General features: G+C 39.3%; 11 protein-coding genes across 12 annotated transcripts; 3 read left to right on the top strand and 8 right to left on the bottom strand.

Moving 5' to 3' along the window:
* The first annotated feature begins 16,050 nt into the window (after positions 1-16,050).
* On the top strand, positions 16,051-16,762 carry LOC132841747 (gamma-crystallin M2-like). The gene is made up of 3 exons (XM_060864236.1): positions 16,051-16,062; positions 16,146-16,391; positions 16,487-16,762. The coding sequence occupies exons 1-3, from the start codon at positions 16,051-16,053 to the stop codon at positions 16,760-16,762; spliced, it is 534 nt and encodes a 177-aa protein (XP_060720219.1).
* Positions 16,763-18,782: 2,020 nt separating this feature from the next.
* LOC132841748 (gamma-crystallin M2-like) lies at positions 18,783-19,534 on the top strand. The gene is made up of 3 exons (XM_060864237.1): positions 18,783-18,791; positions 18,917-19,162; positions 19,259-19,534. Exons 1-3 carry the CDS (start codon positions 18,783-18,785, stop codon positions 19,532-19,534), a joined length of 531 nt encoding a protein of 176 aa, XP_060720220.1.
* A 2,671-nt stretch (positions 19,535-22,205) lies between these two features.
* On the top strand, positions 22,206-22,957 carry LOC132860623 (gamma-crystallin M2-like). Its single transcript, XM_060891872.1, has 3 exons — positions 22,206-22,220; positions 22,336-22,581; positions 22,682-22,957. Exons 1-3 carry the CDS (start codon positions 22,206-22,208, stop codon positions 22,955-22,957), a joined length of 537 nt encoding a protein of 178 aa, XP_060747855.1.
* A 3,537-nt stretch (positions 22,958-26,494) lies between these two features.
* On the bottom strand, positions 26,495-27,207 carry LOC132841745 (gamma-crystallin M2-like). Its single transcript, XM_060864234.1, has 3 exons — positions 27,193-27,207; positions 26,863-27,108; positions 26,495-26,770 (listed from the first exon to the last, which is right to left on the bottom strand). Exons 1-3 carry the CDS (start codon positions 27,205-27,207, stop codon positions 26,495-26,497), a joined length of 537 nt encoding a protein of 178 aa, XP_060720217.1.
* Positions 27,208-30,214: 3,007 nt separating this feature from the next.
* Positions 30,215-31,092, bottom strand: LOC132841746 (gamma-crystallin M2-like). The gene is made up of 3 exons (XM_060864235.1): positions 30,976-31,092; positions 30,586-30,831; positions 30,215-30,490 (listed from the first exon to the last, which is right to left on the bottom strand). The coding sequence occupies exons 1-3, from the start codon at positions 30,982-30,984 to the stop codon at positions 30,215-30,217; spliced, it is 531 nt and encodes a 176-aa protein (XP_060720218.1). The 5' UTR covers positions 30,985-31,092.
* Positions 31,093-34,396: 3,304 nt separating this feature from the next.
* On the bottom strand, positions 34,397-35,111 carry LOC132841744 (gamma-crystallin M2-like). Its single transcript, XM_060864233.1, has 3 exons — positions 35,103-35,111; positions 34,768-35,013; positions 34,397-34,672 (listed from the first exon to the last, which is right to left on the bottom strand). Exons 1-3 carry the CDS (start codon positions 35,109-35,111, stop codon positions 34,397-34,399), a joined length of 531 nt encoding a protein of 176 aa, XP_060720216.1.
* Positions 35,112-37,281: 2,170 nt separating this feature from the next.
* Positions 37,282-38,033, bottom strand: LOC132841743 (gamma-crystallin M2-like). Its single transcript, XM_060864231.1, has 3 exons — positions 38,025-38,033; positions 37,654-37,899; positions 37,282-37,557 (listed from the first exon to the last, which is right to left on the bottom strand). The coding sequence occupies exons 1-3, from the start codon at positions 38,031-38,033 to the stop codon at positions 37,282-37,284; spliced, it is 531 nt and encodes a 176-aa protein (XP_060720214.1).
* Positions 38,034-40,753: 2,720 nt separating this feature from the next.
* On the bottom strand, positions 40,754-41,527 carry LOC132841741 (gamma-crystallin M2-like). Its single transcript, XM_060864229.1, has 3 exons — positions 41,513-41,527; positions 41,137-41,382; positions 40,754-41,029 (listed from the first exon to the last, which is right to left on the bottom strand). The coding sequence occupies exons 1-3, from the start codon at positions 41,525-41,527 to the stop codon at positions 40,754-40,756; spliced, it is 537 nt and encodes a 178-aa protein (XP_060720212.1).
* A 2,312-nt stretch (positions 41,528-43,839) lies between these two features.
* Positions 43,840-44,555, bottom strand: LOC132841742 (gamma-crystallin M2-like). Its single transcript, XM_060864230.1, has 3 exons — positions 44,547-44,555; positions 44,213-44,458; positions 43,840-44,115 (listed from the first exon to the last, which is right to left on the bottom strand). The coding sequence occupies exons 1-3, from the start codon at positions 44,553-44,555 to the stop codon at positions 43,840-43,842; spliced, it is 531 nt and encodes a 176-aa protein (XP_060720213.1).
* A 3,788-nt stretch (positions 44,556-48,343) lies between these two features.
* Positions 48,344-49,057, bottom strand: LOC132841739 (gamma-crystallin M2-like). Its single transcript, XM_060864228.1, has 3 exons — positions 49,049-49,057; positions 48,715-48,960; positions 48,344-48,619 (listed from the first exon to the last, which is right to left on the bottom strand). Exons 1-3 carry the CDS (start codon positions 49,055-49,057, stop codon positions 48,344-48,346), a joined length of 531 nt encoding a protein of 176 aa, XP_060720211.1.
* A 1,922-nt stretch (positions 49,058-50,979) lies between these two features.
* On the bottom strand, positions 50,980-53,279 carry LOC132841738 (gamma-crystallin M2-like). Of its 2 annotated transcripts, none has more exons than XM_060864226.1 (3): positions 53,259-53,279; positions 51,351-51,596; positions 50,980-51,255 (listed from the first exon to the last, which is right to left on the bottom strand). In XM_060864226.1, exons 1-3 carry the CDS (start codon positions 53,277-53,279, stop codon positions 50,980-50,982), a joined length of 543 nt encoding a protein of 180 aa, XP_060720209.1. The 2 variants fall into 2 exon arrangements, with proteins under 2 accessions (XP_060720209.1, XP_060720210.1); XM_060864227.1 differs by lacking the exon at positions 53,259-53,279 and adding an exon at positions 51,674-51,688.
* Between the last annotated feature and the right edge of the window lie 17,003 nt (positions 53,280-70,282).

The following is a 70,282-nucleotide window of genomic DNA, read 5'->3' as shown; positions in this document are numbered from 1 at the left end:
ACTTCACATTTCATCTTTATTTTCTGCACATAGATTCCTGGCATACAAAACTAGTAAAATGCAACGTGACTGTTACAGTGTCAACCAATGCGAAAACCCAGCTCTGTCAAATCCTTCATAATCTTCCAGAAGCTGTGAGCTTTAATTACAAGCCCAGCCAGTCCACTCTCATTCTCATACAGATATAATGAAATCTTGAAACTAAGAGCTCAATTTGAGCTCAGATTCTCCACGGTGAATGAGCGTGTGCTTTTTATACATTAAAATAAATGTTGTTCCTAAACACTTGACCACTTACTTTATACATCAGCGTGTTTTTCAGCAATCCTAACTGATGCACTGATGACTTGATTCATTCATAAACTGTGCTTTGAATCTCTGAAATGAAATCATTGCATTGATTACATTTCTTTAATCTCTTTATACAACCGAGCAATTGAAGGTTAAGGGCCTTGCTCAGGTACCTACCAATGGCAGCTTTGTGGACCTGGGATTTGAACTCATAACCTACTGATCGGTAGTCCAACACCTTAACCACTATCCTACTACAGTTTTCAGTTGTTGAGGCTTTTCTAATGCAAAGAAAACCGGCTCCTCTGCAGCTCTTTGTCTTCTAAACTGTGTTTACTCTTGCCCCTTTTCCACCGAGGCAGTTTGAGTGCTGGTTTGGAGCCAAAGCCTAATTTAGAACCAGTTCTTTCTTTTTCGACAGCCAAAGCATCAGCTCTGAACCAGGAAAAGTGGTTCTTAAGTAGCACCAAAATGTTGCTGGTCTAGACTTAAGAATCGCTTGCGTCAGGGGTTGTGGGCGGAGCATCTGTTAGATAATGTACCTTAAGTATACTAATGTTTAATACACTTTTACTTTACTGCAATATAATCAATTATCAGCACACATGATAGTAGGTAGCTACATGCTAAGGCTAACTTTTTCTGTGTTAATGATAATATAATGTTATGTATTTTCTCGAATACAGCCTCTGTTAAGTGACGAAAGTGACGTGACATACGGCTAAGTATGGTGACCCATACTCAGAATTCATTCTCTGCATTTAACCCATCCAAAGTGCACACACACAGCTGTGAACACACACACTGTGAACACACACACTGTGAACACACACACTGTGAACACACACCCGGAGCAGTGGGCAGCCATTTATGCTGCGGTGCCCAGGGAGCAGTTGGGGGGTTTGGTGCCTTGCTCAATCGTGGCCGTCCCGAGACTCGAACCCATAACCTTAGGATTACGAGTCAGACTCTCTAACCATTAGGCCACAACTTGCCCCACAATAATGTATTAATGTAATAATGTACACGTTGGATTCGCCGCGTTATTATACCAATGTAGGTTCACAAAGCCATGAGCATTAACAGTAAAACAACATCCGCCATTGTTGCTGTTGTGTTTGTGTTTGCCGCTGCTGCGCTAACGTTGCTGGGAAACGTGACACGTATACAGTGACGTCAGACTTGGCTCTGTGATGGCTCTCTAGCTGATGGAAAGGCAAACCGGTTCTTAGAAGGTTCGCCAGTGGAACCAACTTTGAACCAGCACCAGCAGTAGCTCTGAACCCGCACCCGGTTCTTTTTTGGTGGAAAAGGGGCATAAGATAGCCGAAGTGAACCGATTGTAGATGATTTGTTGCACGTCTTACAGATGAGGATAAACAACAAACTACTGTATCTTACCATATGGACTATCCTTAGACATGGTAATCAGACTGCTATAGACTACATACTGTCAAGACCTCAGAACCTTTCCACTTTTTTTTTTTTAAGCTGAAAATTTGTGGTTTTAGACTTAGCTCATTGTGAAGTCTTGCCAATCCTATCAAGTTCAAGACCTTGTTCTTGATTGTCTTACCATGTACTAGACCTTTGCTGAGTTTGTTGATACTCTATAAATTATCCATTGTCTATGGTGTGTACTATTGACTGTGTGTCTAAACCTTGTCTGCTTACTACCCTTGGCTTTGGATCGCTGAGATCTGTATAAAGACCTCTTTCCACCAGGAGCCCGGTTCCTCTGAGATCCGTATGATTTTGCTTGCATGTTTGTTTAGTTGTGTTCTTTTCACACTGCATTATATGTCAAACTTTTCTGTACCATACTGGTTCAAGATGCCTAGATTGCATGGTTTGGAACAAAACCTGTCACACCTTGACAAATTCCAGCATTGTGTTTGGATTGCGTCCTTACGTGTAAACTGCTTTGCATTAAAGCATCTGACTAAAGAATGAATGCAATTTATTGTATTAATAAATGCATGACTAGGTTGTTGCTTAGTTTAAATGCATACAATGGAAAATTAGGTCAAAAGCTGTTTATTTATATTACCGTGTCAGTCAGGTGAACGATTTATTTTTTACTCAAAAAAAACATAAACAGGAGATCAAACTCTACAGAACAGCATAAATTCCAGTTATTCCTGAATCCATACAACATACAATATTGATTTAAATCTCCTGACATTATTTTTTTTTCCCATATTGGAAAAAAGCAGACAGGAACCGCAACATCTTGCACATTTTGTGAATAGTTATCGATTAGTTCCATATAGCTACATAATACAACGTAGTACCAACGTCTACGCTTTAGCTGTAGCATTTATTATTTTCCACCATTTTTACAGTGATACAGGAGAAACACACACATAGGGATGTAGTGATGTTGGAAAATAATCATCTATAGGGTGGTGTGATGTGGACAAGATGAAGGAGAGTTACATCATGTGTCTGAGTATCTCATTCTCCCTCGCGTGCATTTAAAATAAATTAAAAATAAAGCTAGACGTTGACAGAAAAAATATCAAGGCTTTATCAGTGCTGACACTGCAGACTCCTTCCAAGACTCCTTGTTTTTTAAACAAAACATTCTCGGGTCCTGTTAGCATAGCAACGACAACACATCAGAACAAGCACATTAATATAAACCTCACAGCCGTAACCGTTGTCTGAGCTGCTCTTACGGAAAATCGATCAAGACCCCATGACCGTTCGAAATGAGGTGAAATAAAAAGTAGTCCAAGTATAAATCCAGATTAGTTGAGACCTAAACTCTAAGATAAAGTCGAAACCTGAATGCAGCTTCTGTTTATATAACACTGCATTTATTTATTTTTCAATTAGACCTCACAAAATGTGAGTATACAGTGAAATGGCAATGTGATGCCTGGGCCCCTTGAGGAGCGCTATACTGTCTAAATTGGTGTTTGTGTGTGTGTGTGTGTGTGTGTGTGTGTGTGTGTGAGGAGTAACTAATGGAGTAATAAATCACTAATGTACTGGAACAGCACTCCACACAGTCATCACCTCCTGCCATAAACTTCCACTCAGAGAGAGAGGGGGAGAGAGTGAGCGAAATAGAGAGAGAGAGAGAAAGAGGGAGAGAGAGAGGGAGAGAGAAAGAGAGAGAGGTGGAGTGTTTAAAGTTATTACTGACTTAAAGGTGGAGGGCATGAGTTACTATTCAATTTAGAGGAATAGAAATTCTCATAAATGTCCCTCCAACTAGTTTTTGCTTATACATGTATACATTGAAGTTATATAATAAATGTGTGTGTGTGTGTGTGTGTGTGTGTGTGTGTGTGTGTGTGTGATTTAGTACGTTTTTCTCACTTTTTATTTAACGTCTCTTTTGTGTTTATGTCTCTCTTGGTCTCTGTTTCCTCTATTTCTCACAAATTGTAGGCTAAATTGCTATCTGTACTCATCATTCTGTCTGGCCACATCACAGCAACCCTGCCTCGCTACGGCAACCAAGCCTGTCAATCAGACCGAGAATGTGGGAATGTTGGTGTTGCGATGGAGGAAAACAAAATAGAACTAGACAGAACCACACCTTGACTTTTATTTGCGGCAAATCAAAGCAAACGGAGACGAGATACAGGCGTTGCAAACTCGCGACAGTTCGAGATCCAAAGATTGTTTTTATGTGTAGAGTTCTGTTTTTGTGGCATGCGACACTTGTCAGGTACAAAGCACAAGACGCACGCACACACTTTATCGTGCAGATGGCAGGTGTTTGTTTGTCACACGTTATCCGCACGTTGAGTCGACAGCCATTGCAGTTCCTTAATGTTGGGCCAATTTGAGAACACCACGAGAGACAGATTTCACAGAAACAGCACGATTTCACAGTGTTCTCACAGAGCCCACCCTCATCTCTGAAAGTTAACAGAAAAGCTAGTTCACATATACATACACACACACACACACACACACACAGAATGAATCAATCACAAAGCTAAGGTTATTGTTATGTTCAACATCATTTAACGATAGTAAAACACATGTCAAAGTGTTCAGAGGGTGTGTGTGAGAGAGAGAGAAAGAGAGAGAGAGAGAACCTAGCTTGGGCCTCAGTACTAATTAGAACATGACTCATCTGCTATATCACCTTCTTTTAAATATACACTGACCAATAAAAGAAGAGTGGCTCATAAGGAGGCATGGTGGAAAAATCTAGAAGGGAGGGTTGTGTGTGTGTGTGTGTATGTATATGAAGAGATGAACTGAACAGCTGTATGCTTACATGGATGTCTACCCAGCAGCGAGAAGCTGGAAAACACACACACAAAATATGGTAAATACAAGTTAGTCGGGTTGGGTTGAGATTAATGATGTCATAATGACATAAACAGATACAGCATCGCGTTTTCTTGTCTTTTGATCATTTTCTCTTCGACACTCTGTAGTGTTTCCTGACGTAGAGATCAATAACGAAACTGCAATGTTTACATATAAGGCTGATTCCACTGTGTCTGGGCTATACGTCATCACAAAATACTAGTGAGTTAAAGAGTTAGAAAGAAATAAGCCTTGACTAAGAACATTACCTAACGTTGATGTAAGGGCTACATGAAACCAACAGAAGGTTGTTGTGAAACCACACAAATATTTATTCCGACAGTTAGCTGGTGTTAAGAAGTACAGTATAGAAAGTCATGGCTATCATTGATTGGCTGTGCGAGACTACAGTGTGGAACTTGGTAGATTGCCAACTATTTCTCTTATGATCTCTTTTGCATAACTAATAAGATAATGTGGATGCCAAGAATTAAACATTTTTGTACGTTTGAACGCATCCAGCCTTTATAACACATTCATAAACATTGCATGGATATTTTATAAATGAATCCTGGAGAATTTCTGCAATGTTTACATTGATACTAGCAAAGTCACATGATGTACCAGTTTTATGAGAATTTGTTGTGATGAAGATTCTTTCTTTAATTACTTCCACTTCATAACGGTTTAATAAGCGCATATCAAAAACTGCTTAGTGGTGGAAACACTGACATTACACACTGACATCTTTTACCCTGTAAAAAGAGAATTATGTATATTTTCTGGCCCTCAAATTGAACAGACTGTCATATTTCTGCTTATGGCAAGTACATGAGACTGTTAAAGCAGATTTACGCACATTTTCTCTAGCTTTTATTTGAAGCTCATCGTTTTATGACGCAGTCATATCTTTCATTATGTGGCAGTCAGAGAATTATGAGTTTCTACTTTATACTTTCTCTGATCTGGAATTCTGTGAGATTGTTTGAGTTAGATTTTTGTCTACCCTTTGCATTTATCTGCTATTAACATTTCCATTGAAAGGGCTATTATGTCATCAGCCTTAAGGGTTATGCTTAAGGGTGATTTGATTTAACTATTGAGTAATAAACCTTGTGTTTGGCAACATGCTCTGTGCTAATACAGTATAAAATTGTCAGTCATTTAACACAGATATTTCTTCTTTTATTCTTGGCACATGCTGAGAAGAGGCCTTAAATGCAGCAGTCATATTACACTAATTACAGATTCAATCCTCGTTCGTTACAACTGCCAGATCCACTCTGTTGGATTTGGCATTTCATCCTCCCAGTAAGGAATAAACATTACACTGGTGCGGTGATAGGAAAATAATCAACAATGGTGGTGAAGTGGATTTAACAGAGTTACTGTTATCAATCAAAAGTTCATTATTTTCCAATGTGGTTTTTGGTTCGAATGAAAGAGTTCAGCTTGAGGGTGTTATTGTCACTATGTGTGTGTTGTTATAATTATCATTATTACTACTATTTTATTCAGTTGCTAGTTATCTCTCTTGGCTGAGTGTTTTGTACACACTGTCAGTCTGATTTCTTTATTCATGGCTGGGCTTTAATTGACCAAAATCTCCACTGGATATTAAATCTTACAGCAAGCTATCTGCTCTGGCGTCGGTGCGAGTCAGCTTATATTTCATTTGGGGAGAACCGAGCTAACCTTCTAGACAGAGAGGAAACTTTTACTGCCTTCTTTCTCACTCATGCATGCCTCCCCTTCTTTCTCACTTTTTCTCTCTCCGTCTCCCTTTCTCAGTCTTTGTTGTTTTTTTCCCCACTGTCGCACTGTCAGAGGGAGAGAGAAGGAACTGTGATACGGAATTGGCGACAGCTGCCACCGCATAGGATTTGCATAGGATTAAGAACATTCAGAAACAAAAGAAGAGATAAAAAACAAAAAACAGGGATGAGAAGCAGGAAGAGCGCGAGAAAGAAAAGACGAGTCAAAAAAAAATCTGGGAAATGTCTCTGTTGGGAGGGGAAGAAGAAGTCCAAATTACCAGCAGAGGAGATTCGCATCAAATTATGCCAGTGACAGATCTCATCTCTTGCGGCGTCTTCTATTAAAAATCTGCCAACTTGTCTCAGTGTCCCTCTCAGTGTCAGTGCTGATTTCAGATCATCAGTCTATCAGAACTTCCAATCAAAAACTGTCAGCACCAAATGATGGCACAGTGGCACAATTGTGCAACATGGCAGATGTGACCGGGCAGATTTTATTCACAGACTTGAGCACTTGCTCATTTTAAGATTCCTAGACTCTGGCATTTTCATGTGTAACGTCAACTGACATATCGGTAATAGTACGTAATCACATCAAACTTTTTTTTTTACATTTTTCCTTGCTTAGATGTTAAATATTTAAAAACATGCTTTACAATTAAAGTTCGAAAAGAATTTTTTTTCCACTATATATCCAAGCAGCAAAAAAAAAATGTATCAACCAGCTGACAGACCGAATCAATTTATAGTTCTATAAAAGAATTCTTTGCATTTGCAAATTTCAGGTTACTAAAATGGATCACAACAACACTATGTGCTATGCATGAATACATTTATCTAAATCTCTCTGTTGTTCTGTTTCTGTGATTATATTATTGACCAGCTGCAGCACAATTTTTTTTACAAATTTCTTCTTGGATCTGTCCCCAGGGTTATTATTTTTTTTCTCTCTCTCTCTCCAAGGTAGAGCTTTCAAGGACACATTTAATCACAAACACTGTCATATCAGCTGATCTATTTCAATCAATGTCCTTCATTTTATACTTTATATATTTCTTTTTTCTTTTTTTTGGAAACCTGTTTATAACATGAAAGAACATGTTGTGTTTATAGGGTCTATCTATTTATGGTGTGTAACGATTGGCCGAGAATGGCAGTTCCATGAATCCATACAGTTTGCAGAGTCTAATCCTAACCCTAACCCTAACCCTAACTCTAACCCTAACCCTAATCCTAACAACTAACTCTAACCCTAATCCTAACCTTTAATCAAAGGTAAACACAGTGTAATTTCAACATATGCGTTAACCCTAAAAACCTAAATAAATTCAGTGTTATGAAAAGAAAAAAAATCTTTTCATCAATAGCACATCCATACCATAACCTAGTTCTCAATCATTATAATATTGCATTAATCATATGTTTGGAAATGTGGGGGGATTTTGGCCATAGTCATTCTTCAACATTAACATGTCTTTCTTCTAACACACACAGCCAAAAAAAAAAAAAAAGTCCAGATGATTTATTCTGTATCGTCTTAATGCGCGAGTAAACAGATTATACCAGCACAGTTAATGCCATTGACATTGATCTTCCAAAGTCTTCATGGTTAATTATTAATCTATGAATCTATACAAATTCTGTTTTGAGCATATTTGAGTAAGCCCTTTTTTTTAAAGAATTTTTTATTTGGGTGATTTCTTCTTTGGATCCATACTGATCATGGAAGAATTTATGTAGCTCGTTGGGTAGAATGGTAAAACATTTACCTATACATCTTAAAAAGCTCTAAATTAAATAAAGCGGCATCAACCTCTAGCATAGTTGACACAAAAGTGTCCCTAAAGGAGTGTTTTATCTGCTTTTCTTTTTTTTCTGTCTTTTTTTTATGCAGTTGCGTGAGGTGAAAATACATTATTCATTAAGCGAGAGACACGGCTAAATATAAACAGATTAAAATTTGAACATTGGAGACAAACAGATCTCAAAGGGAATTGGCAATGTAACCCAGTTTCAGGATTTCTCTCCTCCAGTGGTGCCAAACTGGAGGAACAGTGACTTGTCGGGCATGAGAGCAAAAGTACAGAAACGCAGCGTTACACAGAGAATGAGGTGAATTACATGGCGTCACGCATTCACAGTGTGGAGTTATGAAGTAGACTGGAAGTTAAGTAGTTCGTGTAAGAGTGACTGTTTTTTTAATGGCTCATTCATTTCACAAGTTGTCATATGTAAGTGTGTCTGTGTCTGTGTGTGTGTGTATTCTGATTAGCAGCAGCAGTTAGTCAGAAAGTGTTGATTCTTTTTGCACATTCCAGTTTCTCAGTACCATGACAAGCTGCATAACTTTCTTTTTGATTGTTTCTTTTATTAACGTCAGGAAGAAGATAATGGTGAGGTTACTAAGGAAACCCGTGTTCATAACTGTTAAAAAACGACACAGTACTTTTTATCAGCTTACATCCTTGTTTTTTTTTTGGCTGCTTCATTTTTGACGTCACCACAATGGACCATCTGTATAGATTTGATTTGGCACGTTGGCACAGGTATTTTATCCCTCTCTGATGCAACCCCCCATTTTATTAGGGCTTGGGACTGGCACTGAGAGTTAATCCCTCAGTGTCTGGGTTGGATCTTTATTTGGTAATCGAACCCAAGCCACAATGGTGAAAACACAGGATCCTTGACCCCTTGACCACCAGGAAACTATAATGTCATCAAAATTGCCAATACCAACTTTAGTACTTCCAAAATTATGGTACTTGTCTCTGAATCTGCCTGTATTCCGAGTTTTCACTCCTAATTGCCTGTATTTTGACTACATCACATTATGGATCTGCCTATATTAACTCAGACTGCCAGCACTCAGCGTCCTGCTGTGAATTCTTCCTGAAAAAGCTTAAATAATATGCAATTCTATCCTACGCTGTCAGAATAATGGACTGTACAGGTTTGCTGGGGTAAAAATAATGTATTTGTGCCATCAAGGTAAAACAGTGGTCCTTGAGGCCCAATTATATGATTTGATGGGTTCTAAAGGTAGACTACTTTCACGTTCGCAGGAGGAAGATGCATACTAAAGGTACAAATGATATGCCCTTGAGGATAACTTGTTAGTGATGAGCATTTGTGTTTTAAATGGTACAGTTTTGTAACTCATCAGGAAGATAAGGCTAAGCAGTTAGCATTTTAAATTGCAAGGTTGAAAGTTTGAAGCCAGGCATCACCGACAGCCAGATCTTTGAGGACGGCTAGCTTCTATCATCTTTTTAGATACTATTTCTTACAAAAAATGTTTGTACTTTTTAAACATAAACTGACTGAAAGTACAGCTTCATAAACAGACTAATCTAAAGTTACCATGATGGTAAACTTGATGTTGTGGAACATCTGTACTGACTCAGATGTGTCACTTCACCTCTTCGTGATCACCCAGTAAAGCATCTTCTCCAACATGATAACAAGCTGTGCTGCTGTTTGCTCCTGTCAAACCCTGTTTTTTTTGTGATGCAAGGCAAGACACCAGTGACAGAGGAAGACAGGAATCATCAGGGGAGCCCGAAAAAGAGCCGATGGATCTCCTGCAATCTTGCCGTGTCCATTCACGGCCAAATCCAAATAAGTTTCCACTCTGCCCTCGCCACACCTCACTGTCCTTCTAATCTCAGCCGCACAATAGAGGGAGGACATGAGAATGAAAAAGAGAGAGTTGCAGGAAGAGAGAGAGAGAGAGAGACGGATAAAAAGAGAAAGCCGATAGGACGATACTGAAATGGACGTGCACTCACTGAAACGACATTAGTGGATCAGCCCAAAGCCATCAGATGAAGGAGAGAGCAGATTGAATAGAATGAGAGAAAAAGGGATGAACGTTAGTGTAATAGAGAAACGGATGGAGAAAGCCTGGCCGTGCCTCCTGCTAATCCCACGGTTTCTGGTGCACTCGGTTTTTGCCGCGTACCCGCGGGATGGCTCCATGACCGAGAACACGTCGGTGTGTGTCAGGAATAATTATCAAGTCAACGAGTGTTGCTTTATGTATAACCCAATCTGTTGTGAAATACGAAGTCAAAAATTGGTGTGATATGTCGCTAAATTCGGTAGACCTTTTTAAATCAATTCAGCGCTAGACAATTCCCTGTGTAATAGCTCAAGCTTTTGTCAGTTTGGGAATACTGTCAGTTCATTTTTAACAGCTGTTTGATCTGAAAAGGAATTTGTTTATCTGTTTTTGTCAGTGTCTCACTACTTTGAGCAATTAGTAAAATAATAGGACCACAGCCTGCTCAATCGAATCTAACACGCATGCATTAATGGCACAGTAAGCAAGGGAACGTTCTGGAAGAGCGTTTGTGTTTAAAAGAAACGCCTTAGACAACACTCCAATTATAGTAATTATCTAATTACTCAGAACATGATAATTATCTCCCTGTAATCCATGCACACCATATCTGCTTAACTGGCAAAGAAGAATGAAACCAAATCAGTATAATTGCTAGTTAGATTAAAAGTGATGTACGTCAAGGAAAAACAATGAGTCGCAGGTTACAGGAGGAAGATACTGTAGATGCTAGGGAAGTGCAGAAACACGATCGGAAAGGTCCGGACACACATGATACTACAGTATGTGATGGTTCACTGAAGTATGAGATCATGTTGTATTTGTTTATCGGTATATTGTAGATTCATACAGTAGCTGACATGCTTTTTGTGTGTCTTCCACTCTGCCTGTTTGTCATCGATGGTTGAAATATACAGCGTAGATCAGACTAGGAATCGTGGCGTCGTAGTGTCATGTCTGCTAAAGAAACGCATCCATATTTTCACATCAAATCTGTACACTGAAGTCGAAATTATTTCCCTGGCATGTTGTTTTTATGTATTTATTTCTAGGCTATGATTCGGTATCCTGCCGTGTTATTGGCAGCCAATACAGCACCAAACTCGGACGATGGCACCCTGAGGGAAATGTACGTGCGCGCTGTGTGTGTTTCTGAGCTCTTTATATACAGTAGGTGATTTTCACTCATCCTGAATAGTGATGAAACAGTAGTAACTGTGAAAGCGCTCCCCAGCTCTCATTTATAACACCTTTTTTTTTACATCAGTTTTATCCATGGACACACAGACTCTTTGTCTCTCTGCCATATACGCCAACACTTTTGCCCTGTATGATTACCCTTTCAACACCAAATAATCGGTGAGAAGGCCACATTAACACATTCACATAACCGTCAAATCATGCTTTGGTCCTCGTATGTAAGAGGTGAAGATCGCACGGAATTAGCCGAACTGATCAAAAACGCTTTAAACTCCAAGATTTCAGTGACTATGAGGAGCCTTGAATTAGTTGTTAGTTGCCTGATGTTATCGGGTTACTTAGAACCACTTAAAAATGCGTTCTAGATTTGTTTACAATTAGAAAGTGATTCAATTCTGAATTGACTCACAGGAAGAAAGCAAACATAATTTGTATTACATGATGCAGGCAGGATTTTTTTGTAAGTGTGAACTGCTAATATCAGAATGCAGAAATGTGAGAAGAAAAAAAGAGAAAATATACACTGGGTAGTGACCAAATTATTTATATAATTACATAATCATTGAATGTTTTGTGCATGGATGTTTTTTTTATTTTTATGCCAACTTGAAGAATGGTGAATTATTTTAAATTTTTTATGCCAACTTGGTGAATTTGTGAGCACTGAACAGCATAAAGTGCTTTTTTATTGGAGTAATCATGTGTAGAGTAACCCAAACCCAGGCAAATAGATAAAAAGCAAACAAACATACAAAAAAAAACAAAACATTTGATAAATTCTGACTCAACTCCCTTAAGATTTTTAGTGTCCATGGATTATGCTAACTTGTGCAACATTTTATTCAGCGCACTCTGCAATAGAGTGCGGTGTTTCACAGCTACTCATGCTGCAACTGTCCGAAATAAAAAATCTTTAATATTGGCAAATGGAAAATAGTTCCATCCAGGTCTCAGTAAAGTGAACAAAGATTTCCAGTTGAGTTAAGGCCTGGCAGTACACAATTTTAATCTAGCAGACAAGGTCAATGTGTTTTCACCTGTTATGCTATTGATTATTTGTCAGAACTGGGAACATGTTTACACTAGCCAGGATGCTAGCTATAAATAGTGACTAAAAAAAAAAACCCTGCTCCATTGGATGAGCAATTAGAGGCGGCCATTACCGAAGTGTCCTGTGTAGATGGTACGCTGGAAGAAAATCGGATAACCCGCTAACCCTACACATGATGTATTGCTGTTAATCAGAGGCTGTAAGTGCTTGCCACGAGCAGCTGGTGTCACTTTCTCTGGGTTTCCTGCTGTTGCATCATTAGATGTGCTGGGAGGAAGTTTGGATGTGCAGATATTTCTGGCACATTGTTGAGACAAGGGAGCTGTTACACTTTGATGGAGATTTGGCATTCAATTGTACTCAAGGAAAGAAAAACTAATATATGTGTGTGTAATAACTGAATGTTAGGTGGTGATTTTATAATAGGATGGATTAAGAAGAGTTTTCTTGTAATGGAGTTACATAAAAACAGGATTAACTTTTAGAAAGATATTTCTATTTGTTGTGTACTGTGCACTATACAATATGTATGCACATTATCATCTAATGTTTGCTATTATTATGAACAGCAGCTATGCTAATTCCTCTCCTCTCACTGCTTCTCTTTTTCTACCAACCCGAGACATCCTGAAAACGTCAGAAAGATTTTGGACCTTCAGCGAGATGAGGCATCAACCCTGTGAGGATCCCGAGACATCTAGAGATGTACCAGCTCCAGTTGGACTCTGCTTCATGAAGTATTCAGACATTATAAGAGAAGATGCCAACTACATGTTGTCTTTGAGGACAAGAGCCTCCTCATCAATACACAATTGTCTGAATGTATATTTATAATCACACCCTCCAGTGTTACCCAGATGAGGACGAGGTTCTCTTTTGAGTCTGGTTCCTCTCAAGGTTTCTTTCCCTTCCATCTAAGGGAGTTTTTCCTCACCACAGTTGCCTCAGTCACCTCAGGCTTGTTTATTAGGTATAAATACAAACACATTTAAATATAAGTCTAATATTAATATTTTTATTATACAAATCTTTGTACAACATTAATTATTATTATTTTTGTATTATATTTATGTTTTGTAAAGCTGCTTTGAGACAATGTCCATTGTTAAAAGCGCTATACAAATAAATATAAATTAGCATTTATTAGCATATACCACACACTCATATTGTTCTCAATACCACTTTGACATTGTTGTATGGAAACCAAAAGTTTTATTAATTTATTTTTGTAGAATATGGATATGCGATATAATATAGACTATAGTAGATTTAAAAAACCCACAAGACATGATTTAAACTGCCGAATCAGGCCGTCTGTGAGCCCCTTTATAGTAACCAGAACTGAATTCTGTAGATTATTTGAAAGAGCATAGTGATAAACATTTTTTCTGTGTATGTTTGCTAGATTTTTGCTATTTCAGTTTCCGTATGCTTCCCACCATCTCATAACTGTCTTGACCCGTTTTTCTTGATACACCCTTTAATGTCAGTGATAGACAGAGCGTCTGAGACGGACCATGCAGTGAGATATTGAACGTTCGTTACAACACATTGAGACAAATCGCCTATTGACATCTTAGACAAAAAGGCCATTTATTTCTTTTTGAATAACCTTGCCAGTGTCACAATTTTACAAATGTCCATGATTCTGTCTGTGTACTTTATTTTTCTGTTATTGTACAGTTCTGTAGATCAGCTTACATTCAAGCAACAGCCTTAGACCATAAATGCATATTTAATATTATATAATATCTAATATATGAAAAGAATTACTATGATTACTGTTATCATTATTTGTAATTATTGTCTGAGATAGAAGCAGAAAAAGCTTCAGATTCATAACAAAACGGCTGGCAAGTCATCTACTGTATGATCATATGCCAGCTATTACTGATTTAGTTGATTATGTTGTGATAAATACAGTTAAACTTCCATCATTTCTGTTACAGTGTTTTTCAGAGTGACATATGGAGTCATTTGGAGTCATGTGGAGTCACCAGAATAGTAGATGAGCTTCAGGGAGAGCGACATGTTATTCAAAAGTACTAGGCACATCATAGATCCCTTGGTTTAAAAAAAAAAAAAAGATGAGATAAGTGAAAGTTACTCTTCAGGTAGACTTCAGGAAGATGTCGATCTATCTGTCACATTTTCATATACTTTGTGAATTTAGGGTTAATCCGATCTGGCTGAAATGTGAAATTACACAATTAGATTACCTCGTCACACAATTCCTCTGACTATATACGATAATAGAAAGGAAATTATCTAATCACACTATCCAGTGTCACCCAGATGATGATGGGTTTGCTTTTTGAGCCTGGCATCTCCCAAGGTTATCATCGCATTGTATTTTTCCTCGCCACTGTTGTCTCTGGCTTGCTCGTTAGGGATGAATATAAATAGACAATGTCCATCCTTAAAAGCACTATACAAATTAAATTGAGAAAAATTTAATTGATATTAATCGAATCTAGTGTCCAATTTCTAAACTATCGACTGTTAAATAGTAACTAAATAATGAATTAGTTCATGTGCCAAATCACACCAGGTTTAACATTTTTTTCAAAAACAGCCGAAATTTTAAGCCAAACAGCAGCGGTAGTGCTGTGATTTAAACCTTTTGACTATTGACCTATTAACACATTACAATTCTAATAATAATAATAATAATGTTATAATTTTTGTAATTGCAATTATGCAGATACATGACAAACTTTTCAAAGCATTTCTGATTAAAGTTACATCGAATTTAAAATGATTGAAATTACAGAATAAATCATTATTGTTTGATTGTTTGTTCATTTATTGTTTTGTGTTGAGAAATTTTTGAGAAAAATTCATTAAAAACAAAACAAAACAAACAAAAACAAAAAACAAAAAACAAAATATATATATATATATATATATATATATATATATATATATATATATATATATATATATATATATATATACACACACACACATATATATATACTTTTATTAATGAAAATGTTTTCTTACAGGATAATGCTGCAGTTATTCTGTTATGCTGTTATTCATTTTGACCTATTTTTTGACCTATTTTGACCTATTTTTATGTGTAATGGTTGTAATTATATATGGACATTTGGCATAGAATTATAGGGTTCACGGGTTTTATTTTACACACCCACAACACCACTACATAGCAAATACTGTTTGATACACAAATTTAGAGTGCAGGAAGAAAATAAACTAAGGCAGTCCTGGAACACAAGGGTTAAACAAAACATAGAACAGAGCTAGAATAGTTTTCTGGGAGTTTCAGAAAATATCTACAATTTATTTTAGGAGAAGAGGTTATGATACAGAAGGAACAAACCTAGAAATGGCTCTGGCAGGTCTATAGGATACACTGACCAAAAATAGCAAGGTACAGCAGATGTATTGTCTTGCCACTGGAATCCTTTCAAAAGTCTTCTGTGTCATATGAAAATGTAACAAAAACTCTCTGTGGGCCTCTGTGCTTAACTGCATATTCATGTGTTTTCCAAAAAAAGAGAGTCATGATCTTTAGTCCTGGTCAGGTATAAATACAAGGTTTAAACCAGGCAGGATGTCAGTTCACCTGGTGAATACAGTTTGGACCAGCCAAGCCAGTAAACATGATGGGAAAGGTAAAACTAACAAAAGACAGATTGGTTCCATGTCATTTAACTTTTGAATGTTCAACTGATTCTGAAACTCTTCACTCAAACAGGTTATCTTCTATGAGGACAGGAACTTCATGGGGCGCTCCTGGGAGTGCACCGGTGATTGTGCCGATATGCACTCTTACATGAGCCGCTGTCACTCCTGCAGGGTGGAGAGCGGCTGCTGGATGGTCTATGACCGCACCAACTACATGGGAAACCAGTATTTCATGAGGAGGGGCGAGTACGCTGACTACATGAACATGTGGGGCTGGGGCAACAACTGGATCAGGTCCTGCCGTATGATCCCCATGGTACACTATTAGACATAACATCCTTTTTATGATACATATATCCCAGTAGGTGTGTTTGCCCAAAAATGACAGTGTTTGTCCTCTTCCCCAAACAGTACAGAGGATCCTACAGAATGAGGCTCTACGAGAGGGACAACTTCATGGGTCAGATGATGGAGGCAACAGATGACTGTGATTCCTTCATGGATCGCTACCACTGGTCCAACGGCTGCATGTCCTGCAACGTGATGGACGGCCACTGGCTCATGTATGAGTATCCACACTACAGAGGCAGGATGTGGTACTTCAGGCCCGGAGAGTACAGGAACTTCAGGGACTACGGAGGCATGAGGTTCATGAGCATGAGGCGCATCATGGACTCCTGGTATTAGAAACAAACTGAGCTAAAAAGAAAATAAAAACATTTTGAAAAATCAAAATACAGAAAAAGTGTTTGTTTTCTTAATATATTATAATAATAATAATAATAATAATAATAATAATAATAATAATCTCACTGCATCACAATGAAGATGTTTTTGAGAAAGGTCCTCCAACAGTCATGTTTGAGGGTTGCAGCATTTTTTGTAGTAGTTGTCCTGCACTAATAGACTTTTATCTTATAATTCTAACACATAAATGAATTCATCATTAATAAAGTTCTTAAAAAAAGCAAAGATGCTTCATTCCAGGTTATGACATAAAGCCACACTATGACTTTTCCACTATTTACCTTCAACCAACCAATTTTTTCACAGAGCAAAGTTAATTGAATCAGGCACATCTTGAAATTTCATTAAAAAAGTCTATTCAAATCAATATGCAACAGAATTCAACAACAAAGTGTTTAGCCTTTGCTAATTACTGACTCAGATCACATTTTCACCAAGTCACAATTATTTCAAAACAATACAGTCGAACCTGCTTGAGACTTTACAACAAGTTTTAAGTCAGAAATGTGTTTTGGGCAAACTCATCAGATATGTCTCAGAATTACTGTTACCTCCCAGACAGCATTTGGTTCATCATTTGCTGATCATCTGTGAGTGAATTTCATAGACCAAATGATATGACTGTATACTGAATGGAAAATATCGACTTTCTTTTAAAAACTAGTTTAGTGACAGATGCAAAGGTTCCGGTTTAATCCATAGAAACCTTCAAGTGAAGAAAAAGAAACAAATCTAAATTATTGATTATGTTCAGGGAGTTTTTGAATCTTTGGAAAATGACTTAGTAATTATCGGACTCTTGTGATACGTGAAATACTCAGCTAAATCTTTAGGTATGAAATGACTGGTGGAAAACTTTTAGCTTCCACAGAGCAACATCAGGATGATGAGCTTCATTCTTCTTTTATTTTCATGTTTAACGTCTTCTGCACAGAGATGTAAATATAAAAATGTTATTGGAGACATTTGTAGTCTGCTCTGAACAAGTGCTTTTAAGTAATTGCAATTAATAAACTCTACTATGAAATACCATAATTAATTATAACGTCCTAGAAGAAGATAACAATAGCAGGTGACGGTGTTTTAACAGATCGACTTTCGATCACAATGCACTGTATTTCTGTGGCTGATACTGAGGTGTGTAGTGAGATACATTTCAGGGATCCTCTGTGTGGCTAATATATAAAATCACATATATTTGGGCATCGCTTCTGGCCTGAAATAACATCATCTGTGCTTGAATGTTACAGGACTTACCCTGTGTGCCAGTATGTGGAGCAATACAAACTGTGATATGAGGAAAAATACTGAATGTGTGTTGTTACCTTGAGGTATTTCTTGACCAAGGAAAGAATTTATGTGCAAATTGGTCAAGGCAACACAATGGCGGTGTTATTTCTGCTTTATTTGATCATTTTGAAACATCTTATTTTAAACTGCCACAGAGATCTAGTTAGACACACGGAAATGTCTTTTTAAGTTTCTAAAACCCCAAAGTACCCCCAGTAAAACCCCAAAGCCTCATTTGTATTTAAGCCTAGTGAATGGATTATGCTTCTAAACTCAGGGAACAACATTCTGCTTGTGCTGACAAGGCACTTTTGTCTTTACAGAACCATTTCTGCCAGCTTCCCAAAAATAAAAATACATTCAGAGAAGTCAGGTACATGTCATTCACATGACACAAAAGAATACAAATGCATGTCTATAGTCATCTGTAATGACCAAAATAGCTGACTACTCAATGCTATATGTGGGTTTAACTTGTCAATAATAGTCATTTAAAGTCAATTGGAAAACATCACATAGAAATGTAGCAATAGCTCTTAAGGTCATTGTTTACATTTGTGCTTTATGTCTGGTCAAGAGTTTCTTTGGTGTAAATACAGGTATAAATACAGGAGTTTAACCAGACAGGTGGGCAGTTCAGCTTGGACAAGTTACACCAGCCACCGAGACCATGGGCAGGGTAAACACTCCAAACATTTGCTTCATTTAAAATAATTGCTTGTTTTTGACAAAAACAAATGTACAGAAATTTAAATTTTACAATTACGCTTTAAAAATTAATTCTGAAACTCTTCACCCAAACAGGTTATCTTCTATGAGGACAGGAACTTTATGGGGCGCTCCTGGGAGTGCACCGGTGATTGTGCCGATATGCACTCTTACATGAGTCGCTGTCACTCCTGCAGGGTGGAGAGCGGCTGCTGGATGGTCTACGACCGCACCAACTACATGGGAAACCAGTATTTCATGAGGAGGGGCGAGTACGCTGACTACATGAGCATGTGGGGCTGGGGCAACAACTGCATCAGGTCTTGCCGCATGATCCCCATGGTACACTATTAGACATAACAACCTTTTTAACGATACATATATCCTAGTATGTGTGTTTGTCCAAATATGACAGTGTTTGTCCTCTTCCCCAAACAGTACAGAGGATCGTACAGAATGAGGCTCTACGAGAGGGACAATTTCATGGGTCAGATGATGGAGGCGACGGGTGACTGTGATTCCTTCATGGATCGCTACCACTGGTCCAACGGCTGCATGTCCTGCCACGTGATGGACGGCCACTGGCTCATGTATGAGTATCCACACTACAGAGGCAGGATGTGGTACTTCAGGCCCGGAGAATACAGGAACTTCAGGGACTACGGTGGCATGAGGTTCATGAGCATGAGGCGCATCATGGACTCCTGGTATTAGAAACAAACTGAATTAATCTGACAAACACATTTTAAATAAACTAAATTAATTCAGTGAAATGTTTTATTTTCTTCCTTCCCTGTCACCAACTCCTACATGGATTGCAACAAGTAATACATTTGCATCATTTAGTGAAATCCAACATAAAACTTTTTCATGGTTTCAAAGCCCCTCACTCACATTAACGCTTGCTACTCAACCTTTTATAAAAGCAGAGCAAAAAGCCAGGTTTAAGAAACAAAACTGAAACCACTCGACTAGATTTTACGAAAAAAAAATAAGTATTAAACACAAAGACCTGTTAATATAAAATTTAACCAAGTAAAAATATTAATTATTTTTGAAACATGAGAAATTATTTGACATATAGTTATAACATTCCATAGTTTAATACAAACTTCTAGAAATTTCCTCACAACGTACAGAGGATATTATCCTGACCTGACCCAGATTTCCATGTCTCTACCAGAATTTTGATTATGTTTCAGCATATCACAAAGTGATTGAAATTCTAAAAATATTTAACTCTTTTTACGTAAAGAGTCTAAAAAAATGGTACCTGCTTTAGGCCTGTCTGTGATTTGCATTGAATTTATTTCTAATCACACTCCACAGTACTGGTTATGGATATGAAGGAAGACACTCAGGGCTTTAAGAATTAGCATTTTTTCATAAGTATATATTTTTTCAATTGCCTACCAGGATTAAATATTGATTTAGTATCAAAACAGCTAAAGTTATCTGTTTTATCACCGCATCGGTGTTATTGTGGATAGTTTCAAAAGCAGCTACTCTAAAGTCGCAATACTCACTCACTTACTCTTTCACTCATTTTCTACCGCTTATCCGAACTACCTCGGGTCACAGGGAGCCTGTGCCTATCTCAGGCGTCATCGGGCATCGAGGCAGGATACACCCTGTACGGAGTGCCAACCCATCGCAGGGCACACACACTCTCATTCACTCACGCAATCACACACTACGGACAATTTTCCAGAGATGCCAATCAACCTACCATGCATGTCTTTGGACCAGGGAGGAAACCGGAGTACCCGGAGGAAACCCCAGAGGCACGGGGAGAACATGCAAACTCCACACACACAAGGCGGAGGCGGGAATTGAACCCCCAACCCTGGAGGTGTGAGGCGAACGTACTAAACACTAAGCCACCGTGCCCCCCAGTTGCAATACTCAACATACAGAAACCCAACAGCACGCTGATTAATCTTAAAACATACTTACTTACTGCTTTAATTAAGATAATCATTTGTTTAGACTGATCATAAAAGTCTAAACACTGATTACTTTATAAATAAAATAACAATTTATATTTAAATAAAATATTACATAATAATATAATATGTAATCCAAAGATTTTAGGTAATAGATAGATTTCCATCCTTCCACACTCTATCATGAAAAGACATTTTCCTAAGTGTCAAATCCTAAACCACACACGCAGAACTTTTCATTAATTAAGTTAAAAAAGATCGATTCCCACCAGCGCTAATGAAAGAATCCAAATTCCAATTCAAGCAGCTGTGAGTAAAAGACTTTGCTTAAGGGCTCAATAGTGGGTCACAATTAGCTGCCAATTAACTCTTTAAGTTCAAATAAGATCTAAATCTTTAAGTTGAAATAAGATCCAAATCTTTCCAAGACAATTAGTGATAGTTCTCATAATAGTGAACCAATATTCTGTGCTCTCTATCATTTTCTCTCATTTAGCTGAAGCCATGTGGCTAGAATAGAGGGAGTTTATCCATTATTTTTATTTTTATTGGTTTTTGTATTGTACATAGTGACTATTAAACCAATTCTTCCTATAAAGATGAATACCTTTAGCACCTATTATATGTTAGAACCTAGAGCCAGCAATAGCTGGACGTAAGTTTGTGGTCTCTAGATTGTGTATTATCAATAAAGAACTGTAAGGTCCTGTGACTGCAGGCAGAATGAGAACATGGTTATTACTGTTGAATCCATTCTTATGAACACTGTGGAAGACTGATAGTGACAATGTATAACTGACAGTTTGAAATATCCCTTGTCTTAGCTTCATACTGGAAAAGGATCAGTAGCTGAGCTGAAAATGACAGGCGTTAAGAAACTGATTCAGATCATACAATCAGAGCCAGAACAAGGATAAAATATAACCTAATGGTAACTGAGGTAAAGGGGTCAGAGACCATGGCCATGTCAGGCAGATGCCAAGACAAAAATTACAGAGGGTGAATGAAGAACAGGTATACAGGGACTGAGAGTTGAGCTCAAACTAGAACTCTGGGATGTTAAGCTAGGAGAAAAAAATAAACTGGTAGCACAAATTAATAAAACAAGGACATGAAAGATATTTAAACATTAAATACACACAAAATTGAACAAAAATTTTAAAAGCTCAAGTATATACTGTAATGTATATATGATACAATGTTTAAAGGATTACAATAAGGTGCCATTGTGTTAGCTTGGTGAAACATTCTAAAGACTTCTGAAGACTAGGCAACATTCAATGTTCTGCATGACACTGTTTTGTGTTGCTTAGTCAGCGTTTTTGTTCCACAATAGGAGGCACATAGTCTTTAGTCCTGCCCAGGTATAAATAGAACGTTTAAACCAGAGAGGACATCAGATCACCAGCTGAATACAGCCTGAACAAAATACAGCCATCATGACCATGGGAAGGGTAAGCAGTAAATAATAAATAATTTGTTCAATTTAAAATGATTGCCAATATTTCAAAATCTTATTTTTGTTGAACAAATTTGCACAGCTAATTTTGAAACCTATTTTCCATACAGGTTATCTTCTATGAGGACAGGAACTTCATGGGGCGCTCCTGGGAGTGCACCGGTGATTTTTCTGATATGCACTCTTACATGAGTCGCTGTCACTCCTGTAGGGTGGAGAGCGGCTGCTGGATGGTCTACGACCAACCCAACTACATGGGAAACCAGTATTTCATGAGGAGGGGCGAGTACGCTGACTACATGAGCATGTGGGGCTGGGGCAACAACTGGATCAGGTCCTGCCGCATGATCCCCATGGTACACTATTAGACTTAACATCCTTTTTTTGATACATACTGTATATCCCAGTAGGTATGTTTGTCCAAATATGACAGTGTTTGTCCTCTTCCCCAAACAGTACAGAGGATCCTACAGAATGAGGCTCTACGAGAGGGACAATTTCATGGGTCAGATGATGGAGGCGACGGATGACTGTGATTCCTTCATGGATCGCTACCACTGGTCCAACGGCTGCATGTCCTGCCACGTGATGGACGGCCACTGGCTCATGTATGAGTATCCACACTACAGAGGCAGGATGTGGTACTTCAGGCCCGGAGAGTACAGGAACTTCAGGGACTACGGTGGAATGAGGTTCATGAGCATGAGGCGCATCATGGACTCCTGGTATTAGAAAATAATAATTTAATTGATGCAAGAACCAACAAATTTTAATTAATCAATAAAATACCTAATTATTACTAAATCAGCGATTTTATTGTTTTCTTTTCTCTTACATAAACAAATAAAATGAGCTTTTTTCTAAGCCTTAATCACAAGTGGGTACTAATAATGTTTCTACATATCGGTGAAAATTTTAAGAAAATCTAAGTGGCCGTTATGTTCTATACTCGGCTGAAACGAGTATCCGGTACGGATAAAGCACTTCTGCCGAGTACGAGTTTTATACGAGTAATACGAGTCAATATCTGTGCTCGGATTGAATGAAAATCATCATTGGGTATCTGATTGTGTCAGCGTTCTGTGATAGGCTAGTCACAGCACCCTCCCCTACACACATACAGATGTATTGTGTTGCTGTGTCTCACTCTGCTCACTCACAGTCACAAACACAACAGCTCTCTGTCTCTCCCTCAGTCTCTCGGGTTCGCGGGCCTTTCCCGTCAACGTTTAGGATTTCTTCAGCTTTTTACTTCGGGTTGTAACGTTAATAATACGTACTTACTAACAGTAGAGTTCTGGTAAACGTGGGTTCGTTCAGACGTGGTGCTTGCTTGGTAGAATGCGACTCGCATTGCGTCTCTGCCTGTCGGAGATTTTTTTTCTTTTTTAAACCTTCAGCTGTCTCTAACCAGTAACCAGACACTGAGTGTCTGACACGTTTTTGCTGTATTTCATAAAAACATAAAGGTAGTAAACTAGTGTTATAAATATTACAAATTAATTATTACTGGTTAAAGCCCTGCCTACTTCCAGGTTAGGCCCCACCCACTCCGAGTACGGATACGGATACAGATAATTCATATGGTTAACAGATACGGATACAGATACAGATAATGCTGTACTCGCTCATCCCTATTAAGTAACTTAAGTAATTTATTCCTAGCCGCATGAAGTGCATCTGTGGAACCTGGTCTTTATGTGCCTCATGACGGGCCTCTTGAAGCTCTTCATTACAATGGGTGTGAGCGTAACATAACGATGATCACTGAGGCATTACACTGTAGACTTTTTTGTCACTGGGACATTTGTGGTTGTCTTGAGGCATGTAGGGACAACAGCGCTGCTCAGGGAAATGTTAAAAATGTCAGTGATGACATCTGTTAGCTGTTCTGCCCATTCCCTGAGCCAGGAATGCTGTCTTCCTTGCCGCTACGTTGTTCTGCACTTCAAACCAAGTGTAGAAGTTGTTCAGCAAATCTGGGAGGGAGGCGTCACTATCACAGGCAGGTGAAGCTCTCTTGTAGTTTGATTGCCTGAGTGCCCTGCCATATGCGCCGAGTGTCTCCGCTTTCCTTGATGTGGCTGTTGATTGTTTGGGCATGTGAGCGCTTTGCTTCTTTGATGGCTCAGGACAGTTTGGCCCTTGCTTTTCACTGTCCTCTGCTCTGAAGGCTGTCTCTAGACTTCAGCAGCACACACACCTTAGCAGTCATCCACGGCTTCTGGTTGGAGGATGTAGTGATGGTCTTGGAGACGGTCGCATCATCAATGCACATGCCGATGTAGCTGGTCACCGAAGCCGTATACTCCACCAGGTTGATGGAATTGCTTTTGCAGCCCCCCTGAAGATGTTACAAACAGTGCACTAAAAACGGTCCTAAAGAGCAGAGGTTGCCTCCTGCTGGTCAGGTTTTCACTGCTTCAGAACCAGTTTAGAGCATCTGAGGAGTGGTCTGTATGCTGGAATTAGCATTACAGAGATGTGGCCTGAGTAGCCGAGGTGAGGGTGGGGCTCTGCACGATATGCGCTGGGGATGTTTGTGTAAACAAGATCCACTGTGTTGGCCCCTCTCGTAGCAAAGTCCACATACCGATGGAACTTAGCAGAACTTAGCAGCACTGATTTGAGATTTGCATGATTGAATTCTCCGGTGATAATTCAATTCAATTCAGTTTTTTATTTGTATAGTGCTTTTAACAGCTTTATAGAAGTATAGAAACAAACGAGAAAAAAAAAAAAATAAGAACACAATCAAATAAATATAAAAATTGAAAGTTTAAAATTAATTTATTTTTAACCCTAACCTGAGGTAACGGTGGCAAGGAAAAACTCCCTGAGAAGATATGAGGTAGAAACCTCGAGAGGAACCAGACTCAGAAGGCAACCCTTCCTCATTTCTGTGACACTGGACAGTAAATAATGTAAATGTAAATAATGTCATTTCTACAGCAGTTTGTAATACAGAGAGCTCCTAGGGAACTAATAGGTCAGCACAAACTCTGAGTTTACAATGGACCCAACACTAATTCTTTCCTGCTAAAGTCTTCTAATGATTGCTGGAGGACTGGAGGCCTGGTCTCCACAGCAAGCTGAGGTCATGAAGAATTTCCAACACATCATCGTGCAGTATGGATTTCTGTACTTTATTAACCTGGAGGTTGTATACATATTCACTGCTGCCTCTGGTGTATATTTACTATGAATACTCGTAAATAAAAATATTGGATCCAGAGTAGCCACTGTGTGCTACTGCCACACCGCCATCTTGGATCAATTGTTATTATCTACAAACAAGTAATTTATAATAATTTGTTTGTAGACTCTCCAGAACTTCTGGAGGTTGTTCCTCTGGGAAATATCTCTGCTATAGATGTCCATCTTGCTAGTGCCACAAGAGAAAGTAGAGATAGCTCCTGACAACAGGGGCGACTGTATAAATAACATGGGGAGAGGCAGTTTGTACAAGTGCGGAATTTATTAGCAAGACATTAAGAAACATCATTGCCAGTGGTTTAATTCCAAAAAGGCAATCAACTTCAGAACGATCAGGCAAAGAGTGAAAACTGAAAAATAAACCATAAAGTGCCAGTGGTATTCAGGTAACAGGACCCCTAGTGGTGTGGATCAACTGTCAGTTGAACTCTTTAAAAGTTAAAATGGTAAGTTGCTGCCAAGTTCTTTCTTAATGTATCAGATGATTCATTAAATGCTGCTTCCTTTTTCAGATTAATTTGTTTAATGGAGTAGGCTTCAATTCATATAAATTTGTGCAAATTAATACAGCTGAATTGAAGTATATTTACCAATTAAAATAGAGTTGTTTAATTCCAAGATTTTGCATTGAATTTACACTAATCATTTTTGTTCTAAAAGGTCAAGTTCAAATAATAATTTCTGGTTGTATTATGCATTACATACATATAACATATTGACAGATACTAATTAAATACCCATTAATGTAATTTTATAATTTAAAATTTTAAATCATTTTTACATTGTGTTTTTTGAGAAAAAGAAAAAAGACCCAAGTACTAAATTTGTAATTAACATTTTATTCAAAAAGCTTTAGTTTTAGCAAGCGTTAATGTGAGTGAGGGGCTTTGAAACCATGAAAAAGTTTCATGTTGGATTTCATTAAATGATGCAAATTTATTACTTGTTGCAATATATGTAGGAGTTGGTGACAGACAAGGAAGAAAATAAAACATTTCACTGAATTAATTTAGTTTATTTAAAATGTGTTTGTCAGATTAATTCAGATTGTTTCTAATACCAGGAGTCCATGATGCGCCTCATGCTCATGAACCTCATGCCACCGTAGTCCCTGAAGTTCCTGTACTCTCCAGGCCTGAAGTACCACATCCTGCCTCTGTAGTGTGGATACTCATACATGAGCCAGTGGCCGTCCATCACGTGGCAGGACATGCAGCCGTTGGACCAGTGGTAGCGATCCATGAAGGAATCACAGTCATCCGTCGCCTCCATCATCTGACCCATGAAGTTGTCCCTCTCGTAGAGCCTCATTCTGTAGGATCCTCTGTACTGTTTAGGGCAGATGAACATAATTAAAAGATCACTTTTCTCTCCTTCGGGCATGCACAAACTGTTTTTCAGAATATATGAATTTTGCATACCATGGGGATCATGCGGCAGGACCTGATCCAGTTGTTGCCCCAGCCCCACATGCTCATGTAGTCAGCGTACTCGCCCCTCCTCATGAAATACTGGTTTCCCATGTAGTTGGGTTGGTCGTAGACCATCCAGCAGCCGCTCTCCACCCTGCAGGAGTGACAGCGGCTCAAGTGAGGGTGCATATCAGAAAAATCACCGGTGCACTCCCAGGAGCGCCCCATGAAGTTCCTGTCCTCATAGAAGATGACCTGTTTGGGCAAGAACAAAATGTTTCAGAACCATTTAATATTACAATAAACTTGCTTGTATGTTTACATCAAACTAATATTTACCTTTCCCATTGTCATGACAACTCTTTGACTTCCACCTGGTGAACTGAGATTCTTCCTCGTTTACAGCTTGCTTTTATACCAGGACAGGATCACATGCTGTGGGTGCCTCCTATTATGCAAACTCCTGACCAAGCAACATAACACAGAAGCTGACCAGCAGCTAAAACAGCTTTTGCTTCATTTCTATTTGACATGGTCTCCAGAAATCTTTAGAATTTTCTTTTAGAAAAACAGCACAATATACATTTTAACTTTTATTTCATCCACATACATTAGCCATTATGATTTGTTACTTCTATTAGAATTCATAATAACCAAATATCTCACCATTTAGTTTTCATTTTCTAGGTGTTAATTTTATTCAGTACACGCCATCATTTTATTTTTAAAGAAAATATTTAAAGAGATTTTTTTTTAATTATTGCTATGTGATATTGAATGTGAATGAAAGTTATTAAGTAACCTATGGCAAATCTTATGGTTTTCTCTGACAATAGTCAATATAGTCTTTATAGGTTTTTTGTTTGCCTTCATTTATTTGGATAGCTGGATAGATGAATGGATGTATAGATAGATAGATAAGTATATAATTTATATATGTATTAATAAATATTTATATTAATTATTATTTATTGTTTAAACGTTTTTTTCAGTGAATAATTCAACATGCTATTTCATGTGTTAATGTCTTTATTATTAGTATTATTATTATTGTTATTAAGTAACTGAATTTAGTAAGAATGAAGAAAATCCTTCAATACGCATACAGTATATTTCTACCACAGTTTTGACCTTTATTGTATATTTTAATTATTTAATGCCCCATATGATAAAAATAGGGGGGCACGGTTGCTTAGTGGTTAGCACGTTCGCCTCACACCTCCAGGGTCGGGGTTCCATTCCCGCCTCCACCTTGTGTGTGTGGAGTTTGCATGTTCTCCCCTTGCCTCGGGGGTTTCCTCCGTGTACTCCGGTTTCCTCCCCCGGTCCAAAGACATGCATGGTAGGTTGATTGGCATCTCTGGAAAATTGTCCCTAGTGTGTGATTGCGTGAGTGAATGAGAGTGTGTGTGCCCTGCGATGGTTTGGCACTCCGTCCAGGGTGTATCCTGCCTTGATGCCCAATGACGCCTGAGATAGGCACAGGCTCCCCGTGACCCGAGGTAGTTCGGATAAGCGGTAGAAGATGAATGAATGAATGAATGATAAAAATAGTAGACAAAACACAGATTGTCATGAAGTGGAGGCAAACAAACAAAAAAATGAACTTTATCTGAACATCCAAATTAACAAATGAAATCGTAATGGACAAATGATGACATAAGTAAAAATCAAAACAGTACAAATACTCAAATTTGCTTATGTGAGAATGGCAAAACATCACAAAGACTGGAGAAGACTGGTTAAAAACTTTGAGCAAGTAGAGCTAAACAGAAAAAAGTTATAGTTAGCAATCAGGTGGCTGGGGGTAAGATCATGTCCGGACTGGACCCTACTGTTGACTTCTGCTGGATCATATAGACCACATATAGATCCAGATGAGATAAAGCTACAAAAAGCTACATAAGGCCCAAATTATTTATAGTCTTTCAACCTTTTTGCTCATTTTGTTCATTTGTGATAATTTGAATTAAAGTTCAGTAGTAAAGATTTGGAAATTTAATTCCAAAATGTATTCCACTTATAGATTCCATACTGGAAAACCTTTGCACTTTGTCTTATGCTATGTAACATTAGAAATAATCACTAGTATATATATATATATATATATATATATATATATATATATATATATATATATATATATATATATATATTCCATATTATTAAGTAGTGTCTCTCTTTAAGCAGTATCTTGTTAAGATTGCTTACTTTTCCAATAATTTATTGTTGAAATATATTTTGCTCATGTACCAGACTGCACAATTCATTGGCTTTATTACATTATGCTAGTTAAAAATTTGGTTGAAAATAAATGACAGGACTGCAGTCATCTAATGTGCAATATTCTTACATCAGATGCTAATTTGACCACAGAAATTGACATGACCTCTTTCCTACATACAAATTTAAATAAAATCTGTATCTATCTTGCATTTTTAGGATTATATACTGAAGCTACAACATTTTTATGACTGTAGTATATGTGATCATTTAGAGTAGTTGTAGCTCAGCAAGCAAGATATTAAACCTTTAGGCAGTCTGACTGTTTTTACCACCATGTGTAATAAACTGGCTTCTTACAAACTGTAGTCTTTGCAGGCAAGCAGCCAAGACAAGGTTAGAAAGTGTAAAAAAAAAAAAAAACATTTCCAAATTGTTTTGGTGAGATATATTAATGTTTGTTTTTTTTTGGTATAGAAAGCTGTGTGTATTAGAAGCATGAAAACTCATTTTTGATTAGAATCAAATGTTTCTATATTTTTTGCAGCCCAAAAACAAAAAGACAAAAAAATTTACAATGTTACACATTTATGTCAGAAAAAAAAACCCAACAAAAATACAGATTTTGCGGTTGTTCAGGATTTTATTTAAATTGATACTTAAATACATTTGATTATTTCTAATTATCTTGTGATTAAGGCTTACAAAAAAGCTTATTTTATTTATTTATGTAAGAGTAAAGAAAACAATAAAAACAAATTCAAATTTGTTGGTTGCTACATCAGTGAAATTATTATTTTCTAATACCAGGAGTCCATGATGCGCCTCATGCTCATGAACCTCATGCCACCGTAGTCCCTGAAGTTCCTGTACTCTCCGGGCCTGAAGTACCACATCCTGCCTCTGTAGTGTGGATACTCATACATGAGCTTGATCAGCTTGATACTGACTTGTTATTCATGGATCTGAAATAATAAGCTCAGACTTTTTTTGTTTATTGTAAAGTGTAATGTTTTTTATGTTTAGGCTAAGACTGTAGATTCATGTTTTGACAGCATTCAAAAATGATTTTACACACTTGAAAGATTTGCTAAAATGAATTTTATTGTAAATTATGTTTATTTAAATGAAGTTCTTTTTAATACCAGGAATCCATGATGCGCCTCATGCTCATGAACCTCATGCCACCGTAGTCCCTGAAGTTCCTGTACTCTCCGGGCCTGAAGTACCACATCCTGCCTCTGTAGTGTGGATACTCATACATGAGCCAGTGGCCGTCCATCACGTGGCAGGACATGCAGCCGTTGGACCAGTGGTAGCGATCCATGAAGGAATCACAGTCATCCGTCGCCTCCATCATCTGACCCATGAAGTTGTCCCTCTCGTAGAGCCTCATTCTGTAGGATCCTCTGTACTGTTTGGGGAAGAGGACAAACACTGTCATTTTTGGGCAAACATACCTACTGGGATATATGTATCGTAAAAAGGATGTTATGTCTAAAAGCGTACCATGGGGATCATGCGGCAAGACCTGATGCAGTTGTTGCCCCAGCCCCACATGCTCATGTAGTCAGCGTACTCGCCCCTCCTCATGAAATACTGGTTTCCCATGTAGTTGGTGCGGTCGTAGACCATCCAGCAGCCGCTCTCCACCCTGCAGGAGTGACAGCGACTCATGTAAGAGTGCATATCGGCACAATCACCGGTGCACTCCCAGGAGCGCCCCATGAAGTTCCTGTCCTCATAGAAGATAACCTGTTTGGATTTTAAAAAAACAAATATTTGTTTAACTTTTAGTTGTGGAGCAATGCAGTTGATTTTGACTTACGTTCATTATGTAAAATATTGTACAATGTACAATTTTATATTGTATATCACACCAATATCTTTACTTCTTACCTTGCCCATGATCACTTGCTTTGTTTCCAGCTAATGAACTGACATACTGCCTGGGTTAACCCTTGCATTTATACCTATCCAGGACCAAAGAGTATGTATTTCTATTGTGGAAACTCCTGAGCAAGCAACACACCACAGAGGCCCATAGACAAGAGCTGAAGAGCTTTTGCTATGCACTCATGTTCCACATTCTCTGCTTCTCCAGAATAGAGAGAATGTTTAGAAGATAACACATGCAAGAATTGTGAAAAAAAAGAACATTTTAGATTTTATGTTTTTGTTGTTCTTGTCTATTGTCAATAAACTCTACTCCAATTAATGCAAAAAGAAATGTTGTGTTTGGTTTGTTTGTTCTGTTTTATTTTATTCGCAAATCTGGTGGTGATAAGAAGGATAGGGACTAAACAATTCCATCCAGTTTGTTGTGTGGTGCATGTTAGCATGTTGTACAGCCGTAGGTTTGTAGAGGCGATAAAACACTGAAGCAAACTTTGTTAAACGATTTTAGAAATTTCCTGAATTGATTTATTGATATTAAAGAAAATTATTTGTGTTGTAAATTAAAATTTTGTAAACTTCTAAGTTGTTTAGCTATCTAGCCAGCTGGATGCAAAAACAGTAGACATTTAAACAAACAAATATAAATAAATAAAATAAATCACAACACTGAAACTGTAGTTATTCAGTCGTCTAATGTCCCAACTAACTCCAAATAAACTGCAAGTCAACAAAGTCCTAATATGTAACAGCAACACGAAGGATATTTACAATACAGTCCTTAGTGATAGTGTTTACAGTTTGTATTATTATTTTGCAAAGTTAAACATGAAGAAAAAGCTTCACACAAAACTTCAGATGGGCGTCATTCCAAACAACAAGAAATAAAAATAAAATTAATAAAATACACTTATGTGATCTCTCATCCCCAAAAGCAAAATGTCTGAATTTTATTCTGTTACAAATATTTAAAAGCAGCTTTCGATTCTAAACAGTAATATGTACTAGGCTTTATAATTGGCAAAGAAAGTCTGAATGACCTGCACAAACCATTTAGACTTGAAATTCATGGCATGGCCCTTGCTCGTTTAAGAAAGTCATGCTCAGATTGGACCAGAGTATTAAGTATCAACATACCTTATAATCAATAAATTCTAGTAACTAGTCATGTTTTATATGCACACTCATTAAACAAGCATTGATTTAAATTGTTACTGTATGTTTTCCATGAACTGGAACAAATGGAAATTTGTCCAGAACTCTCAGCAGATGTAATTACTGGTCAGGCAATTCCTGTAAGAGACTATTATGTGTTTTAGTAACCCCTGTTAGCTTGAAAGTTCTTGACAGTGTTTTACAGTATGCTTTGTATTCTGACAATGCCTACATTTAACACAAGCATACCATCCCAAATCAGCAGGGACAGCCGATAGTCTCAAATAATCAAGCCAAAATCACTATTTTATTTTCACTTACTATTAAGCCTTACAAACAGTAGGCCAGTGTAAAGTGGGAAGGAGCAGCACTTTAAACCTCATTCACCTGCACTTAATTTCTCTGCTTAGACTCTATAACAAATGTAGGACACTTGACACTGAAGTTTGGCGATGGCACAACCTTTGCTGCTGAGACCAGAACTGATTACTGGCACCTTCATAGTTATGACACTTGGCATGAGTGATTCAACTCGAAGAAAAATAACAGGTTCTCCTGAATAAGCATCTTATCCAATGCTTCTTTTGGCAAGACTTACTCATCAACCGAGCCATACACCAAAGTGTTGCTGCCAGCAAGAGTCTTGACAAAACCATTTTCTAGTTCTGTAATACTTTTCTTCTGCCTACACTATAGGTACAGCAAAAACTAAAGCAGATTTCTTTACAAATCTTTAGATAGATAGAATAGGACCTGCTTGTTATCATGCCCAAGTAGATCTTTTCAGAAAGACTACAAATGACTTAAACCTAAAAATCTCATCTTTGCTATTAATATGAGGACATACTTTTTGGTCTCAAATTCCGGACCTAGTAATTGTGAGATCTATATGGGTGAAGTAGTGATGCATTTAGTTTAATTGGCCCCTACAAACTGCTAAATTGTAAAGTGTACTTGTAAGTTGCTTATATTACAAGAAATCTTCCAAAGTGCCTACTAATTTGGAAAAGCAAGCCATTTACCATGCCTATAAAGACATTTAATTTGTCTGTAACTTTTCTATACTGCCTATAGGGAAATTAACACAATAACTGAAGTAGATTTCTTTACTGTTCTTTAAACGGATAGATAGATGAATATGGCCGGAGCTGCTCCTAAGGTCATCCAAGTATATACTGAAATAAAAAATTGGAGAATTCTCTTAACTCTCTCTTCATGAAAATAAAACTCCAATTTGTGCTAATGTCTTTTGGTCTAAATCGCCTCCATTCTACTACCTTTCACAAATACAGAACCTTTAACTAGTAATTCTGAGGCATGTCTAACCTGATGACCTGGTGATGCATTTAGTCTAATTGGGCATTGAAAGTGTGCTTGAAAGATGCTTACCATACAAGAAATCTAGCAAAGTGCAAGTGCTTACTCATTTGCGAAAGCACCTCCAGCAGGGTCAGGTGTGGGCAGCAGATGTAAAGGTGTTTGCCATTATTCACTTTGACTTGTCATATTTGCCTTATGTTGTTATCGTGATTCTATGCTTGCTGCTCTAAAATGTTTTAAGGTGATGGTATATCCTTCTGTTCATAATGAGCTCTTTCCACTATGGTTGCCAAAGTTGAGAATGTGTAGCTTATTTGCAATGTTTCAAAAAGTACCAAACAAAAACTCTATTTGTGATGCTGGCTTTGCAGTATTTTTTCCAGTAGTACATACAATATAATCTTGGATGTTTGCCACAAAAAGTTATCCCAGGTGCACACAGCTGTAATAGTCTCATGTTTATATTTAGTCTTTTTAGGTACGCACATGTCAGACTGTTCCTCGCAGGTGTCACAAAGTATGGTTACTATTGGTCTTCTGTACTACCAAATTTAGACATAGACTCTTATAAGAATAAATAAGGTGAAACTTCGGTCTGATTTTGATGTCTGACCTTAACAAGAGAATTTGATAAGCACATGTTTGCAGTTTCAGAACAGGCCAAATGTTGCTTGCTATGATTTTTTTCTTGGCAGGTAATCATCTATCAAAATTAGTACCTTTCTCACAACATAACAAATGTTCAGCTTGATACTGACTTGTTATTCATGGATCTGGAATAATAAACTCAGGCTTTTTTTTTTGTTTACTGTAAAGTGTAATGTTTTTTATGTTTAGGCTAAGACTGTAGATTCATGTTTTGACAGCATTCAAAAATGATTTTACACACTTGAAAGATTTGCTAAAATGAATTTTATTGTAAATTATGTTTATTTAAATGAAGTTCTTTTTAATACCAGGAATCCATGATGCGCCTCATGCTCATGAACCTCATGCCACCATAGTCCCTGAAGTTCCTGTACTCTCCGGGCCTGAAGTACCACATCCTGCCTCTGTAGTGTGGATACTCATACATGAGCCAGTGGCCGTCCATCACGTGGCAGGACATGCAGCCGTTGGACCAGTGGTAGCGATCCATGAAGGAATCACAGTCATCCGTCGCTTCCATCATCTGACCCATGAAGTTGTCCCTCTCGTAGAGCCTCATTCTGTAGGATCCTCTGTACTGTTTGGGGAAGAGGACAAACACTGTCATTTTTGGGCAAACACACCTACTGGGATATATGTATCGTAAAAAGGATGTTATGTCTAATAGCGTACCATGGGGATCATGCGGCAGGACCTGATCCAGTTGTTGCCCCAGCCCCACATGTTCATGTAGTCAGCGTATTCGCCCCTCCTCATGAAATACTGGTTTCCCATGTAGTTGGTGCGGTCGTAGACCATCCAGCAGCCGCTCTCCACCCTGCATGAGTGACAGCGGCTCATGTAAGAGTGCATATCGGCACAATCACCGGTGCACTCCCAGGAGCGTCCCATGAAGTTCCTGTCCTCATAGAAGATAACCTGTTTGGGTACAGTAAGTATGAAATTTTAAAATAAAAATTTTCCAATAGCTTTCAAAATGAGACAATATTTTAATTGTTTATGCTTACCCTGCCCATTGTTGTTTTTTTCCCAAGCTGTTTCCACTTGTGGCTTGACAACCAGTCTAGTTCAACTCCTGTATTTATACCTGACCAGGTCCAAAGTACAGACAATACCTATTGTGAAAACTCATGACCAGTAACAACATTCAGAGTGAATAGAGGCCATGTCTTTATTTTCTGTACCACATGTCCAAAGGACACAGGTTTTAAAGGGCTTAGACTGGCAAGACAATGCACATACAGTATATTTAAACCATTCGGGACTTTTGGTCATTTAGACAATCTCTGGTTTTGTTTCTTTTGTATTAGGTCTGTTTTTTGTTTTAACATGGCAAAATGGGCTTGCAAAGACAAGAGGATTGTGAGGACAAACAAAATAAAGCTGCCTCTTAAATATAGCAGCATGTTCCAGAATCATCTAATGGGGCCTTGGAGTATCAAACAAACGCTCTTCAAAAAATTAAATTATGGACAGTGATAGAGATGAAGGCAGGTTCCTGTGTTGTTTGTTACTCTATGGAATTTGAGCTAATCTTGTACAAGCAAAATCCCAGGCTAAACAGTAGCTTCAGTACTTAGCCAGTATTTTGTTGTTTTCCTACATAGAAATACGTCTAGATTACTCAAACACAATTTCATTCCCCTTCATATGAAATGCATACAATATTGATCATGGATTATCACCCTGCATCATATTAAAGTATTATACTTTATATTGATGATTCCTGGTACAGCAGCTATCCAATGATATCAAATAAACTATATCACCTGAAGGCTGCATATATATGAAGTGTATTGCATTGCTAGTGGGAGATTACTGCAGCCACTATTAATAATGTACTGCAATGCTTTGTATACTGTATGTGGGGTCTTTAGGCTATAAATTCTGTTTGGCAAAACAAATATGGGAAAAGAACTGCTTCAGATCCTGAAATCCTAAAGCTGAATTACCGTATCTATATGAAAAATTATTTTTTTTAATGTAGTGTGATTACTAGCCATTGTATTTTTACCCCAGTTAGGGTAAATATGACTAAGACAAGTAAAGATCTTGAATATTGTACATGTATTAAGTATTATATCCCATTATTGATCACAATTTAGTAATTCTGCAGCTAATTAGAGCATTAGTCTATACACAGATTGAGGCTTCTAATAGTTTTGTGTTTGTCTTGAATACTGAATTCTGATTTGGATACATTACATAGACCATGTAGCCATCTATGCATTTCAGTGTAAACAAAGACAAACAGTGTGGAGACACAGTCTGTAAACTGCTCACATACAGTATGAGGCAGTATTCCAGTGTATTATGAATTATCGCTGTATTAATACTCATTAAGGAATGCAGAAATGTTTGTGAAAGCCACAAATCATAAGACTCAGATACATTTATCCATTTTGTTTTTCAAAACTCTGATAACTGTTAGTAAATTTCCCTGACGTTTCTTTTTCAGCAGTTATCTGCCTCTAGTGGTCAGAATGTATATACAAATTTAACTGATAGCAATTATAAAGCATAGCTTTTTTAACTACCACTGTATGATGGTGAAGGTGGTAAAACCGATCCTAGGGGCACAAGGTGAAAATATGCTTTATCGGGTCAAAGTCCATTACAGATACACATACACATTCACACATGTACACTGATGGACTGATGGGCTCTAGCAGCTCTGAAATTGTTAAAGGTTTATATATATATATATATATATATATATATATATATATATATATATATATATATATATATATACATATATTATGTTTGTGGCTCTTAACATAGATAATAATGAAGCCTGATGAAGACAGGTGCTTTTATAAAACATAGGGTGTGGGTTACAGTGAATACATTACTATTCATCATTATGAGAAATTTAGAAGAATTTGAATGAATGAGGAAGATGTGGTTGGGCTTTGTTTAATTTCATATATATGAAGTCACAAGAAAGGGGGAAAATGAAACTTTAATTTTTGTTAAAATACATGCATTTTTATTCAAATGCATTTTAGGAAAATATTTTCTATAATATTATGTACCTGCTTCAAGTTATAGTAACATAGTATATATCAGGTTTAGCAAATTATGCCCTAATAATAAGATGACATCTTTATTGAAAAAAATACAAAATATTTAGTGAATATATAAATATTTTATTTAAAATTTTTTTAAATGTTCCCAGATCTTTTAATACCAGGAGTCCATGATGCGCCTCATGCTCATGAACCTCATGCCACCGTAGTCCCTGAAGTTCCTGTACTCTCCGGGCCTGAAGTACCACATCCTGCCTCTGTAGTGTGGATACTCATACATGAGCCAGTGGCCGTCCATCACGTTGCAGGACATGCAGCCGTTGGACCAGTGGTAGCGATCCATGAAGGAATCACAGTCATCCGTCGCCTCCATCATCTGACCCATGAAGTTGTCCCTCTCGTAGAGCCTCATTCTGTAGGATCCTCTGTACTGTTTGGGGAAGAGGACAAACACTGTCATATTTGGGAAAACACACATACTAGGATATATGTATCGTAAAAAAGGATGTTATGTCTAATAGCGTACCATGGGGATCATGCGGCAAGACCTGATGCAGTTGTTGCCCCAGCCCCACATGCTCATGTAGTCAGCATACTCGCCCCTCCTCATGAAATACTGGTTTCCCATGTAGTTGGTGCGGTCGTAGACCATCCAGCAGCCGCTCTCCACCCTGCAGGAGTGACAGCGACTCATGTAAGAGTGCATATCGGCACAATCACCGGTGCACTCCCAGGAGCGCCCCATGAAGTTCCTGTCCTCATAGAAGATAACCTGTTTGGGTGAAGAGTTTCAGAATTAATTTTTAAAGTGTAATTGTAAAATTGAAATTTCTGTACATTTGTTTTTGTCAAAAACAAGCAATTATTTTAAATGAAGCAAATGTTTGGAGTGTTTACCCTGCCCATGGTATCGGTGGCTGGTGTAACTTGTTCAAGCTGAACTGCCCACCTGTCTGGTTAAACTCCTGTATTTATACCTGTATTTACACCAAAGAAACTCTTGACCAGACATAAAGCACAAATGTAAACAATGACCTTAAGAGCTATTGCTACATTTCTATGTGATGTTTTCCAGATGACTTTAAGTGACTATTATTGACAAGTTAAACCCACATATAGCATTGAGTAGTCAGCTATTTTGGTCATTACAGATGACTATAGACATGCATTTGTATTCTTTTGTGTCATGTGAATGACATGTACCTGACTTCTCTGAATGTATTTTTATTTTTGGGAAGCTGGCAGAAATGGTTCTGTAAAGACAAAAGTGTCTTGTCAGCACAAGCAGAGTGTTGTTCCCTGAGTTTAGAAGCATAATCCATTCACTAGGCCTAAATACAAATGAGGCTTTGGGGTTTTACACAGCAATTGTTCTGAGAAACTTAAAAAGACATTTCCGTGTGTCTAACTAGATCTCTGTGGCAGTTTAAAATAAGATGTTTCAAAATGATCAAATAAAGCAGAAATAACACCGCCATTGTCAGGGTTCCCACTCTTTTTCAGAGATCATTTTCCAGGACATTTCAAATTTAGCAAAAAAAGACAAGGCTCACAGATTCACGGCCTAAAGTAATATGTTCTTCTCTCCAGAAGTCTTAAAAACAACGTACACTTTATGGCTATTACTTAATTATACTTTTAAAGACAATTTGTCATGTGAATGAAATATCAACATTTATAAAATAAAAAGACTGCACATATTAATACCCTTTCCTTTCTCAGGTCAATGCCGTCATGCATGCTTTAGTTTGCTGTGCATTCCACTTGCACATGATATTCAGATAAACAAGGTTAATATAACCTGTTTACCCGTCACCATTTGCTGAAAACATTCGAGCACTTAAACCATTCCTAGCACCTAAAACCTCCAACACAAGACAGCGTCATCCGTCACAGCGAGATTAAACAGCATAACAAAAAAACGTCAAAACTCAGCGTCCCTGAACAGAGCGCTTTCTGTTACTAACGTTAATTGTTTCCACCAGTTGTAAACTGTTCTTTAAATGATCAACAACATTTAAAAATAAGAATTTTCCAGGACAACAAGATTTTTTCCAGGACGGTTTATGTTTTCTCTCATTTTCCATGTGTTTTCCAGGACTGGAACATTGGTCATTAATTTTCCAGGATTTCCAGGTTTTCCAGGACGCGTGGGAACCCTGATTGTGTTGCCTTGACCAATTTGCACATAAATTCTTTCCTTGGTCAAGAAATACCTCAAGGTAACAACACACATTCAGTATTTTTCCTCATATCACAGTTTGTATTGCTCCACATACTGGCACACAGGGTAAGTCCTGTAAAATTCAAGCAGAGATGATGTTATTTCAGGCCAGAAGCGATGCCCAAAGATATGTGATTTTATATATTAGCCACACAGAGGATCCCTGAAATGTATCTCACTACACACCTCAGTATCAGCCACAGAAATCCAGTGCATTGTGATCGAAAGTTCGATCTGTTAAAACACCGTCACCTGCTATTGTTATCTTCTTCTAGAACGTTATAATTAATTATGGTATTTCATAGTAGAGTTTATTAATTGCAATTACTTAAAAGCACTTGCTCAGAGCAGACTACAAATGTCTCCAATAACATTTTTATATTTACATCTCTGTGCAGAAGATGTTAAACATGAAAATAAAAGAAGAATGAAGCTCATCATCCTGATGTTGCTCTGTGGAAGCTAAACGTTTTCAACCAGTCATTTCATACCTAAAGATTTAGCTGAGTATTTCACGTATCACAAGAGTCCGATAATTACTAAGTCATTTTCCAAAGATTCAAAAACTGCCTGAACATAATCAATAATTTAGATTTGTTTCTTTTTCTTCACTTGAAGGTTTCTATGGATTAAACGGGAACCTTTGCATCTGTCACTAAACTAGTTTTTAAAAGAAAGTCGATATTTTCCATTCAGTATACAGTCATATCATTTAGTCTATGAAATTCACTCACAGATGATCAGCAAATGATGAACCAAATGCTGTCTGGGAGGTAACAGTAATTCTGAGACATATCTGATGAGTTTGCCCAAAACAAATTTCTGACTTAAAACTTGTTGTAAAGTCTCAAGCAGGTTCGACTGTATTGTTTTGAAATAATTGTGACTTGGTGAAAATGTGATCTGAGTCAATAATTAGCAAAGGCTAAACACTTTGTTGTTGAATTCTGTTGCATATTGATTTGAATAGACTTTTTTAATGAAATTTCAAGATGTGCCTGATTCAATTAACTTTGCTCTGTGAAAAAATTGGTTGGTTGAAGGTAAATAGTGGAAAAGTCATAGTGTGGCTTTATGTCATAACCTGGAATGAAGCATCTTTGCTTTTTTTAAGAACTTTATTAATGATGAATTCATTTATGTGTTAGAATTATAAGATAAAAGTCTATTAGTGCAGGACAACTACTACAAAAAATGCTGCAACCCTCAAACATGACTGTTGGAGGACCTTTCTCAAAAACATCTTCATTGTGATGCAGTGAGATTATTATTATTATTATTATTATTATTATTATTATTATTATTATTATTATTATTATTATAATATATTAAGAAAACAAACACTTTTTCTGTATTTTGATTTTTCAAAATGTTTTTATTTTCTTTTTAGCTCAGTTTGTTTCTAATACCAGGAGTCCATGATGCGCCTCATGCTCATGAACCTCATGCCACCGTAGTCCCTGAAGTTCCTGTACTCTCCGGGCCTGAAGTACCACATCCTGCCTCTGTAGTGTGGATACTCATACATGAGCCAGTGGCCGTCCATCACGTTGCAGGACATGCAGCCGTTGGACCAGTGGTAGCGATCCATGAAGGAATCACAGTCATCCGTCGCCTCCATCATCTGACCCATGAAGTTGTCCCTCTCGTAGAGCCTCATTCTGTAGGATCCTCTGTACTGTTTAGGGCAGTTGAACATAATTAAAATATCACTTTTCTCTCCTTCGGCCATGCACAAACTGTCTTTCGGAATATATGAATATATATATTGTAGATCTTGCATACCATGGGGATCATGCGGCAGGACCTGATCCAGTTGTTGCCCCAGCCCCACATGCTCATGTAGTCAGCGTACTCGCCCCTCCTCATGAAATACTGGTTTCCCATGTAGTTGGGTTGGTCGTAGACCATCCAGCAGCCTCTCTCCACCCTGCAGGAGTGACAGCGGCTCAAGTAAGGGTGCATATCAGAAAAATCACCGGTGCACTCCCAGGAGCGCCCCATGAAGTTCCTGTCCTCATAGAAGATAACCTGTTTGGGTGAAGTGGATTGCAGTTAGCTGTGCAAATTTGTCCAAGCAAGAACAAGCAGCATGTCAATTCATTAATTATATGAATTTAATATGTATCTCTTAACATGACATAAATCTTATGGTACTTACCTTGCCCATAGTCATGGTGGCTGGATTGGTTTGCTCAAGTTGTTCCCAACTGGTGAACTGACATCCTCTCTGCTTTAACTCTTGTATTTATACCTGGGCAAAACTAAAGAACATGGAACCTCTATTGTGCAAACTCCTGAGCAAGCAAGAGTGACCATTGGGGTCACACAGAGCTGAAGAGCATATATGTCAGTGTGATGGCCTCTAGAAAACTTTAGAATTGCCTCTTTTGTAATACAGCTTATCTTTAGGACTTTTTACTTGTACTTATCATCATCATCCTTTATGATAGAAATACTCCACCTACATTGGTTACTTCATTGCTCTTTCAGTTGTTTTTTCTTCTCTTTTAGAATTTTTCTCAGTAAGTAGTTTCAGTGACCTACAGCATTTTTGCAGTGTCATTGCAAATGTACCTTCTGTGCAGCACCTGTAATAAGCTTTAATGCTTTTCCTCAAAAACCTTAAAATTACATCTTTACATTTTACTTTAACTTCATTATTGCCTTTGAATCCAGACATTCTATATGCAGACCTATTTCCACTTAATGGGAATAAATGCGGCTAACATTTAAACTGAAGTTCATATTCATAAACCTCAGAGTTCCCAAAAGTGATTGTAGTCATTACCGTTCTGACTTCTTATTCTAATCATCAAAAAGTGGCATCGCTTCCAGAAAAAAAAGAAATAAAATTTCGAAAAATGAAATCACTGCTTACGTTTATTTGTGATATGAATTAGCTACAGTCAATCAAGAATCATATCACAAATAAACGTAAGCAGTGATTTCATTTCGAAAAATGAAATCACTGCTTACGTTTATTTGTGATATGATTCTTGATTGACTGTAGCTAATTCACACACACACAAAAAAAAGAAATTGTAACTATATGCTAACACTACCGTTATACTACTTTATTTGGCGCTAAATACGTCCCTGGTAGAGGACATTTTCTTTTCATACATTCTGTACTATGATCAGTTTAACATTCTCAAAATTTAAAACCAAAGGTGTAATTTGGGTATGGCAGCACGTAGCAGTTTTCATAACTTGGCTTTGTATCGGATCTTGGACGAGTATCTTTATGGACCAATTTCAGACTATTTAAAATTGGCAAAAATGCCTTGATATCAAATGCTACAGGATTTAGACAACACAAAACACTGCCAAAAAAAGAAGTATGTTAGGGGGCATTTCTTTTCAAAACTATAATGTGTTTTTTCTCAAAATAAAGGGAACGGTTCTGAATTCCTGGAGGTTCTTGCTGACACGGACAATTCAAAAACAAAAAGAGACACATAAATGATTATTTATTCTATGTATGATGTGATTCGTGACCTTTTAGAAACTGCCGGTGAGGTAAAGAAGACAGATTTGTCTGTTTTGTGGTAGATAAAACTGTTGATATTTAAAAAAAAAAAAAAAGCAGCTTGCTGTTGTTCTGTTCATGACAACTTTATTAAGGAGAGAGCTATTGGCACATTGCATGTGATAGACCTCATGAGTGTACAGTACTCTTTCAAAATCTCTGACATCTCGGAGCATTAGAATAAAGCTGTATCTGGGATCCCTAAATTTGCAAATGCTGATTCTTTCACTGAATCTGTTGATAGTCAAGATATATGAATGATTTATTTGTTGTTTTTAAGTATACTGTTAATGTAAAACTCATTACTAAGAGCTTCTACTGCTTCTACTGATTCCAGATATGTGTAAAGTTCAGTAAATGCAGCTGCCCTTAACATGCATTTGTCACCATTTAGCTTTATTTTTTTGTGCTGTGGACCTAAAAAGGTTCTAGGACCAACACAGACACATGGTCTTTCACAGTCAAAAGCTGTAACATTCATTCTCAGCGTGAAGGTCTGGCTGGGCAGGCTGAGATCAGCAGATGAATGAAAAGCCACACAGTGAGACAAACATTCAGAGCAGCAAGGTGTAAGATGTTTAGACTGCTTACTGGATTTGTGAAGGCAGAATAAATCTATTGATGAAGTGATGATGTGATTAGGGCAAGAGGAACTATTTTAAAGTTCCTAATTGGTTTTACAGGAATGTACCTGACATGTCTTTTTTAAACTTACAATTTAATAATTAAATAGTAAAAATAGATATTGATGATATCATACTCTCTTCTCTCTTGGCTCTTTCAGTCAGAGGATCAAACATTTCTGAATTCTGCTACATGTCTGCTACATGGTGAAAATTCAGACATTAGGTTTGCTGAGATAGAAAAAAAATGTATAGGAAAAAAGAGATAAAAGATACATTTAATTTGTGTTGAGTTTATTCAAAATGTTTTTATCACTTTAATACAAATTTTAGCTAATACCAGGAGTCCATGATGCGCCTCATGCTCATGAACCTCATGCCACCGTAGTCCCTGAAGTTCCTGTACTCTCCGGGCCTGAAGTACCACATCCTGCCTCTGTAGTGTGGATACTCATACATGAGCCAGTGGCCGTCCATCACGTGGCAGGACATGCAGCCGTTGGACCAGTGGTAGCGATCCATGAAGGAATCACAGTCATCCGTCGCCTCCATCATCTGACCCATGAAGTTGTCCCTCTCGTAGAGCCTCATTCTGTAGGATCCTCTGTACTGTTTGGGGAAGAGGACAAACACTGTCATTTTTGGGGCAAACACACATACTGAGATATATTTATCGTAAAAAAGGATGTTATGTCTAATAGCGTACCATGGGGATCATGCGGCAAGACCTGATCCAGTTGTTGCCCCAGCCCCACATGCTCATGTAGTCAGCGTACTCGCCCCTCCTCATAAAATACTGGTTTCCCATGTAGTTGGTGTGGTCGTAGACCATCCAGCAGCCGCTCTCCACCCTGCAGGAGTGACAGCGGCTCATGTAAGAGTGCATATCGGCACAATCACCGGTGCACTCCCAGGAGCGCCCCATGAAGTTCCTGTCCTCATAGAAGATAACCTGTTTGGGTGAAGAAGGTCACAGTGAGATAGCTGAATTTGTCCAAGCAAAAACAGTAGCATTATAATCTTTACTAAAATAATGTTACCTTGCCCATAGCTGGTTTGGTTTGTTCAAGCTGTTCCCAACTGGTGAACTGACATCCTCTCTGCTTTAACACTTGTATATATACTGTACCATGAAAAAGACTAAAGAATACAACACCCCTTTTGTGGAAACACATGAATCAGCAAATGAGATCAGTGGGTCCAAAGAGAAGCAAATAGCTTTTTCTATTCCATGTGTCTCCAAAAGACTTTAAAATGGTCTATTCTGTTCAGACAATCTGTACGCTTCAGGTTTTTTTTTTTTTTTTTTTTTTTTTGCTTTTAAAGATGTACTCTTCCAATTTTTATTACTTTGTTTAAAAAGAATGAGCAATACCTGTACTTTACTCTTCACAAATACATGAGGAAAAAGCAAACTGACTGCAATACAAAATGTCTTATTGTGATTTTTTAATACAAATATATATTAAAAAATGATTTTACAAATTATTGTCTTTTTTTAATATCAAGTCTAGTAATGCTGCACATTTTTCTTTATATATGATTAGTTATTTTTGAGTTATACAGGATTAATATATTTCATTTTCATAAACCTTCAAACTTTTGTTAAGCAGTACAGAACCCATGAGTAACACATGTTCAAAACAAAACCTTCAATCATAAAACCACACATTTAAACTCCCTAAGCAAGTATCTTTATATTAGCTAACTACTATGTCTATCTAAGCTAAGTAACAAACACGAGTGAACTTAGCTTTTTATTTGAAGCTCCAGTTTATTCATATTTTTCATTCCCATAAAATATAGAACTGTATTGCTTTATTAGACATTTTTAATTTATTCTTTGAGAATGATTTGATGTTTTGTATGCAATATGACATGACCTGATTTTATTTTATGACTGATATGTATATAAATACGTGTTACAGATAAACAGTTTGTTGAATTTAGTTTCTCTGAGTGAATTCGCATATTTACAGTACATCAAACTGAGGTTTAAGAAATGAGACAGGAATTTTAAGCTGGTGCTTGAATTTCAAAGACAACTCTGGTGTAGCATTGTATCTGTAATAACAGTGGATTTTAGTAGCCTAAACCTGATTTTTGGACAATGTAGGCTTGATCATGGTGCTGTGCTGATTGTTTTCAGACCTCACACATCAATACGTTTAATTCTTTCCTTGAAAAGAGCAAGTGTGCAAGCAGGAAATATGCTTCACGCAGATCCAATTTAGCAGAGAGCTGATGTTAAACCAAGAAACTACACTTCCCTTCTTGTGATTTAACATTTTAATGTAATTATAGGCACAGATCAGTTAGCTACTGACTTACATACTTCAATAAGTTGGGGTTATAAGTACAGGGAGTGCAGAATTATTAGGGAAGTTGTATTTTTGAGGATTAATTTTATTATTGAACAACAACCATGTTCTCAATGAACCCAAAAAACTCATTAATAGCAAAGCTGAATATTTTTGGAAGTAGTTTTTAGTTTGTTTGTAGTTTTAGCTATTTTAGGAGGATATCTGTGTGTGCAGGTGACTATTACTGTGCATAATTATTAGGCAACTTAACAAAAAACAAATATATACCCATTTCAATTATTTATTTTCACCAGTGAAACCAATATTACATCTCAACATTCACTAATATACATTTCTGACATTCAAAAACAAAACAAAAACAAATCAGTGACCAATATAGCCACCTTTCTTTGCAAGGACACTCAAAAGCCTGCCATCCATGGATTCTGTCAGTGTTTTGATCTGTTCACCGTCAACATTGCGTGCAGCAGCAACCACAGCCTCCCAGACACTCTTCAGAGAGGTGTACTGTTTTCCCTCCTTGTAAATCTCACATTTGATGATGGACCACAGGTTCTCTATGGGGTTCAGATCAGGTGAACAAGGAGGCCATGTCATTAGTTTTTCTTCTTTTAGACCCTTTCTTGCCAGCCACGCTGTGGAGTACTTGGACGCGTGTGATGGAGCATTGTCCTGCATGAAAATCATGTTTTTCTTGAAGGATGCAGACTTCTTCCTGTACCACTGCTTGAAGAAGGTGTCTTCCAGAAACTGGCAGTAGGACAGGGAGTTGAGCTTGACCCCATCCTCAACCCGAAAAGGCCCCACAAGCTCATCTTTGATGATACCAGCCCAAACCAGTACTCCACCTCCACCTTGCTGGCGTCTCAGTCGGACTGGAGCTCTCTGCCCTTTACCGATCCAGCCACGAGCCCATCCATCTGGCCCATCAAGACTCACTCTCATTTCATCAGTCCATAAAACCTTAGAAAAATCAGTCTTCAGATATTTCTTGGCCCAGTCTTGACGTTTCAGCTTGTGTGTCTTGTTCAGTGGTGGTCGTTTTTCAGCCTTTCTTACCTTGGCCATGTCTCTGAGTATTGCACACCTTGTGCTTTTGGGCACTCCAGTGATGTTGCAGCTCTGAAATATGGCAAAACTGGTGGCAAGTGGCATCTTGGCAGCTGCACGCTTGACTTTTCTCAGTTCATGGGCAGTTATTTTGCGCCTTGGTTTTTCCACACGCTTCTTGCGACCCTGTTGACTATTTTGAATGAAACGCTTGATTGTTCGATGATCACGCTTCAGAAGCTTGGCAATTTTAAGAGTGCTGCATCCCTCTGCAAGATATCTCACTATTTTTGACTTTTCGGAGCCTGTCAAGTCCTTCTTTTGACCCATTTTGCCAAAGGAAAGGAAGTTGCCTAATAATTATGCACACCTGATATAGGGTGTAGATGTCATTAGACCACACCCCTTCTCATTACAGAGATGCACATCACCTAATATGCTTAATTGGTTGTAGGCTTTCGAGCCTATACAGCTTGGAGTAAGACAACATGCATAAAGAGGATGATGTGGTCAAAATACTCATTTGCCTAATAATTCTGCACTCCCTGTACAAGTAGCCCAAATACTGCTATAAATAAGTTTCGGACATTTTGTTGGGAAACCTCTGATGGAATAAACTACCTATGCCAGCGGTGTCCAATCTTATCCGGAAAGGGCCGGTGTGGGTGCAGGTTTTCATTCCAATCAAGCAGAAGCCACAAAGGAGTCTACTAAAAGCCAAGAACAACTGATTAAACAGGTGGAATCAGGTGTTGCTTCTGCTTGGTTTGGAATGAAAACCTGCACCAACACAGGCCTTTGTGGATAAGATTGGACACCGCTGACCTATACCAACTTGCATTTACAATCAGACAACCAAAACTTGGTCCATGAGGCTTAATTGATCAATGCTGTGCAGCTGCTGCTTGTAATGAACACAAAGTTACAAGAAGCTTAATGTTAATTGATCAGGTTATGGGACAGTTTCTCATTACTCACAATTCCACAAACCATCACATATTTTCTTTTTCATGAAACAAATTTTGGAATTTGGTAGGTTTCAGTGTTTATTTTGCCTTAAAAGAACTTAATTTACAACCAATTTCATTGCAATTTTATTGTAAGATCTGATCTGATTTGGTCTTATGGGGTGCTGTTACTTTATAATTCCCACAATTGTTGAAAAGATATTAAGATGTTAAGATGAAGAGATGTTAATCTAAAACATAAATTGTCTATTAAACAAAATGTTTATTTTAATTTAATAAATTTTTCTATTGTGTGTATTAGTGTTTTATCTGGTCTGTGACTTGTCTTGTGATGGTTAACATTTGTTTCTAATCTCCAGGCAGACATAAGCAGAAATCAGATTCTAATCAGCTGTCTTTGTGGTGCTGTTTGAGAGTTTGAGCAAACAGAGAAATGATACACTTTTCTGGATTTTATTCAAAATGTTTTTATTTTCACTTTAGTTCAGTTTGTTTCTAATACCAGGAGTCCATGATGCGCCTCATGCTCATGAACCTCATTCCACCGTAGTCCCTGAAGTTCCTGTACTCTCCGGGCCTGAAGTACCACATCCTGCCTCTGTAGTGTGGATACTCATACATGAGCCAGTGGCCATCCATCACGTGGCAGGACATGCAGCCGTTGGACCAGTGGTAGCGATCCATGAAGGAATCACAGTCATCCGTCGCCTCCATCATCTGACCCATGAAGTTGTCCCTCTCGTAGAGCCTCATTCTGTAGGATCCTCTGTACTGTTTGGGGAAGAGGACAAACACTGTCATTTTTGGGCAAACATACCTACTGGGATATATGTATCGTAAAAAGGATGTTATGTCTAATAGCGTACCATGGGGATCATGCGGCAGGACCTGATCCAGTTGTTGCCCCAGCCCCACATGCTCATGTAGTCAGCGTACTCGCCCCTCCTCATGAAATACTGGTTTCCCATGTAGTTGTTGCGGTCGTAGACCATCCAGCAGCCGCTCTCCACCCTGCAGGAGTGACAGCGGCTCATGTAAGAGTGCATATCGGCACAATCACCGGTGCACTCCCAGGAGCGCCCCATGAAGTTCCTGTCCTCATAGAAGATAACCTGTTTGGGTGAAGAAGGTCACAGTGAGATAGCTGAATGTGTCCAAGCAAAAACAGTAGCATTATAATTTTTACTATAATAATGTTACCTTGCCCATAGCTGGTTTGGTTTGTTCAAGCTGATACCAACTGGTGAACTGACATCCTCTCTGCTTTAACACTTGTATATATACCTGGAAAAGACTAAAGAACATAACACTCCTATTGTGGAAACCCCTGAGCAAGCACAACACAGTGTTTGTCCACAGAAAGCTGAGTGACAAGCAGAAAGCTGTTATTTTCCTAAAATATTAAAAAGCATGTAAACAACAGTTAAAAGACTGGCAGCGGAAGTGGCAGTAGAAATCTGTTAAATTGCAGTAATTTACTCTGTGGACAAATAACATATAATAAACTGTAACGATTATAATAATTGATCTTTTGGAAAACATAAACAAAAACAAACAATTCCTTTAATTTTACAGTAATTTACCAGGTGCTAAATTGTAAAATAGGAATCAACAAAAAAACACAATTTAGAAATTTCTTTTCAATAATTTACATTTTTTATTCAGTTTAATTTGTCAGTATTAGATATCAATTTTTATTGTAATGCAACAGCAAAGAAATTTTACTATTGATAGAATAAAAGTCCAACATTTTATTCATCACTATTTTAATAATAATGCAATAATTGCAAAATAATAACTTTTTTCCTTTTTTTAATGATTTGCACAATTGTGTAAATTTAGAGTTGTTGTACTTAAAAACAGCAGTCAAAAGTCATGACTGCAGATTTAAAGACAAAAAAATTTGCATTTAAAATAATTTCCTCTTTAATTAAATAGTTTTCCAAGACAACATGCACAATTTGTGACATCCTTTTGACAATAAGGATAACATATACATAAAATAAGTTGGCCATTTTTCAACCATTAAAGTTCTATGTAAATTCTATAAGTAAAGTTTTATCCGCACACGCTCGGCTCTTATGTCCCGCAATTATTATTATTTTTTTATTTTACATTTGTGCTTTTTTGAGTCTTTTTTCTTCAGCATTTGTTCATTACAACATTAGCTACATATTGATATCCCAACTTGATCTTAACTCTACATAACATTAAAATATTTGTTAGTTTACTCTATATGTGAATGAGCTCTAGCAGATATGTACAGTAGATTGTGGCAAAAACACGAATCTCTTGTGGCAAATGTATTTATACATTTTTTTTTTTTTACTATAAATGCATGTTTTTAAAATGTATTTCAGGTTTCAGTTCATGTATTTGTCTTATTAACGAGCTAATGGATATGTTAAAGATTTCTCAAACTTCTATTTTTGCCAGTTTGCAAAAATAAAACAACAGTAAAGCTATATTCATTCTTTCAATTATGTGTATGGTACAAATGCTCTTAAATGAACAAATAGAGAGGAAATTTATAAAGACAAATCTCTTCCATCTTTGACATTTCCTTTTATTTAAAAGGAAGTTATTTACATGATATTGAATGTTAAAGTATGTTAATGTATGAGTTAAAAGGCTAATGTTTTATGTCATAGATCTAGCTAAGTGTAAAGCTTATTATCATGTTAAAAACCAACTGGCTACTTTAATGTTAGCTTGTTGCTAACCGATAATATTAAAATCCCATATATGTGCTAGTAAAAATTAGCATTGTTATTATAGTGGGAGTGATAATACAAAAACGGACAGCTTATAAAGTTTAATGATGTTTGTTGGTAGGTTCGCATGCTTGAATATTATTGGTTTAAAAGTACAAAATATATTTTAATTGAAGTGTCTGGATTGGTTTAGGATTGGTAATATATGTATACATTTTTATTCAATATTTAAGAATGCACTGAAAACATTTTATATTTGTTTTTAGTGAATATTTGATTTAAGTTGCGTTATGAGGAATATTTTTTCCCAAATTATATTTTCAGATCTCTGAAACTGTCTTTATTGTTGGAGGGAAATAAAACACAGGCCAGATTTTATTCAAAATGTTTTTATTTTCACTTTAGTTCAGTTTGTTTCTAATACCAGGAGTCCATGATGCGCCTCATGCTCATGAACCTCATGCCACCGTAGTCCCTGAAGTTCCTGTACTCTCCGGGCCTGAAGTACCACATCCTGCCTCTGTAGTGTGGATACTCATACATGAGCCAGTGGCCGTCCATCACGTTGCAGGACATGCAGCCGTTGGACCAGTGGTAGCGATCCATGAAGGAATCACAGTCATCCGTCGCCTCCATCATCTGACCCATGAAGTTGTCCCTCTCGTAGAGCCTCATTCTGTAGGATCCTCTGTACTGTTTGGGGAAGAGGACAAACACTGTCATATTTGGACAAACACACCTACTGGGATATATGTATCGTAAAAAGGATGTTATGTCTAATAGCCTACCATGGGGATCATGCGGCAGGACCTGATGCAGTTGTTGCCCCAGCCCCACATGCTCATGTAGTCAGCGTACTCGCCCCTCCTCATGAAATACTGGTTTCCCATGTAGTTGGTGCGGTCGTAGACCATCCAGCAGCCGCTCTCCACCCTGCAGGAGTGACAGCGACTCATGTAAGAGTGCATATCGGCACAATCGCCGGTGCACTCCCAGGAGCGCCCCATGAAGTTCCTGTCCTCATAGAAGATAACCTGTTTGGGTGAAGCAGATTACAGTTAATCCAAAAACAATCTTGTTGCATTAAAAAAGGTTCTTCTTTAATACTTACCTTGCCCATGCTCATTGTGACTGGTTTGGTTTGTTCAAGCTGTTTCAACTGAAGCTGTGAACTGTCACTCTCTCTGCTTTAACCCTTGCATTTATACCTGACCAGGACTAAAGGATTATGAAAACTCCTGACCAAGCAACGGAGAACAGCCCAGAGGCCCATAGAGAGTTGAAGAACTTTTTTTACATTTTCAGGTAAAAAGGTATTTTGTTGGTCTTTACATGCTGTAAATACTTATTATACTTTCAAATATAGAGCTGATACTGAGCTTTTTCCCCCTGGCTTTAATGCTAATGATTACGTGCCGTTTTAAAACACCCATGAAGAAATAATGACATGAAGTTGGCATTGTGCGGAAAGGCTATTTACCCCCTACTGCATTGTGTAGCTTTATTCACAGCTACTGTTTCAGTAAAAAAAAAAAACTGACTACAACTGCACTTCCCTTTTTTTCATTAACTCTGTTAACACCTTGAACAATGCTGGAGAATCTTTAATAACCACACTGTTTGATTAGCACTCATATTTATAACAAAACAGACGAGCATTCAACAACTTTAATATTATCTTTCGGATTGGTATTGTTGAAACTTTCAGTGTTGACTGCTGAGGGTTGAAGATTTCTCAGCATTTCTTTAGACATACTGTAGCTTTCTCTCCATGAAGATAAAATAAGCACCACATGACGTGAGAGAGTGCAATCCCGAAGAACTTTTTTCCACCTCACTATATATCACGTCTGTCGGTGCATCCTTAAGGTGCATTCTCTGGTATTTACCATGAGATGTAAATAAAAAAAACATGAATTTTGATATAGTGTTTGTACAAATTCTTGAAAATTCTTGCAATGCTGGTTGTGTAATGAAACAATTAATAGGAATCCAAATCCATTTTTCTAGTCATGATGCACAATACTACACTTACTTACACAACACATACAGAAGACCTGCTATTGTAATATACTTCTCTCTCACTCACTCACTCATCTTCTACCGCTTATCCGAACTACCTTGGGTCACGGGGAGCCTGTGCCTATCTCAGGCGTCATCGGGCATCAAGGCAGGATACACCCTGGATGGAGTGCAACCCATCGCAGGGCACACACACACACACACACACACACACACACACTCTCATTCACTCACGCACTCACACACTACGGACAATTTTCCAGAGATGCCAATCAACCTACCATGCATGTCTTTGGAGTGGGGGAAACCCCCGAGGCACGGGGAGCACATGCAAACTACACACACACAAGGTGGAGGCGGGAATCGAACCCCCAACCCTGGAGGTGTGAGGCAAACGTGCTAACCACTAAACCACCGTGCCCTCCGTAATATACTTCGTACACACATAATTACTGACATGAAATTTGATACTAAGGCCATAAAACTAAATCCATACTTTTTTATCCTTCTAGTGCTTATCGAATGAAGGATTATATAATAAAAATAAAACATATCATGATTGCTAATAAAGTAGGTATTCGACTCAACGTGTGTTATAGCAATCGATATCATAGAACTGTGTTAGATTTTTGTTTATTACCCATGAATTCACAGTTTCATATAATAAAAAAGACACTTAAGGGCTTCTTCCGCATTGAGCACATATTTATTGAGCCATTTTCGCTCAAAGGAAATAGCTCTGTTTGTGTGTAAATCACACAACTGTTCAGTCGGTAATAAAAGAGTAATAGTGAAAAGTGAAATCAGTGAGAGGAAAAATGAAATGTGATGGCTTAACAATTCCTAGCTTGGCTGCATTGCAGTAAAAGTGGTACATGGGGCTCGTGTACGGTTTATGTATGCGTCAGTCTTTCCTCTTGACTTCAACTTGGACTTTTCATATTTGGCTCGCTTTCCTCTCCATATGGAATTTACTAAAATAAAGTGAAGACTCTGTCGTATCTTGTAGGTCTGTTTATTTCTGTAGCAACATGTTCCTGTAGGAACGTTCTATACTACACCAATTGTATATATGGTTGAAATGACAAGAAAATGTCTTTGAGTTGACCTTGATTTGACTCACACTTGTTTCTGTGAATAATTTGGATACTGTTAGATTTGTACCTAAGAGCTGCTGCTGGAACCCTTAATAACACCCTGTGATAATTCCAGGACTCATTATCCTAATACAGAATATTAACACACTCAAGTTTTTAATCTCATTCTCCGTCCTTGCTATATATTGTCCTGCAGAAAAGGATAGTTTCCCTTATTTATGAGGCGGGTTCCTCTTCATCTCAGGAGTTTTTCATTTCCTCTGGCCTGCTTATTAAGGATTTAAATCTCCATCTATATTTCTGTAAAGCTGCTTTGTTCACAATATTGGATGCTTTACTAATCGAAACTATATTATATCCATTATGTCCAAAATCCAAATCCAATAATATCTCTCATGTGAATGAATTCCTCATCATTTGTACTGCGAAAAGTAAATACAGAAGAATAAAATGTCCATATTTATTTACACCAGATTCCCACATCCGCATATTTAGGTTTAATCATAATTTTGACTCATTTTGTCAGACTATCCAGGGCATTTTTGGAGGCCTTCTGTCATCCATTCTGTATTCCAGTGTCAGTAAACAGCCCAGAGCAGCCTGTAAGCTGAATTTGAGTGAGATGAACAACAACAAATCAGCATCATCCGGCTCCAGATATACTAAAACAACTTTACAAGGATAGACAGATACACATATAAGCCTTAGAATTCATTCATGGACACTGAAAGAAAAAATACTGCTGTATAAGTGTTAACATTCTGACTGTGTGTGTATTATGGTGTACTGACATAGCAAAAAAAAAAATAAAAATCTTGAAAGAAGCTGCTCAGATGTGAGACCAGTTTTTCCACTAGCTCTATAATGACCAAGGTCGAGCGTTAAGTGAGTTAAGCTGTTCCCCGAGCAGCGCTTTTTCCCCTCGAGGTGGTCTGACTGTGCGTTTTAACACACTCATCTGTCTTCATGTGGAGACACACGAGTGTTAAGAGAGAGGATGAAAGGCAGCAGTCTGTGACACCGAGAGACTTAAAGATAATCACTGCATTCCCTCAGGAACTGCTAGAGAAGAACCTGTTCCTGCTAGGATTCAATAAAGGGTGTGTGTGTGTGTGTGTGTGTGTGTGTAAGGTCAGAAGCACAAGCCTTGACTCCTAGTTGCTAATGCATCACAGCTGATCCTGGTGTAAATTTATTATCCTTCCCTTTAGATCAATAAAACACACGCTTAGCGGATAAGGAAGGTGTGTGTGCGTGTGCGTGCGTGTGCGCTTAATGTCGTGCATGGAGATTTTTAGCAGTAAACGTGACTAAATCGTGTTTGTGTATTTAAGGTTCATGTAGAGAGCTTTTCTCGTCTGTTAGCTCGTGTGTCTTTTGGATCAACTTCTCTTTCTTTAATGGAAAAATAATACACACCAAACAGCAGCACCACGCCGACCGCCTCCACCTCCGCCTCCGCCTCCAGAAACTTAGGCACCACATGCAATATATTGGATAGGAATAAAAATAGCGTGATAGCAAACAAAAGTTTTATTTGAATGCTGTGCAAGAGGATGAAATGTTCCTTACATAATATCAGAAAACAGTCCAAAACAGGATTTTATTTTTAATGCAAAGCATGACAGCTGTGGGATTTATAACTGTCTTTTGTCTTACATAACACACACCCTAAGGATGAAAAAAAAAACAAACAAAAAAAACACCATTGAACACGTTTTTTCCCCAAATATTCTTCACTCTAAAGTAAAAGTAAATAAAGTACACTTCTTTTATCCTTGGCTTTATTTATCTATGTAAGTTTTGAATAGTATGGAATAAGGCGTGCTCATCTGTGTATCCCAGAAGGCTAGGACACGTTCCTACACAAGCGGCATCCAGAGTGGAATATGTTTTGTGTTACACAAGAATGTCATCATGCAAAGCACCTTTCTCTGGCTAGAAATAGATCATAGCATCCTATGCTTGGAGCTGAATATGTTTTGCAGCATGGAGTACAGAATCTGATTAAAATACGACTGTAATCGTCTGCAAACGGTATCGTGTTTGTTATTTATAGATATATTTAATGCGTGAGTTCGATACTGAAATAGCTACGAAGAGTCATGATTTCTTAATATTTGCCTAAATCTTTCTACTTTCTGCCTTTTTACAGTTAGTGAAATAAAACAATGTCTTTTTTTGTGCCTGCGATGCTGTAGGACTTTGGTTGGTGTCGTGTTTTCTGAAATCCCCTTCCTCGGGATGTACATCATATCCAAGCACTCGAGAACATGACGTAGCCTCAGAAAGGCTCTATGTTTCTGTCATGTGGGTTTCACTTTGTAGTGCTTGAAAATAAGATTTGGTGCAACTTTGGTTTCAAAACTGAAACCCGGTTTGTTGTGGTGCAGTCCTTTACAATTTATACCAAAAATGCTGTGTCTCGAATCCGGTCTGGAGATATTTTCTCTATTGATTTTGATTCATCAAAAGAATTTCAAATGTTATTGTGGTGGAGATGAAGTTGAAGTAAGGGCTAAGTCTTGAAAAGGATTTGATATTTTTTTTGCTATCAGTCTTGACTCACTTTCATTTGGACTCACTCTTGACTTCACCTCAGACTCTTGACTCTTGAATCTTGCCTTGATCTTGACTAATCCTGTTCTCGGACTTGACAACGCCGGCTTCGACTACAGCTCTGTATCACAATTTCTGAAGGAACTTTCATTAGAAATAAAATAATTTCTATATACATTTCATCTGTATCACAAACACATTCGACTAAGTTTGATTTAGCAAATTTACAGATGCAAACAAATACAGCTGCACCAGCTATAGGACTTTTCCCTTAGTTAGAACAATTTATTAATGGTAAGTATAATGTTGCTATATTTCATACTTGAACTTCATCCCCTCCTTGAACCGCCACCTTATTGTGGTGGAGGGGTTTGCGTGCCTGAATGATCCTAGGAGCTATGTTGTCTGGGGCTTTCTGCCCCGGTAGGGTCTCCCAAGGCAAACAGGTCCTGGGTGACAGGCCAGACAAAGAGCGGTTCAATACCCCTTATGAAGAAAAATACAGCAAGGTCCGTGACGTCGCCCGGTATGGCACAACCGGGGCCCCACCCTGGATCCAGGCCCGGGGTTGGGGCTCGCATGCGAGCGCCTTGTGGCCGGGTCTTACCCCACGGGGCCCGGCCGGGCTCAGCCCGTAGGAGTGACGTGGGGCCGATCTCCTGTGGGCCCACCACCTGCAGGAGAAACCGTAAGGGGCTGGTGCAATGTGGATTGGGTGCCAGTCGAAGGCGGGAGCCTAGGCGACCCAATCCCTGGACACGGAATCTGGCTCTAGGGACATGGAATGTCACCTCGCTGGGGGGGAAGGAGCCTGAGCTGGTGCGGGAGGTTGAGAGATACCGTCTAGATATAGTTGGGCTCGCCTCCACGCACAGCTTGGGCTCTGGAACCCAACTCCTCAAGAGAGGCTGGGCTCTCTACTACTCTGGAGTTGCCCGCGGTGAGAGGCGGCGGGCTGGTGTGGGCTTGCTCATAGCCCCCCAGCTCAGCAGATATGTGTTGGAGTTTACCCCGGTGAACGAGAGGGTCGTTTCCCTGCGCCTTCAGGTCGGGGAGAGGTCTCTCACTGTTATTTGTGCTTACGGGCCAAATGGCAGTGTAGAGTACCCAACCTTCTTGGCGTCTCTGGGAGGGGTGCTGGAAAGTGCTCCAACTGGGGACTCAGTCATTCTACTGGGGGACTTCAACGCCCACGTGGGCAGCGACAGTGACACCTGGAGGGGCGTGATTGGGAGGAACGCCCCCCCCGACCTGAATTCGAGTGGTGTTCTGTTATTGGACTTCTGTGCTAGTCATAGTTTGTCCATAACGAACACCATGTTCAAGCATAAGGGTGTCCACCAGTACACATGGCATCAGGACACCCTAGGTCGGAAGTCGATGATCGACTTTGTGGTTGTTTCATCTGTCCTCCGGCCGTATGTCTTGGACACTCGGGTAAAGAGAGGGGCGGAGCTGTCAACTGATCACCACCTGGTGGTGAGTTGGATCCGATGGCCGGGGAGGAAGTTGGACAGACTTGGCAGACCCGCTGGGAACGTTTGGCAGAGTCTCCGGTCAGAGAGATCTTCAACTCCCACCTCCGGCAGAGCTTCAACTAGATCCCGAGGGAGGTTGGAGACATTGAGTCAGAGTGGGCCATGTTCTCCACCTCTATTGTCGATGTGGGCGCGTGGAGCTGTGGCCGTAAGGTCTCCGGTGCCTGTCGTGGCGGCAATCCCCGAACCCGGTGGTGGACCCCGGAAGTAAGGGATGCCGTCAAGCTGAAGAAGGAGTCCTATCGAGCCTGGTTGGCTCGGGGGACTCCGGAGGCAGCTGATAGGTACCGGAGGGCCAAGCGAGCTTCAGCCCGGGTGGTTGCAGAGGCAAAAACTCGGGTCTGGGAGGAGTTCGGTGAGTCCATGGAGAAGGACTATCGGTTGGCCTCGAAGAAATTCTGGCAAACTGTCCGGCGCCTCAGGAGGGGGAAGCAGTGCCCTGCTCACACTGTTTACAGTGGGAGTGGGAATCTGCTGACTTCGACTGGGGACATTCTCAGACGGTGGAAGGAGTACTTCGAGGATCTCCTCAACCCCACCGACATGTCTTCCACTGAGGAAGCAGAGGCAGAGGGCTCAGTTGAGGACTCGTCGATCCCCCAAGCTGAGGTCACTGAGGTAGTTGAGAAGCTCCTCAGTGGCAAGGCACCGGGGGTGGATGAGATCCGCCCTGAGTACCTCAAGTCTCTGGATGTTGTGGGGCTGTCTTAGTTGACACGCCTCTGCAACATCGCGTGGCGGCTGGGGACAGTGCCTCTGGACTGGCAGACTGGGGTGGTGGTCCCTCTGTTTAAGAAAGGGGACCGGAGGGTGTGTTCCAACTACAGGGGGATCACACTCCTCAGCCTCCCCGGAAAAGTCTATGCCAGGGTACTGGAGAGGAGAATTCCGTCGATAGTCGAACCTCGGATTCAGGAGGAACAATGCGGGTTTCGTCCTGGTCGTGGAACACTGGACCATCTCTATACCCTCACCAGGTTGCTGGAGGGTTCATGGGAGTTTGCCCAACCAGTCCACATGTGCTTTGTGGATCTGGAGAAAGCATTCGACTGTGTCCCTCGTGGTGATCTGTGGGGGGTACTCTGGGAGTATGGGGTCCGGGGCCCTCTGCTAAGGGCTGTCCGGTCCCTATATGACCGGAGCAGGAGTTTGGTTCGCATTGCCGGCAGTAAATCAGACTTGTTCCCGGTGCATGTTGGACTCTGGCAGAGCTGCCCTTTGTCACCGGTCCTGTTCATTATTTATATGGACAGGATTTCTAGGCACAGTCGGGGGCCGGAGGGAGTCCAGGTTGGGGACCACAGGATTTCGTCTCTGCTTTTTGCAGATGATGTTGTCCTGTTGGCTTCTTCAAATCAGGACCTTCAGCGTGCACTGGGACGGTTTGCAGCCAAGTGTGAAGCGGCGGGGATGAGAATCAGCACCTCCAAGTCCGAGGCCATGGTTCTCAGCCGGAAAAGGGTGGCTTGCCCCCTTCAGGTTGGTGGAAAGCTCCTGCCTCAAGTGGAGGAGTTTAAGTATCTTGGGGTCTTGTTCACGAGTGAGGGAAGGATGGAGTGGGAGATCGACAGGCGGATCGGTGTATCTTCTGCAGTGATGCGGTCGATATACCGGTCTGTTGTTGTGAAGAAAGAGCTGAGCCGCAAGGCGAAGCTCTCTATTTACCAGTCGATCTACGTTCCTACCCTCACCTATGGTCATGAGCTTTGGGTCATGACCGAAAGGACAAGATCCCGGATACAGGCGGCCGAAATGAGTTTCCTCCGCAGGGTGGCTGGGCGCTCCCTAAGCGATAGGGTGAGGAGCTCGGTCACTCGGGAGGAGCTCAGAGTAGAGCCGCTGCTCCTCCACATCGAGAGGAGTCAGCTGAGGTGGCTCGGGCATCTGTTCCGGATGCCTCCTGGACGCCTCCCTGGGGAGGTGTTCCGGGAATGTCCAGCCGGGAGGAGGCCCCGGGGAAGGCCTAGGACACGCTGGAGGGACTATGTCTCTCGGCTGGTCTGGGAGCGCCTCGGTATTCCCCCGGAGGAGCTGGAGGAAGTGTCTGGGGAGAGGGAAGTCTGGGTGTCCCTGCTCAGACTGCTGCCCCCGCGACCCGGCCCCGGATAAGCGGTAGAAGATGGATGGATGGATGGACTTGAACGTCATGAGCTGAGGTGGGTAGAGTATCCAAAATCTGTACTCAAGTAAAAGTACAAGTACTTATGGAAATATTTACTCAAATAAGAGTAAAAGTAACAATCTTAATAGTTACTTGAGTAAGAGTAAAAAAGTATCCGATGAAAAAACTACTCAAGTAGTTAGTTACTAGTTACTTCTCATCTGATTGATATGAAGCAAAAACCCTGATTTTTAAGCTACTTGGAGAGCTTTCACACACCTCTCCTTAAAAGTCTCTTTATTCTGCTAATATAAAACACAGGTTGAAGTGTGTATATATATATATATATATATATATATATATATATATATATATATATATATATATATATATATGTATACACACACACACACACACATATATATATACAATATATATATGTGTGTGTGTGTGTGTGTGCATATACACTTCAACCTGTGTTTTATATTAGCAGAATAAAGAGACTTTTATTGAGAGGTGTGTGAAAGCTGTGTGATTAATGGTTTAATGATGTAAATGAATGATGAGCTGGGCTAACCTGCTCTTTCTATTAAGATTAATTTACTTTATTCTTACATTTGTTATATTTTATAAGTAAGTACATGTATTCTTTAGGTAGGGATAAAACAAAATATAATCCCGTTTTTATTTTGTATATGTTCTACACTTTAGTGGAAAAAGAAACTTAAGTGAGATGTCAGGATTTGCTTATGAATGCAAAACGTTTTACAGCATGCAATTCAATTTATTTTGTGGAACATGGATATGAAAATGCAGACGCTTATAATGAACGTTTGTTCATGAACGTTGTATGGTTCACAGGATTGCACGAGAGAGTATATGAGGGAAAACATTTGCCCATAGTTACCACCAAATTACCATCAAATAGGCATAATTTTGACACTTACCGCTACGTGTTTTTTAGGTTGGAGCTGGAATTCTTGTTAGCTGCGATGTCTGTTTGTTTTGGTGCACACAGAATGCATCGCATTATAAAGCTATTATTTTTTACATCTTGGAGTGAAAATTTAGAATTAATTTGAGGCCACGGGTGATCTGCCTTTGATAAAGCGCAAACGTCTTCCTCTGCTTCAGCCATCATCTTCCAACTAAAGATGCGCAGCATACTCTGGCGAAGCAGACTCTCCAATGTCTCGTGAGACTTGTCATATAAACTAATTATTATTTATTAAATCTCATATTTATTACCATTTGAGTAACGGAGTAACGCCGCCGATTGTAGCGATGTAAAAGTAAAGATTTTCCACTAAAAATTTACTTGAGTAAGAGTAAAAGTACGCATCTTTAATTATACTCAAAAAGTACAAGTTACCCAAAAAATGTACTCAAGTAAATGTAACAAGTAAATGTAATTCGTTACTACCCACCTCTGTTCATGAGAAAGGCAGTGTATCAAATCACAGAAGCAAACCTCATTAATTAAAAAAAGGTTATCCCTTTTTACAAGAGACCAACTGAAATTTGTGCCTGTTTTGTTGTGGCCATGATCAGCATTGAATTTCTTTATCATGTCACACTCCATAGCGGTGGTTAAGTTAAGAAATTATGGTGTTTCTTAAGTATTTCTGTTTTTATCAAGGTTATGATGGTTGGGGTTCAAAAACTTTTTTTTTTTTTTTTTTTTTTTTTTTTTTACACAAATGTGTCTATCTTCAAAGTCATCGGTGATATCAAACTCATTTCTACTCCCTGAGATGCCCCAAGTGCTTGTTCATAAGCAGCTAAAATCTAAAGGTGTTATCTTCAACCACTAAAATTCTGATTGAAAATGATTTTGCCAATGTACAACTGAATAGAGTTAATCACTTCAATTTGGAAGAAGGAAATAAATAGATGTGTCCACCAACCACCCAACAAATGGCTTCAAATATTCAAGTGTCCATGTCTTCATCGCTTGATGCCACTTCAACGATCTGCTGCTCGTAATTCTTGGCTTGTTTTCTATTATCCTGTTTCTGTCATGTACAGTGCCTTGCAAAAGTATTCATACCCACCGAACTTTTTCATATTTTGACACGTTACAACCACAAACAAAACTGTATTTTATTAGGATTTTATGTGATAGACCAACACAAGGTGGCACGTAATTGTGAAGGGGAAGGAAAATGATTAATGTTGTCCAATTTTTTTTTTACAAATAAATATCTGAAAAGTGTGGCGTGCATTTGTATTCAGCCCCACTGAGTCAATACTTTGTAGAAGCACCTTTCGCTGCAATTACAGCTGCAAGTCTTTTGGGGTATGTCTCTACCAGCTTTGCACATCTAGAGAGTGAAATTTTTGCCCATTCTTCTTTTCAAAATAGCTCAAGCACAGTCAGATTGGATGGCGAACATCTGTGAACAGCAATTTTCAAGTCTCGGCCATTTTAACACATGAATATACTTTGATCTAAACCACTCCATTGTAGCTCTGGCTGTATGTTTAGGGTCACTGTCTTGCTGGAAGGTGAATCAAGTCTTTTGCAGACTCTAACTGGTTTTCATCTAAGATTGCCCTGTATTTGGCTCCATCCATCTTCCCATCAACTCTGACCAGCTTCCCTGTCCCTGCTGAAGAAAAGCATCCGCACAACATGACGCTGCCACCACCATGTTTCACGGTGGGGGTGGTGTGTTCAGGGTGATGTGCAGTGTTACCGTAGGTTTCTGCCACACAATGTTTTGAATTTTGGCCAAAAAGTTAAATTTTGGTGTCATCTGACCAGAGCACCATCTTCCACATGCTTGCTGTGTCCCCCACATGGCTTGTCGTAAACTGCAAATAGGATTTCTTATGGCTTTCTTTCAACAATGGCTTTCTTCTTGCCACTCTTCCATAAAGACCAGATTTGTGGAGTGCACGACTAATAGTTGTCCTGTGGACAGATTCTCCCACCTGAGCTGTGGATCTCTGCAGCTCCTCCAGAGTTACCATGGGCCTCTTGGCTGCTTCTCTGATTAATGCACAGCCTTGCACAGCCTGTCAGTTTAGGTGGACGGCCATGTCTTGGTAGGCTTGCAGTTGTGCCATACTCTTTCCATTTCCGGATGATGGATTGTACAACGCTCCGTGAGATGTTCCAGGCTTGGAACATTAATTTATAACCTAACCCTGCTTTAAACTTCTCCACAACTTTATCCCTGACCTGTCTGGTGTGTTCTTTGGTTTTCATGATGCTGTTTGTTCACTAATGTTCTCTAACACACTTCTGAGGACTTTACAGAGCAGCTGTATTTATGCTGAGATTAAATTACACACAAGTGCACTCTATTTACTAATTAGGTGACTTCTGAAGGCAGTTGGTTTCACTGGATTTTAGTTAGGGGTATCAGAGTAAAGGGGGCTGTATACAAATGCGCACCACACTTTTCAGATATTTATTTGTGAAAAAAAAAAATTTGGACACCATTTATAATTTTCTTTCCACTTCACAATTATGTGAAACTTTCTTTCGGTCTATTTCATAAAATCCCAATAAAATACACTTTTCTTTGTGGTTGTAACGTGTCAAAATGTGGAAAAGTTCAGTGGGTATGAATACTTTTGCAAGGCACTGTATTCCTAACTATAATATTTTTGGAGTTTTCTGGTTTTGGAGTTGTATCTTTAACCACCTGCCTGTAGATCGTCCTCCATAAACTCTAATCTTCATTAGCTTATGAGTTTCCAGCTGCAGGGAAGTGATGATAAAAAGATAGCTAATGAAATAAATTCAATCCATGTCCATTGACTCGATAGTAAAACAGTCATTGATGTTATGGCTTTTTTCGCCAGTTTGCATGTTATAGGCGATGTGGTTGGGATGATGATAATTAATTTGGTGGAAAATGTTCCAGTCAAAACTGATGACTAGCTTTAAGCAGGTCTTTTTTTATGATGTTCGCATGTTTTTTTTCTTAGTTGGAAGCTATTTTAATAGCACTTCAGAATAAGGCTCAGTTGGTGGGGCGTCAAGGATTTTTATTTATTTATTTTTTCAATGGCCCTTCTTTGGTCTACTGTTTAGTGTACAGCCTGAGATTCAGTAGTGATATCATTTAATAGTGGTATTTAACTAGGTGTAATAATGAATATTACACCATTCTGTCTTGAAAATGTTCTTGTATGTGCTTTGTTGGAGGTATATACACACTATAAACTCTTTTTCAACAGCAGCGAGAAACCGAGGCAAGATGATGGGAGAAGCTCTCACGCCGACAGCAGCTACCCTATTGTAACTGATCACGGATGTGTTTGTGTGTGTGCGTGTTATGATATCTGTGTACTAAAAAGAGGCTCCTGTGAAGTGCGCAAGCGTGTGTACGGTTCGAGCGTCTGATCGTGCCGCTCAAAGTCGTCTCAGATGGCGAGTAGGTGTGCTTTTTCTCTTTCAGGTGAATTCTGTCAGGCTCATGCCAGATATAATTGGTCTTTCGCCTTCAGCACACACACACAAGTGCGAGCGCATCAGCAAACCCACACATACACAAAAGTTTTAACTTGTGTCAACTTTTAAATTATCTCCCAAAAGTAATGTGTTTACATGATGTGACTTTAACACGTCAACAATTTTTTTTCGTTCCAAACCCACAAGCAAAAACACATACACGTTCAGCTTGTTTTTTTTTTTTTTCGTTTTTATTTTAGTTTGTCCAATGATTTTTAAATGAACTCCAAGAGCCATGTGATTCCCAAACTCTCTCCTTATTACGTGCTAACGTTTAACCTTCGTCTCTGAGAGAGCATTCGAAGCGGTGTGCACTCCACCGTGTCGCAGCTGTCTTGATTTGTAACCTGATTTACAGTGCTCTAACTCCCAGCCAATCTCTGCCATATTGCTAAATCAATATAGCTGTTGACAAATGTTCCTGCTGACAAACGAGGCACCGGAAATCGACTGAAAACATTCGGCCAGGCCCTGCTTAACTCTCCATTTGTACATAGCTGTGCGAGGACGCTTTCTCCACGTCCAGCGCCTAGACTCTTGTTCAATTAAGGTGATAGCAGCAACCTCCGCCTCCCTCATCCATTCTAAATGAGGACACATGTCACCGATAATGCTATGGATGATTTTTTTTTTACTTAGGAAACACACAAATTGCCAAAATGTTACCTTAGGGAATGAGAAAACATAGCAGAGGAGGTTCAAGCTGTGACAAAGGGTTAGAATGAGATACATAATATAGAATAGAAGCCTTTATTTATTTCATATATACATTACAGCACAGTGAAATTCTTTCTTTACATAGCTCAACCTTTGGACGTTGGGGTCTGAGCACATGGTCAGACGTGATACAGCATGGTCCTGGAGCAGAGAGAGTTAAGGGCCTTGCTCAAGGGCCCAACATTGGCAGCTTGGCAGTGCTGGAGCTTGAATCCTGATTCTCAGGATTCAACCACTTCTCACATTAATGTATACATTTTATTAAAGAATAGATCAGTTGTTTGTAAAGAGCTAAACAAGTCTTTTGGATGTTCCTGCAAAAGGATTCTTTGGATTATAAGCTTAAAAGGTTCTTAGCTTTATAACAAGAATCTATTATATATATATATATATATATATATATATATATATATATATATATATATATATATATATATAAGAAAGTTTCTGCTGAAAAGATGTACAAAATAGATGCTACATATTGGATAGTAAATTCTTTGTATGCATGTAATAAATAATAGATCTTTTCCAATCTCCACTTGAAACAATTGCACTTGCGATGCTAAACTGTGTGTAAGATGAAGAGGTAGGAGTAGTGTTCGTCGCTCCCTGAGAGTTCATGAACACATTTTTTTAAGTGATGAATACTCGACTTTGTAAACGTGACCACTTTCAGACACTTTTATTTAACGGTGCTTGGAAAAGGAGCGACGTACGTAGCTCAGTCGACTGCTTAGCCAGCATAAGCAATTAGATGAGCTAAACTCTGAAGAGTGTAAAGGCTGGAAAACTCACCCACATTGCTGAAGTGAAGAGAGGCACTGAAACTGCTCACTGTCTCACTGCTGGTGCTGTCAAAATCATGCTGAAATATATTCATATTCATTCATATATATGACATGTCATAGTAATATTAATCGTTGTACCTGTTTTTACATTATAGAAATTTCTTGAAAGTTCACCAACATTAAACATTGGTTGCAAATGTTTGAATATAAAGCCATGAATTTATTCATGTGTTAATTACTATTACTTTAAGTCTTTTTTAATTTACAATGCTGTTTGCTTGATAAAGGGACAGTAATAAATGTTAGCATGTTATGAAGAATGGCGTTAATGTGTTTGATGAAGATGTTTAATGAGTGACAGGGGATGTATTTATCACAAAAACGCTTCATGCCTCAGCTCCCAGAATTTGCTCCTAGTTACAAACATCTCCATTATTCATCAAATTTGTTCCCTGTTGGTTTGCAGTTTTATGATGGGGCAGTGGTGGCTCAAGCAGTTAAGGTCCTGGATTGTCAGTTAGAAGACTGGGGTTCAAGCCCCAGCTGGGAAGACCGTGGTTCAAGCCCCAGCACTGCTAAGCTTCCATTGTTGGGACCTTGTGGAAAGCCCTTTCTGCTCCAGAGACACTGTATTATAACTGACACTCTGCTCTGACCCCAACCTCCAAAGTTGGGATAAACGAAGAAAGAATTTCCCTGTGCTGTAATGTTTATGTGACGTCTTGACCTTCATGTCTTCCTTTACCTTTCAGTGTTCTACTATTTACCTCACGTTAGAGCTGATAATAAACATGATGTCATTTCAACTTGGGGAAAAATGCGGGGTTTCTTTAGTCCTGTAGATAGACTGAATATTTGAATTCCTGTAGCTAATGTATTGGTTTTGTTTTTTGGTTGGTTGGTTGGTTGGTTGTGTTTTTTAACCATTCTGTGTAAACTCTAGAGTATATTGTGTATGAAAAATGCAGGAGTTTGCAAGAAACTGTTGGTGCCAAGAGCCATGCAGCCGATAAAGTCACTGAGATCATGTTTTCTCTGGATTTAAGGCTTATTTTAATGGGCTACGCACATACAAGTAATAATGTCACTTTCGGCTTAAGAGTACAGCAGGAGAAGTGTGTGCAAGTGACAGAGAGAGAGAGAGAGAGAGAGAGAGAGAGAGAGAGAGAGAGAGATAACAAGTACGCACATGTATAAGGTGGGTTGATCTGACAGACTTATCAGCAGGGAAGTGGTTCAAATGCTGCTCTCTGCCTTCAGACAAGTTTGAGAGGGAAAACTCTGTCACACTCATCCACTGCTCCATCTAGGGTTTGAGAGGGAAAACTCTGTCACACTCATCCACTGCTCCTCTCTCTCTCTCTCTCTTTCTCCTCCATTTTCTCCTTACCTCCTTTGTGTTCTCTGTCTTCTAGACTCCTCTGCTCTGTCTGTCTCATATTCTCTCTCTCTGGTGTCATTTATATGTGAGAACATAAGCAAGTATGCCTCCCTCTCTCTCTCGCTCTCTCGCTTTCTCTCTCTCTGTCTCTCTCCCCCGGTGCACATGTGCATCAACGTGAGAGACGCGAGAGAATGAGCTGCTGTGAATTACAACAGCACAAGATGGCGGCGCGGCCGTAGCACGCAGCGGCCTCTCCGGATTCAATACGGTGCTATTTACATTTTCTAAGTTTTTATTTACGGTTTTTAGCCCGACCATTGCTTCTACATGGATGCCAGGGACAGCGGTGTTCATGTATACAACCATCAGGACCTAATAAAGTACAGTAACAACCAACCTGCACAATGATGTACTGGATAGGCTACGTGACCTCGGCTTGCTGCGGAGACCAGGCCTCCAGTCCCCGGTACCGCCTGATACCAGAGACCAGGAGAGGGGATGCCGAAAGCGGTGCGCGAGGAAGCGGAAGCGTGCGGGTGTCCGTGCTAGGCTAAAAACAAACCATAGCCGGCCAGCTCTCCCGTCCATTCTACTAGCCAATGTTTGCTCCCTGGACAATAAACTGGACTACATCCGGAGAGAGATTAGAAACTGCTGCGTGTTTGTTTTCACGGAGACGTGGCTCAGTGACAGAGTTCCGGACGCCGCCATTCAACTGGACGTGCTAACTTCATTTAGAGCCGACAGAAATGCAGCTCTGTGCGGTAAGACTCGCGGTGGTGGTGTGTGTGTTTATATCAACACGGAATGGTGCAAGAACTCTGTGCTTGTTTCTAGTTACTGCTCATCGTCAGTGGAGTTTGTGACTGTTACAGTAGATGCAGACCATTTTATTTACCACGGGAATTTACTACTGTTTACATTGTCGGAGTTTACATTCCTCCTAGCGCTAATGCTAAAGAGGCGCTAAGTGAGCTATACGGAGCTATTAGCGACCTACAGAATGTTCACCCCGACGGACTTTTTATCATCACCGGAGATTTCAACCATGCAAATCTCAAGTCAGTGCTCCCTAAATTCCATCAATATGTGGACTTTGCTACGAGAGGTGAAAACACGCTGGATCTTGTTACACAAACATTCCCGGTGCGTACCGTGCGGAGCCCCGCCCCCACCTCGGCTACTCAGACCACATCACTGTTATGCTAATTCCAGCATACAGACCACTCGTCAGACGCTCAAAACCGGTTATGAAGCAGGTGAAAACCTGGCCAGCAGGAGCCACCTCTGCTCTTCAGGACTGCTTTGAGTGCACTGACTGGAATATATTCAGGGAGGCTGCAACCAACGGTGACTGTCAACTTGGAGGAGTACGCGTCATCAGTGACCAGTTACATCGGCAAGTGCATTGATGACATGACCATCTCCAAGACCATCACTACACGCTCCAACCAGAAGCCGTGGATGACTGCTAACATGCGTGCTCTGCTGAGAACTAGAGACCTAGCCTTCAGAACAGGGGACAGGGCGGCCCTAAGAACAGCAAGGGCCAAACTGTCCCGAGCCATCAGAGAGGCAAAGCGCGCACACGCCCAGACAATCCATAGCCACTTCCAGGACAGCGGAGACACCCGGCGCATGTGGCAGGGCATACAGGCGATCACAAACTACAAGACAGCTTCACCTGCTTGTGATAGCGACGCCTCCCTCCCAGACGCGTTGAACGATTTCTACGCTCGGTTCGAGGTACAGAACAACGTAATGCCAAGGAAGACCATCCCTCCCCCCGACGACCAGGTACTCTGTCTATCCACGGCTGACGTGAGGAGATCTCCATGTAGAGTTAACCCACGGAAGGCTGCTGGACCAGACAACATTCCTGGCAGGGTGCTCAGAGAATGTGCAGAACAGCTAGCGGATGTCTTTACGGACATCTTCAACATTTCCCTGAGCAGCGCCGTTGTTCCTACGTGCCTCAAAACTACCACCATCGTTCCTGTCCCAAAGAAGTCTACAGTGTCCTGCCTCAATGACTATTGTCCCGTTGCACTCACACCCATAGTTATGAAGTGCTTCGAGAAGCTCGTCATGAGGCACATCAAGACCCAGCTACCACCCTCACTGGACCCCCTACAGTTCGAGTATCGTCTAAACCGCTCCACAGACGATGCCATTGCCACAGCCCTCCACTTAGCCCTCACCCACCTGGACAATAAAGACACTTACGTACGAATGCTGTTCATAGACTTTAGTTCAGCATTCAATACAATCATCCCTCAGCACCTGATTGGGAAGCTGAGCCTGCTGGGACTAAACACCTCCCTCTGCAACTGGATCCTGGACTTCCTGACTGGGAGACCTCAGTCAGTCCGGATCGGGAACAGCATCTCCAGCACCACCACACTGAACACTGGAGCTCCTCAAGGCTGCGTGCTCAGTCCACTGCTGTTCACTCTGCTGACTCACGACTGTGCTGCAACGCACAGATCGAATCATATTATCAAGGTGGTGGGTCTCATCAACAAGAACGACGAGTCAGCATACAGGGAGGAGGTGCAACAACTAACTGCCTGGCGTAGAGCCAACAACCTTTCTCTGAATGTGGATAAAACTAAAGAGATGGTTGTGGACTCCAGGAGAGCACAGAGTGACCACTCTCCGCTGAACATCGACGAATCATCTGTAGAGATCATCAAGAGCACCAAATTTCTTGGTGTTCATCTAGCGGAGAACCTCACCTGGTCACTCAACACCAGCGCCATCACCTAGAAAGCCCAGCAGCGTCTCTACTTACCACGAAGGCTGAGAAAGGCACATCTCCCTCCCCCCATCCTGACCATGTTCTACAGAGGGACCATTGAGAGCATCCTGAGCAGCTGCATCACTGTCTGGTTCGGGAACTGTACGACCTCGGATCGCAAATCCCTGCAGCGGATAGTGAGGACAGCGGAGAAGATCATTGGGGTCTCTCTTCCCTCTATCATAGACACTTACACCACACGCTGAATCCGCAAAGCCAACAGCATTGTGGATGACCCCACACACC

This window comes from Tachysurus vachellii, chromosome 2 (assembly GCF_030014155.1).
Source record: "Tachysurus vachellii isolate PV-2020 chromosome 2, HZAU_Pvac_v1, whole genome shotgun sequence".
NCBI lineage: Eukaryota > Metazoa > Chordata > Actinopteri > Siluriformes > Bagridae > Tachysurus > Tachysurus vachellii.
This window is presented reverse-complemented; position numbering and strand designations above follow the sequence as displayed.

Excerpts from the sequence above, each read along its gene's own strand:
- LOC132841741 (XM_060864229.1), bottom strand. Across the intron at positions 41,030-41,136 it reads CCTGCCGCATGATCCCCATG|TACAGAGGATCCTACAGAAT; the intron begins GTATGCAAGATC and ends TGCCCTAAACAG.
- LOC132841742 (XM_060864230.1), bottom strand. Across the intron at positions 44,116-44,212 it reads CTTGCCGCATGATCCCCATG|TACAGAGGATCCTACAGAAT; the intron begins GTACGCTATTAG and ends TTCCCCAAACAG.
- LOC132841747 (XM_060864236.1), top strand. Across the intron at positions 16,392-16,486 it reads CCTGCCGTATGATCCCCATG|TACAGAGGATCCTACAGAAT; the intron begins GTACACTATTAG and ends TTCCCCAAACAG.
- LOC132841748 (XM_060864237.1), top strand. Across the intron at positions 19,163-19,258 it reads CTTGCCGCATGATCCCCATG|TACAGAGGATCGTACAGAAT; the intron begins GTACACTATTAG and ends TTCCCCAAACAG.
- LOC132841745 (XM_060864234.1), bottom strand. Across the intron at positions 26,771-26,862 it reads CCTGCCGCATGATCCCCATG|TACAGAGGATCCTACAGAAT; the intron begins GTATGCAAAATT and ends TGCCCTAAACAG.
- LOC132841744 (XM_060864233.1), bottom strand. Across the intron at positions 34,673-34,767 it reads CCTGCCGCATGATCCCCATG|TACAGAGGATCCTACAGAAT; the intron begins GTACGCTATTAG and ends TTCCCCAAACAG.
- LOC132860623 (XM_060891872.1), top strand. Across the intron at positions 22,582-22,681 it reads CCTGCCGCATGATCCCCATG|TACAGAGGATCCTACAGAAT; the intron begins GTACACTATTAG and ends TTCCCCAAACAG.
- LOC132841739 (XM_060864228.1), bottom strand. Across the intron at positions 48,620-48,714 it reads CCTGCCGCATGATCCCCATG|TACAGAGGATCCTACAGAAT; the intron begins GTACGCTATTAG and ends TTCCCCAAACAG.
- LOC132841746 (XM_060864235.1), bottom strand. Across the intron at positions 30,491-30,585 it reads CTTGCCGCATGATCCCCATG|TACAGAGGATCCTACAGAAT; the intron begins GTACGCTTTTAG and ends TTCCCCAAACAG.
- LOC132841743 (XM_060864231.1), bottom strand. Across the intron at positions 37,558-37,653 it reads CTTGCCGCATGATCCCCATG|TACAGAGGATCCTACAGAAT; the intron begins GTACGCTATTAG and ends TTCCCCAAACAG.
- LOC132841738 (XM_060864226.1), bottom strand. The coding sequence starts at position 53,279 with ATGCGGAAGAAGCCCTTAAGT. Across the intron at positions 51,597-53,258 it reads TGCGGAAGAAGCCCTTAAGT|GTTATCTTCTATGAGGACAG; the intron begins GTCTTTTTTATT and ends TCACCCAAACAG. Across the intron at positions 51,256-51,350 it reads CCTGCCGCATGATCCCCATG|TACAGAGGATCCTACAGAAT; the intron begins GTAGGCTATTAG and ends TTCCCCAAACAG.